The sequence below is a fragment of the Coenobita brevimanus genome, chromosome 108, assembly GCF_032717465.1.
Source record: "Coenobita brevimanus isolate Jiangsu-jjx chromosome 108, ASM3271746v2, whole genome shotgun sequence".
NCBI lineage: Eukaryota > Metazoa > Arthropoda > Malacostraca > Decapoda > Coenobitidae > Coenobita > Coenobita brevimanus.
The window spans coordinates 418,091-490,179 of NC_137061.1; the positions used below are offsets into that span (position 1 = coordinate 418,091).

Here is a 72,089-nt window from a genome sequence, read left to right on the forward strand (position 1 = left end):
CGTCCTCTTGACCTCTCGTCTTCGCAGGAATGCAGCGGTGGCGCCATCTTGTGCGTGGAATGCGTGAAGTGCAGGCTCTTGAGTGGAAGGAGCACGGAGCCACGGGAGGCTTAATAATATTCGCTAGTCAGCCAGTCTAGAAGCCTGGGACATTTGCCTGAAATAATAATAATAATAATAATAATAATAGAAATAACAACAAAACCAGACATATACATAATTCAATATCTTAGTCACTCGAGCTGTCCATTCCACCCTTTCAGTACGAGGACGCATTTCTGTAAGCTATTTTTTCTAACATGGGAGGTTCGATACGTTTGATTGAGCCTATCCATAAGACTCCTAAAGCTGAGTAAATGCCTCTGAAAGTTGCAAAATATAAAATATAAAACATCTATATGATATAAAAACCTTTGTTCACCTCCGGGATTCGATCTGTGGCGCCTAGAACAAGTGCTGACGTCATATTTACACTTTGCTACCTTTAGACGATTTCCTGGAGCTTAAAGAAACCCTCTCGGGATGATGGGACAGACACAATAACTCCTTCAGACAGAGAATGACTTAGTTACTTTGTTCTAGGTAACCGGACGATTTTATTCAGCTTAGGAGATCCCCTCATAGTGAAGGGGTTGATGGTGACTGTATCTAACCCCTCCAGTACGAAATTTTTCTCCAGAGTTGAAGAAAATCGTCTGGAGGAAGAAAGATGAAAATGGAAAAAAGTGTTAATGTGGACAATGAATTAGATAAGACTGGTTTGGTTAAGACAGGGTAGGGATGGGACGGTTGTGGCAGGGTGGGGTAGCGTTGGGTCGGTTATGGCCGGGTGGGGTAAGGTTGGGTTAGTTTTGACAGGGCGGCGTAGGATTGGGCCGGTTTTGGCAGGGTGGGGTAGCGTTGGGTCGGTTTTGGCCGGGTGGGGCAGGATTGAGTGTTTTTTGGCAGGGTGGGGTAGGATTGGGTCGGTTTTGGCATGGTGTGGTAGGGTTGGATCGGTTTTGGCAGGGTGGGGTAGGGTTGGGTCGGTTTTGGCAGGGTGGGGTAGGACTGGGTCAGTTTTGTCTGGGTGAGGTAGGATTGTGTCGGTTATGACAGAGTATAGGATAGGTTTTGGTTGGTTTTGGCAGCGTGGGTTAGGATTTGGTCGGCTTTGGCAGAGTGGGGTTTGATTGGGTCGGTATTGGCAGGGTGGGGTACGATCGGGTCGGTTTTTGCAGGGTGAGGTAGGATTGGGTCGGTTTGGACAGGGTGTTAAGACTCCATATTATAATTACAAATCATAATAGTTCCGTCATAGCCAACGCCTATTTCACTCAGTTATACTACAGTGTCTCATCAAATTTGGGGCGATCTTCTCTACGATTTTTGTTCTTCTCCGCTTAGTTCAGTCCTTTAGTTCATTCATGACCCTTGGCTTTCCTTTTTATTTTTATTTTTTTTATGTGGTGGAGCGCAGGTGCACGAGGCTTTACCACCATAAGTCCAGAATATTTAAGGGTAGGCCACCAAACTACGCCCTGGTAACGTCTACACGTCAAAACATCTGTCCACCTCTGGGACTTGAACTGCGGAGCGCTGGACGCGGAGCTCCCGGTCTGCGGATGTCACTTTTACACTTTGTTAGCTTCTGACGATATCCTACAGCTTCAGAAAACCCTCTTAGGATGACGGGACAGAATCATGTAACCCTTCAGACTAAGAACGATTTATTTACTTTGTCCTAGCTGACCGCACGATTTTATTCAACTTAGGAGATCCCCTGACAGAGAAGGGGTTGATGCTGGCTGTATCTAACCCCTCAAATTCAAAATTCCTCTCCAGAGCTGAAGAAAATCGTCTGGAGAATGAATGAAGAAAACTGAAGAAAGTGTTAGAGTGAAAAATGAGTTAGATAAGATTGGTTTGGTTAGGGCAGGGTAGGGTTGGGTCGGTTATGCCAGGGTGGGGTAGGGTTGGGTCGGTTTTGGCAGGGTGAGGTAGGACTGGGATAGTTTTGGCATGGTGGGGTAGGACTTGGATGGTTTTTGCAGGGTGGGGTAGGATTGGGTCGGTTATGGCAGGGTGGGGTAGGGATGGGTCGGTCTTGGCAGGGTGGGAAAGGGACGGGTCGGTCTTGGCAGGGTGGGAAAGGGACGGGTCGGTCTTGGCAGGGTGGGGTAGGAACGGGTCGGTCTTGGCAGGGTGAGGTAGGAATGGGTCGGTCTTGGTAGGGTAGGGTAAGATCGAGTCGGTTTTGGCAGGATGGGGTAGGATTGGGTCGGATATGGCAGGGTGGGGTAAGATCGGATCGGTTTTGGCAGGGTGGGGTAGGATTGGGTCGGTTTTGGCAGGGTGGGGTAGGGATGGGTCGGTCTTGGCAGGATGGGGTAGGATTTGGTCGGATATGGCAGGGTAGGGTAAGATCGGATCGGTTTTGGCAGGGTGGGGTAGGCTTGGGTCGGTTTTGGCAGGGTGGGGTAGGATTGGGTCAGAGTTGGCAGGGTGGGATAGGAATGGCTCAGTTTTGGCTGGGTGGGATAGGTATGGGTCGGTTTTGTCAGGGTGTGGAAGGGTTGGGTCGGTTTTGGCAGAGTATTGGTTAGGTTTCGGTTGGTTTTGGCAGGGTGGGGCAGGATTGGGTCGGTTTTGGCAGGGTGGGGTATGATTAGGTCAGTTTTGGCAGCAAGTTAACTTGTGCTGGAGTCTACTGTGTACTCTGTCCCATGTCTTTGGGAACTAGAGTATATCATTGTATGCTTTCTTTGCATACTTTACTTTTTCTGTGATATTGTGTTTGTCATTTGTAATACCATAAAGGGCAAAGTAAAGTTGATATACAGCTGATTCTTTTATTATCTTTAGTGTTTTACAAGAGTTTACAATTACAATACATTTACAAAGTATACAAGTAGCAATGGCAGCAGCTGTTAGGTTACTCTGGCAGAAGATTTTATATATTAAAGTATAAGTATCTCAAAGTATATCACAAGAGTATTGGACTAGAGCAAATGTTTCAAATATTATCCAAGTATATCAGTTAAATACGGGCAAGATACCTTTAGCAATTAATATTATGTAGTAGGTCCTATGTCTATCTCCAACTCGCTCCCTAGCTCCTACTCGCCCCTCTACCCTCTCTCCATCACGCTCACTCTAGAACAACAGAAAAAGAAAAAGCGCATAAAAAAGTAAAGGTGGGGAAGAGAAAGAAGCACTAAAGCAGACAGACACTAACAGACTGACACACCATCCCAGCACGTTCGGCTGCGCTGAGGACAGGCAGACAGGACAGAAGGAGAGGAAGATGGAAGTGGAAGAAGTCCCCCCTTTCCCGCCTCCCCCCACCCCACCTCCCTCCCCAGACCCACCTACCTGCCACACCCAGCCTAGTATGCTGGGAACTAAACACACACACACACACACACACGCGCGCGCGCGCGCGCCAAAAAAAAAAAAAAAAAAAACTCATGCACACACAATCACACCCTATAAGAAAATACAAAGAAAAATACAACCTGTCACCTGTCCTGTCCGGCGCTCCGATCTCCCTGCAGGCTCTCCGGTCTCCCCTGGTCTCTCGGCCGTCTCGTCTCTCCCTCGCAGCCGTCTCTGCATCGCCTGGAGAAATACAGGAACATCAAAGGTGCCTAAGGAATGCAATGACTACCAGAGTAACGCTATACAGGTGCCGCCACAGCTGCTGCTACCCTCCCTACCACATCACCTATCAGTACAAGCTACAACACACGCTGCACCAGTTCCTCTGCAGGGCTTGCCATGTTCTCGAGCGGCCATCTCGTCGTCTACAGCTGCCATTTCTTCCGTAGTTGCCACCCCTTCTTCTGAGGTTGCCATGTCTTCTGAGGTTGCCATGTCTTCTGAGGTTGCCATGTCTTCTGAGGTTGCCATCTCGTCTTCTGAGGTTGCCATCTCGTCTTCTGGGGCTGCAGCTTCGCCTTCCCCCTCCCCTGTAGTTGCCATCTCGCTGGCCAGGGTTGACATCTCGTCCTCCGGCGTTTCCATCGTTTTCTGTGGAGCAAATATCAATTAGGCCAAAGTACGCACTATATGCTACTGCTGAGCCTATGTCCCGTATTCTGGGTGGCATAGGAGGCTTCGTAGCGCATTTCCCTGAGAGATTTATTTTCCATAACACCAACATTATATTGCAAACTTACGTCAATGTCTTCTAACCCCAACTTGTCATCCAATACCTTCCCATTCCACACATCCTTCCTTTAAGTTCTTCACAGCCATACTGTACCATCACCACACCCACACTACCATCACCACACCCACACTACCACCACCACAGCCACACTCCATCACAACCACACTACATCGTAATACAACCACCAGCATAATATTATCACCACTACCACAACCACGTACTACCACCACCATCACAACCACGTACTACCACCACCATCACAACCACACCACCACCACCCCAACACCGCTGACATCACCACCGTCACAACCACCACACAGCTATCAGTGCTCTCGTGCAAAATTTGTCAGAGAGAGAGAGAGAGAGAGAGATTTGTGTGTGTGTGTGTGTGTGTGTGTGTGTGTGTGTGTGTGTGTGTGTGTGTGTGTGTGTGTGTGTGTGTGTGTGTGTGTGTGTGTGTGTGTGTGTGTGTGTGTGTGTGTGTGTGTGTGTGTGTGTGTGTGTGTGTGTGTGTGTGTGTGTGTGTGTGTGTGTGTGTGTGTGTGTGTGTGTGTGTGTGTGTGTGTGTGTGTGTGTGTGTGTGTGTGTGTGTGTGTGTGTGTGTGTGTGTGTGTGTGTGTGTGTGTGTGTGTGTGTGTGTGTGTGTGTGTGTGTGTGTGTGTGTGTGTGTGTGTGTGTGTGTGTGTGTGTGTGTGTGTGTGTGTGTGTGTGTGTGTGTGTGTGTGTGTGTGTGTGTGTGTGTGTGTGTGTGTGTGTGTGTGTGTGTGTGTGTGTGTGTGTGTGTGTGTGTGTGTGTGTGTGTGTGTGTGTGTGTGTGTGTGTGTGTGTGTGTGTGTGTGTGTGTGTGTGTGAAAATAACTCTTTTAACAATAAACAAAATGCATGACTAAGTGTACGATGTGAGAAAAGCTCAGAAAAAAATATTTCAAATTTGCGTTTAAAAATGGTTCAAATACCTTTTACTTGGGGAGAAAGCTATTATTTCCCACTCCTGTCGTCTGTCGTGTCGGTGTAAATATCCTTTGCTTGCCTGGCCGTGTAAATATCCTCTGCCTGCTTAGTCGTGCGAAAATCCTCTTCTTTCTTCGTGTCAATGGAAAAATTCAACCTGAGAGGTGGAGAGCAGAGGTGTGAGGGTAGGGGAGGTTTGACTGGTAGCAGGGAGATGGGAGAGGGGGTAGAAGGAAGAGGTGAGGGGGCAGGGAACAGGGGGGGTAGGGAACAGGGGAGGGGGGTTGAGGGAAGAGGTGAAGGAGTAGGGAAGAGGTGAAGGGGTAGGGAAGAGGTGAAGGGGTAGGGAAGAGGGGAGGGGGGAAGAGGGAAGAGGTGAGGGGGTAGGGAAGAGGTGAGGGGGTAGGGAAAGGGGGAGGGTTATAGAAGGAAGAGGTGAGGGGGTAGGGAAGAGGGGAGGGGGAAGAGGGGGGGAAGAGGGGAGGGGGAAGAGGTGAGGGGGTAGAGTGACGAGGTGAGGGGGTAGAGTGACGAGGTGAGGGGGTAGAGCGAAGAGGTGAGGGGGTAGAGGGAAGAGGTGAGGGGGTAGGGAAGAGGTGAGGGGGTAGGGAAGAGGTGAAGAGGTAAGGAAGAGGTGAGGATATAAGGAAGAGGTGAGGGGGTAGAGAAGAGGGGAGGGGGTTGAGGGAAGAGGTGAGGGAGTAGGGAAGAGGTGAGGCGGTAGGGAAGGGGGACTGGAGTAGCGGGCATAGAGAAGGTGACAGTTTAGAGATGGTGTGTACAATTAGCCACTGCTACGACGCCAAAACACAAAAATCTACCTCTGGAAATATATCAGTGTGGTTGTTTGTAAATGTTGGCAAATTTAACAATGGTATTTAACATATTTTCCATCGGCTGTTTAATTAGCAAGGAGTGTTTGGGACTTTTCATAAACCTCAGGGCATCTTTGAAATAAACAGCTGTTAACCAGGATTATTGTATCTCCCTTGCCGGACGGGTGTGTGAATAATGAACTTATTTCTTAGTAGGGATTGTCACCGAAAAAATAGCTTCTTTAGATCCAAGAGCACCAGCATTGTCAACAGCTGGTGTCATAGTGGAAGTGCTGTACCGTGTAAATATGTAGTTATAATACGTCCACATCCACGTCATCCAATAGAGTACACGAATTATTTCTTTTAAGTAATTTCTTGGGGGGGTGGGGGTACAGACAATCTTCACCCCCTCCCCCCGTAGTTCACATAACGCACGACGTCAGAACGCATGCCCTGATCAAGGAAGGGTGTAAATCACAATCTTTATGCAAATATGTGAACGGTACAGTCATGAGAGCCAACCTGAAAGCCATTATGGTCAAAGCCCCATCTTGTCACCGACCATGACTACCAAAATCTCAGTCAGTTATCGAGATGGTGAATAAATCGGATAATGTTGGGGCAAATGATCATGTTAGTGTTAACCCATTCAGCCAGGAAACGTCGTTCATTTTATTCTTGCAACAGCCTGATGATTTTATTCAGCTTAGGGTACATTTTTCAAACTGAAGGAATCAGATGCAGTGCTAATAAAGTCTTTAGTACGAGAGGCTGCTCGTAAGCTGAATAAAATGGCTTGATAATAAGAATAAAATAAGAATGATGTCACTCTGGTTAAGGGGAATAAAAGAATCTTTACCTAACCAAGGTTTTCGTAGTCAACACATTTCGTACAGAAATAACAATGATTACATGGACGTGTAGTTCTTACTTAAATGCTAGGCCTGGGTTTGGGGGGAGGCTAGGTTTACTATTGACGAATTAAGAGGAGGGATTAGGCAAAAGTGTACTGTTGTGGTGAGGAGGGATTGACTGAGATGGTTAGGACATGTAGAGAGGATGGAGGATGACAACTGGGTGAGGAGAGAGAGAGAGGTGTGAACGTCGGAGGTTGGGCTGCGAGAGGCAGACCGGAAAAGGCCTGGGACGAGGTCATAGTGTGTGACTTCAGGGATACGGGAGTGAATAGGGAGGCTGCAAAAGATTGTGCAGTGTGGAGAGCCGCCATTATGTGACCAAGGCCGACGACGCATGCAAGCATGTTAGATCCTTTATAAAGATACGATACGAACGATTCGATGCAAGTAAGGTTCAGGGATCACCATTTTATATAATTCATCTCCTGCCACTTTTGCCTTCCATCTCTACAGTATCCCCGGCCATCCTATCGCGTTGACGAACAGGGTAATTTGGAGGAGGAACACGAACAACAACAGTCTACCCTCCTCCTCCCTGCCTGACTTGCCTCATGCCCCTTCCCCCCGCTCTCTCTCTCTCTCTCTCTCTCTCTCTCTCTCTCTCTCTCTCTCTCTCTCTCTCTCTCTCTCTCTCTCTCTCTCTCTCTCTCTCTCTCTCTCTCTCTCTCTCTCTCTCTCTATTTCTTATCTGTATCTCCACACTCCGACACGTCAGCTAAATATGACCCACCACCTGTTTAGTGGATGTGTGTGTGTGTGTGTGTGTGTGTGTGTGTGTGTGTGTGTGTGTGTGTGTGTGTGTGTGTGTGTGTGTGTCTGTGTCTGTGTCTGTGTCTGTGTGTCTGTGTCTGTGTGTCTGTGTGTGTGTGTGTGTGTGTGTGTGTGTGTGTGTGTGTGTGTGTGTGTGTGTGTGTGTGTGTGCGTGTGTGCGTGCGTGTGTGCGTGCGTGCGTGCGTGTGCATTAAAATATCCGAGCATCACTGAGTCCATGCATCAGTGTGTGTGTGTGTGTGTGTGTGTGTGTGTGTGTGTGTGTGTGTGTGTGTGTGTGTGTGTGTGTGTGTGTGTGTGTGTGTGTGTGTGTGTGTGTGTGTGTGTGTGTGTGTGTGTGTGTGTGTGTGTGTGCGTGTGTATCAGTATGTGCGTGAACCTGTGTGTGTGTGCATGTGTGCGTGTATCTACTGTATGTGCTCGTATCTGAGTGTGCGTGTATCAGTGCCTGTGTGTATCAGTGCCTGTGTGTATCAGCGCCTGTGTGTATCAGTGTGTGCGTATATTAGTGTGCGTGCGTGCTCTGATCAGTGCTTGTATCAGTGTTTGCGTGCATGAATACGTGCGTGCATTAGTGTGTGCCTGCTCCGTGTGCGCGTGTATAGTGCGTACATGCCACAGCGTGTGCGTGCATCAGTGTGCGCGTGCATCAGCTTGTGCGTGCATCAGTGTGTACTTGCTAAGTGTGTACGTAGTCAAATTGTGCGTGTTCAGTGTGTACGTGTTCAGTGCGTGTTCAGTGTGTACGTGTTCAGTGTGTGTGTGTGTGTGTGTGTGTGTGTGTGTGTGTGTGTGTGTGTGTGTGTGTGTGTGTGTATCAGTATGTGCGTGAACCTGTGTGTGTGTGCATCATTGTGTGCATGTATCTGTCCTCGTATCTGAGTGGGGTTGTATCAGTGCCTGTGTGTATCAGTGCCTGTGTGTATCAGTGCCTGTGTGTATCAGTGCCTGTGTGTATCAATGTGTGCGTATATTAGTGTGCGTGCGTGCTCTGATCAGTGCTTGTATCAGTGTTTGCGTGAATGAACACGTGCGTGAATTAGTGTGTGCCTGCTCCGTGTGCGCGTGTATAGTGCGTACATGCCGCAGCGTGTGCGTGCATCGATGTGTGCGTGCATCAGTGTGTACGTAGTCAAACTGTATGTGTTCAGTGTGTACTTAATCAAATTGTGCGTGTTCAGCGTGTACGTGTTGTGTGTACGTGTTCAGTGTGTACGTGTTCAGTGTATGCATGTTTATTGTGTGCGTGTTTATTGTGTGCGTGTTTACTGTGTGCTTGTTCAGTGTGTGCGTGTTAAGTGTGTGGGTGTTCAGTATGTGCGTGTTTATTGTGTGCGTGTTCAATGTGTACGTGTTCAGTGTGTGCGTGTTTATTGTGTGCAGTCTCAGTGTGTGCGTACTTACTGTATGCGTGGTGTGTGTGCGTATTTACTGTGTGCGAATACCAGTGTGTAACTCAAACTGTACGCATGTTTTTAAGAGTGAAGGTATGAAAAAAGCTAATGATGATGATGATGATGATGATGATGATGATGATGACGGCGACGATGGTGGCTGTGGTGGTGGTGATGGTATGGTAATTTTGATGATGATGATGATGATGATGATGATGATGATGATTTTTTCTAGTTCTTTTTAATCCGGAAACTCTTATGTTATCAAGGAGGATTCTGTACTCTACTCCTTTCACCTTAACTTGGCCCAAATTTTCGTCCATTTGCAGCTTTTCACGTGTCTCAGTAGCGTCTTTGAAACAGCACTTTTTCGTGACTAGCATAATATTCTATTGTTACAACTCAGCATTAGAGATAAAGAGATTGCAATTTTAGGCCAAGTTAGAGTAAACTGAGCATAGTGAAGGTGATGGGATGGAGGGATGGAGTAGAGAGGTATACGAGAGAGAGGAAGGGCAGCGACATGACAGGGTACAGGGCGACATGGAGGCGATTTGTTTGTGGTCACCCCTTACGTGTTTAAGGCGTCTGGCAATAGATAAATTGACAATTAGGGCTATAGCTCTAGGTGACGATACACAACTATTAAAATTAAATCCACTTCCCTTATTTTCTACAATTTCTTTGGCCTACAACGCTTCCTGGCTGACCGTAAGATATCCCCGTGTCCTAATTTAGTCACCTTAATGGCAAAAACAGCAAAACCCAACACTTGCAGCAAGAGGAGAAGCCTACACACCATCACTACCCTCTAACCAGCAAAACGACGTCTATTGCCCTCATCTGTTGATCTGTCTGACCTATGACACTTCCTGGTTGGCAGCAAGATACCTCTGTGTCCTATCTGAATCATCTTAATGGCAAAAACAGCGAAATTTAACCTCAAAACAGTAAAATTTAACACTTACAGCAGGAGACGGAGCCGACGCAGCCTCACCCTCTTATCGTCCGAGTACCACTGACTGACCAATGGAATGCCATGCTTGTTCAGCCCAGAAACTCGTGTGAAACTTTACTCAACTACTTTTACAACCACTAGAGGGCACGGAGGCCCTCTCATCTTCAGGGTAACGCTAGTATTTTATTCTAGCTAATACAAGAGGCAGTTATGCACCTGTGAGCTATTTATAAGTGTCTGAGAGCGTTCATGTTGTAAATATTAACCCTCCAATGATCGTGACAACCCTAGTACTTTTATTTATTAGACTCCAGACGATTTTATTCAGCTGGGATTGGGTCTTAGAAGCCTGAGTGCATAAGAGAAAATCGTCGTAGAGGAAGCATCAGGGACCGTTGCAAACAAAGTCAGAAATTATACTTAGATGTTTACCATACTCTATTCACTTTCACTTTGCCTAATATTGCCATCTCCTTACCTTAAATGCTGGGCTGTAAGGTTACATTAACACTAGAATATAGAACAATACTCTCTTTTCCCTAAATGGACCTAAAATTACCATCTCTCCATCTTGAATGCTGAGTTGTAACAATAGATGAACACCAAAATATGATGCTAGTCACGAAGAAGTGCTATGTAAAGGATGTAGTGACATACCATTGTCATTTCCTGGCACTGGGCTACGTGAAATGAGTAAAATTACCTACACAAGGATGGAAATCTGGCCCATGTTAGAGGAAGACCGGTATAGTCACGAAAAGGTGATATGGAATGGATACAGAACTTCACTTTAACTTGGCCTAAAATTGCCATCTCACCATCTTGAATGCTGAGCTATAACAAGAGCCTGACGATACAATATGATGCTAGTTACGAAAAAGTGCTGTTGAAGATATGTAGAGCCGTGTTATCGTCTTCTTCTGCCTGTAATTATGCTATGAGAAATAAGCAGCAAATATAAGATCTCAGCCACGTTAAGTCTGATAAGCTATACATACAGCTTAATGGAATGCTCTGGTAAAAATTACAGCTATAAACTCTACAACTCCCTAGCACCTCTTCCTTAGCTATTTATTTTGCTTATTACACCTTGCTCTCCTACTGTGCTGTATAAATACTTCAAGCTTTACCATAATCTGCATAAAAAACGTACAAAAGGATGTTAATCAGCCTTGTCCAAAAATACATCGCTAAGGAAGTCTTTGGTTGACTAGTGGGAGGTGCCTGTGTGTTACCATGGCAACCTCTCACACCACCTGTTACATACACACATTTTCCCACCAGCAAGTTCCATTAGAGAGTATTGTGTGTGTGTGTGTGTGTGTGTGTGTGTGTGTGTGTGAGTGTACAGTCATGCGTTTGCCTGAACATCTCACCGCAATGCTCTGCCAACACCCACAACACTCTTCTCCTTAATTTCTTACCACAGAGATCTCTTACATTCCTGGATCTTTTCAAAAACTTGGTTCGACGTCGTTCTTAAATTTCATGAAGGAAAAAAAGGTAACTGTTGATATAAATGTTCGTACAAAAACATTATATATAAACTGCGGAAGATATATTCTTTTCACTTTCACTTGGCCCAGATTTTCGTTCTTTTGCTTCCGAAATTTTAGTCTGAGGGGTGTGTCGGGGTCGAGGGGGGACAGTGTATGGGGATTTGTGTGTGTGTGTGTGTGTGTGTGTGTGTGTGTGTGTGTGTGTGTGTGTGTGTGTTAAGAGTCTGTATGGAGTGTATATGGGTTGTGTTTGGGATGTGTGTTTGGGGTGTGTATGGAATGTATCTGAGTTGTGTTTGGGGTGTGTGGAGTATGCATGGAGTGTATCTAGGTTGTATAGTATATTGTACACCCAAAGAACACCTCAGTTACACCAGAAACACTCAAACACACCCAAAATACACCTCCAAACACTCAAAATGAACCCCAAACACAACCCACAGAAACCCCACACACACCCCAAACAGAACCCACACAAACCCCCAAAACACACCCCAAACAGAACCCACACAACCCCCCAAAACACACGCCAAACAGAACCCACAAACCCCCCAAACACACCCAAAGCAGAACCCACACAACCCCTCAAAACACACCCAAAACACATCCCAAAGAGAACCCAAACAACCCATCAAAATACACCCCAAACACACCCCAAACAGAACGCACACAACCCCCCGAACACACCCCAAACACACGTCAAACAGTACCCAAATAACCCCTCAAAACACACCCGAAATGCAACCTCAAACACACCCCAGATACACTCCATGCACACCCCAAGCACACACCCCAAACACACACCCCAGATACATTCCACACACACCTCAAGCACACACTCCAAACACACCCTAGATACACTCAATACACACCCCAAGCACACACCCCAAACACACCCCAGATACACTTCATGCACACCCCAAGCACACACCTCAAACACACCCGAGATACACTGCATACACACCCCAAGCACACACCCTAGATACACTCCATACACACCCCAAGCACACACCCTAGATACACTTCATACACACCCCAAGCACACACTCCAAACACAACCCAAATACACTCCATATATACACCTAATACACCCCCCACCCCCCGGAAAAAAAAGTCCCATACCCTCCTCCCCACCCCCGCGAGTCCGACACCTGCCTCAGATTAAAATTTAGTAAGTGAAACTTGGGTCGCTTTATCCGTAGACTTTTTACCTGAACCGTACCTTGTTATCTGTAGGCTTTTATCACAAACACTATAGACACGCCTTCACGTGGTGGCACTGATGAAAGAGAGAGAGAGAGAGAGAGAGAGAGAGAGAGGTTCTGTTTGGGGTGTGTTTGGGGGGTTGTGTGGGTTCTGTTTGGAGTATCTTTTGGGTGCTTTTGGGGGATTGTGTGGACTCTGTTTGGGGTGTGTTTGGGGTGCTTTTGGGGGGTTGTGTGGGCTCTGTTTGGGTTGTGTTTGGGGGGGTTGTGTGGGTTCTGTCTGGGTGTGTTTGAGGGGGTTGTGTGGGTTCTGTTTGGGGTGTGATTGGGGTGCGTTTAGGGTTCGTTTCGGGGGTTGTGTGGGTTGTGTTTGGGGTGTGTTTGGTGGGGTTGTGTGGGTTTTGTTCGGGGTGTGTTTGGGGGTTGTGTGGGTTCTGTTTCATGTGTTTTGTGTGTGTGTGTGTGTGTGTGTGTGTGTGTGTGTGTGTGTGTGTATCCAGGCATGCGTTTCCTGCACATCTCACCGCAGTGCTCCGCCAACACCAAACACACCTTTCCTCCTTCATTTCTTACCACAGAGAACTCTAGTATTCCTGGATCTTTTCAAAAACTTTTGATTCGACTTCGTTCTTACGTATTGTGACGGGAGAAAAAACGGTAACTATTGATAAAAATATTCGTACAAGTGCATTCTTTATAAACTGCAGAAGATATACACCTTTCACTTTGACCTGGCCTATATTTTCGTTTTTTTTTAAATCTTATTTCACATAGATTAGTGGCAGATAAAGCACTGTTATGACTCTACAAGCTTTCCACAGCACTTCTTCGAGACCAGCATCATATTACAGTGTACATCTATTGATACAACTCAGCATTCAGGATGGAAAGATGGGAGTTTTAGGGCAAGTTAGTGTAAAAAGAGTATAATGGAGAATACTCATAGTCTTGCCTTGGATAGAGCGAGACTTTTATGTGTTACCATAGTAACCTCTCCACACTTCACCACACCACTGCAATTACACACGCAGACTCCCTTCCCCAGTAAGAAGACCCCTCTTAGAATGTGTGTGTGTGTGTGTGTGTGTGTGTGTGTGTGTGTGTGTGTGTGTGTGTGTGTGTGTGTGTGTGTGTGTGTGTGTGTGTGTGTGTGTGTGTGTGTGTGTGTGTGTGTGTGTGTGTGTGTGTGTGTGTGTGTGTGTGTGTGTGTGTGTGTGTGTGTGTGTGTGTGTGTGTGTGTGTGTGTGTGTGTGTGTGTGTGTGTGTGTGTGTGTGTGTGTGTGTGTGTGTGTGTGTGTGTGTGTGTGTGTGTGTGTGTGTGTGTGTGTGTGTGTGTGTGTGTGTGTGTGTGTGTGTGTGTGTGTGTGTGTGTGTGTGTGTGTGTGTGTGTGTGTGTGTGTGTGTGTGTGTGTGTGTGTGTGTGTGTGTGTGTGTGTGTGTGTGTGTGTGTGTGTGTGTGTGTGTGTGTGTGTGTGTGTGTGTGTGTGTGTGTGTGTGTGTGTGTGTGTGTGTGTGTGTGTGTGTGTGTGTGTGTGTGTGTGTGTGTGTGTGTGTGTGTGTGTGTGTGTGTGTGTGTGTGTGTGTGTGTGTGTGTGTGTGTGTGTGTGTGTGTGTGTGTGTGTGTGTGTGTGTGTGTGTGTGTGTGTGTGTGTGTGTGTGTGTGTGTGTGTGTGTGTGTGTGTGTGTGTTCACTACTCGTCAAAGGACCTTGGTTATACATAAGAAGACGCTATTTAAGTTTGGGCAGAAATATAATGTAATGTGCTATGATGTCAGCTACACTCATAATAACTCCACGCTTCTTCTCCCTTCTCCTGTCTCCTTACCCTACGTCTGTCTGTCTTATATCTCTGTGACTCTCTGTCTGCCTGTCTCTCTATTGCAAACCACAAACTACTTTCAACTGTCCATAACGTCCTTGAACATCACAGTATCATGCAGTATACTACTTTTTTCAGTGTAACTTGGTCCAAATTTTCGTCCTTTTGCCGCTTACTTCACATGGGCCATTGTTAGAAAAGGGCAGCGCTACAGCTCCTCTTCAATGGCACTTTTTTGTGACTTACACATTCTAGTATTAATCTATTGCAACAACTCGGTATTCAAGTGCGAGAGATGGAAATTTTAGCCCAAGTTAGAGTAAAACGAGTACAGAATTAGTAAAGCCAAATAGCATACCTGTGGAGGGTGCAGCAGGAACGAGACGACAGATCACAGGCAGGAGCACAATGGCGGAAAAATCCAGCAAAATTTAACCACCAGCTTATTAAGTGACGCCAACAACACTCGTGCCTCACGATCGGTTCAAACGCCCGTCCACTTTATCAATAAACGTTTGTGGTTTCAGAGTATGGTAAAAGATAAATCGTGTAGACGTGATACACTGATGCACTCTCTCCACGGAGTCTACTTCTGACCTACTGTTTATTGCTTGTTCGTCACAATGCTTCGAAATTCATGAGCCTCCCGCTCGGACATGACGGCTGACTGAATCTTTATCCTTGTCTTGTATCCCTGAACTTTAACTGAATGCTATTAAAAAAAACGAATTACTTCATCCTGACCCAGTTCAGTGTCTAATGACAGAGATGATCTGCTCGCATGACTTCCCCGGCACCATATCTGATAACACAGATTAAGTCGGGGTGGGCTTCCTATTCAGAGAAAGCAGTAAAATAGATGAGTAACTACGAAAAATTAGTCAGTCACTGTCCGCTGACTCTTTCTACTAGTACCAGGTCACATTCTTTAACAATGATGTGTGTATTTGGGGATTAATAAAGCTTTAGTGTCATTTTGTATATGAGAGAAAAAGGGAGTGAAAATATCGAAAGTGCCTCCCCAGCAGTCTAATACCACAGCCTTCTCCCGTTAGCCTCTGTCTAAGTTTTTTCCTCTGACAATTCTTTTCCCGAAATCGAGAGTTGTGGCAGACTCCTGTATTCCATAAACTAGCATGTTATTCGTTCTACGTACAGATTATTATGCGAAAATCTTGCACGTCATTGGCCACGAGATTTTTGGTAAAAAGATTTTGAAGTGGCGTAGGGGCTGGAACTCTCTATCTTGACTGCTTTTGGGCTGGGAGTTTACTGTTAGTAGTAGTAGTAGTAGCAGTAGTAGTAGTAGTAGTAATAGTAGTTTGAGAGATCAGCATTCCAGATTGAATTGACGAATATTATGGAACCTTCAGGCTAGAAATGTCCAGTAGAGTTACGACATCTGAGAAGTGTCTGATTTGATCGGTTCCTTTCAAGAGACGACATTTTGAGCATTATTTCAGCTCTTGGTATCTCTGCATTTCTAAGCTTTCAGAGTTTTCCGACCAGATTTTCATATAGTAACTTGTCTTAAGGGTACTACTGAGCTTTCATGACTAACACAGATAGTGGACTACCAACATATCCAGTACTCCAGTGCTAGGGAGGCCATGTGGGGTGCTTTTGGTTCATTCCTGAGTTCGCTGGCTTTTCTTTGCTTTGTCCTTAAATTCTGGTGTCCTCCGTTAACCCAATATGTTCTCAGAGCATTTTCACAGGATACTTATCCAATTAGACTTGTTCGGTTAATATTACAGCCTGTTAATATTAAAAGAACGTAATTACACAAGTAAATAGTTATTTATTTGATAACATGCTCAGGTTAGGAGAGAAACTCAGACATAATTTGCATCAACATCTACACTTCGTGACTTTGGAAAGATAATGTTAGGTAGTTTCGAAGACTGGTGAGTAGAGAGGGACTGGTGGGGATGTGTGGTGATGTGGGGCGGGATATGGTGACACACTGCAGTAAAGAGATGTCACATAGCTCTCTGTTGGCTGCTCCTGGTACTGACCGTTTGTCATCCCTGGGAATGGAATAATATCTTAGTTAACCTTCACTGCCTCAGATCTTTCGTAGGTTAAATAAAATCGCCTTGAGATAGTAAGAATAAAATAAAAGTATGATCTAGGATTCATTAGGTTAATCATATCACAAGCGGGGTCTTCTATACCATATTCTATTGCATATGACTTTGGAGACTTTGTGAGGAGTGGCTGTGTGGAAGTGCAGCTATGTGCAGGTGTGTGTGTGTGTGTGTGTGTGTGTGTGTGTGTGTGTGTGTGTGTGTGTGTGTGTGTGTGTGTGTGTGTGTGTGTGTGTGTGTGTGTGTGTGTGTGTGTGCTGAGATATAGCTGTATCTAAGATGGATCTGCATGTGTGTAAGCGCAGTATTGTGTGGGACGTTGTGGCCTTATGTGTTCAGAGGTAGCTGTACATATGAAGGTATGGCTATGTATATAGAAACAGAAATTTGTTTGTAGAGTTATGGATACGTCTGTGTAGATGAATCGAGATTTGCGAAAATGTCATCGCGTGCAAATGAGTGGAGTTGGGGCTACGTGTGTTGAGGTGGAACTACGTGTGTGGAGGTGAGGCTGGGGTTACGCACGACGAGGTAGGGCTACGTGTGTTGAGGTGGAACTACGTGTGTGGAGGTGAGGCTGGGGTTACGCACGACGAGGTGGGGCTACGTGTGTTGAGGTGGAACTACGTGTGTGGAGGTGAGGCTGGGGTTACGTACGACGAGGTGGGGCTACGTGTGTTGAGGTGGAACTACGTGTGTGGAGGTGAGGCTGGGGTTACGCACGACGAGGTAGGGCTACGTGTGCAGGTTTAGATATGTTGAGGAGAATGTGTTTGTGTGAGGGGATGGCGTGTCTGTGGAGGCGAGGCTGTGCTGAGCTGTGGCTGTGTGTCTGGAGATGTGGTGGGATGCTGGTGTCCTGTGTTAGGTTGTGTTTGTCTGTGTGTCTGTGTTTATGAACGTGTGCATGTGTGTGTGTGTGTGTGTGTGTGTGTGAGAGAGAGAGAGAGAGAGAGAGAGAGAGAGAGAGAGAGAATCAGACTGTGCAGAGAGGTGGATGTTTATTATTTTTATCTACTTCTCATTTATTTATCCATTATAACCTTCCATAAAGGTGCTGGAGATGGACGCCTTCACGTGGTGGCACCAATATGGCCGGGTGGTGGGGCTGCCCGGTTAACAAACATCCCTCAGCCCTTCCCTATCACCCGAAAGGAGGATGTTTGACCGCAGGGAGGGCAACTTCAGCCTGCAGTCCACTGAATTTACCTCCAGATGAGCCTGGGGTTACTACTAATACTGCTATTTCATCTTTATCATCTACTACTACTACTACTACTACTACTACTGTTACTACTACTACTACTACCACAGATGTTTCATCATCATCATCATCATCATCATCATCCACACCTCCTTTCCCATCAACGAGTGGGATGAGGTAGGGTCCACAGAGCCAGAAAGGCGGTTAGAGAATGATACACCAATTATTGACCAACGGAATGGGCCACGCACTCATACACTCCCCATTCAAACCCCTAGAATCCTGACACCACGAAGCGTCACACTCATTTATCCGACAGAATTTATGTGCTACTACTAACTGCTCATAGAATCTTGTCGCAATAATCAGGAGGGAGGTAGACATCATCAGAGAGCGAATAACGCCTCCATGGCATCGTTAAGTGCTGTCTGCGGGCGTGGCAGCAGAAGGCGATGACGAAGGAGAGGGTGAAGAAGGCGAATGTGGCGCCCAGTTGCAGGAACAGTACACAGTCGTCACATTTTTGTGTTCGACCTTTTTTACGGCCTGTGTCTGGGTGGGAAGACAGAATAGATAGACAGACAGATGATGTAGAGGTGGCTGAACAAATTGATAAACAGACTAAAACACAAAGATAGATGACTAAATAGATATGGACAGACAGATAGGTAGATAGCTAAATAGAGATATTAACAGACAGACGGGTACAGATAGACACTGACACACAACGATAAGCAGATATAAGCTGTCTCCCTAAGCGAGATTACTGTCTGGCTAGGGATTAACGTTAGTCATTTGTGGTCTTCCTAAACTGATAATTAAAACCCCTTAATCCATACCTTTAAACACAGTAACGACGGTGGTAGCAGGTGCGGCGTTGGAGGGCTGGCAGGTGTAATTACCAGCATCAGTGAAGTTCATGTGGCGCACCTGAAGTTCGCAAGACCTGGTCGCTTCCTCAATTATTACCTGAAATTAGTAGCATTATCTGACATCACCTTATAGTATTATAAACTGAAAGTCCTAAAACCACTGTACAGTCCAAAAAACATCCATCTTCCCACTAACGTCTGAAGAAAAGTGATAATTGGCAAGATAAGATAAAATAAAAACCCAGATCTCTTCTACAGCGTTTCAGATGGGTTCGATTTTTCCATGTAATCGTCAACTTACACTGATAGATATAACGTTCCCAACCAATAGGTACAACACCCTGAAGAGCAAATAAATTATACTTACCCAGATAAATATAGCTTTCCTGGCAATTAATATAACACTCTGAGGTGGGAATATACTACTTACGTTTATATTAGGGTTGGTATAGTCAATGATACGTGCGTTGTGGTACCATAGGATATACTCTGGTATGTCGTATACTTCCAGCACCAGACATAGCAGATATAACGTGCCCCCAGCCGCCACAGACACTTCATAGGTCCCAAAAATCACTGCGTTGGCATCTGTGGGCAAAGCGGTGGTCGAATGGATAAGGAAGTGGTCTTACACTCTTCCTTAAGCAATTTTAATCATATAACATAAGGGATTTATGTCTACCCTTCTTAAGTCAACAGGCATAATTCTGACACTTCTCCTCCTCCTCCTCCTCTTCCTTCCATCTCTTCATGCTTCTTCCTTCTTCACGTCCTCCTCCTCTTAACTCCTTTTATTGCCATCGAGTTTTGATACTTTGACGGACTAAAGTAACCTCCTCCTCCTCTTTAGTATTAGTATTAGTGTTAGTATTATTGTTATTATTACTACTACTACTACTACTACTTTCCATCTTCTCTTTCTTACCTCTAACATCTAGGCTGACTTTTGCCACTTGTTCCGGCTGCGTAGCCACCCGACATGTATACGTGGCTGAATCGTTATGCTGAGCGTTTGAGAGCCGAAGGTTGAAGTCCCGCGAACTCACTTCATGTAGCGGACTAATACGGTCATCGCTTGTGTATCTGCTCAAGGTGGGAATATTCGGTGAGAGAGAGAGAGAGAGAGAGAGAGAACTGGGGGGGGGGGCCTTGTTTCAGGAAATTCAGCACATTATCTCGCTAACCGTAATAACCATGCAAAGTTTTTCGAGCATCTCTCTTCAAAACTAGAACACAGAAAACGCAAAAAAGGATGGCAATAATTCAACTATTCAATAACCTATAAAATAATGCAATTGCGTCAGAGGTATTTCTAATGGTCTTCCTATGCTATACCCTTCTTACTCTAAATTGGCCTCAAACTGCCATCTCTCCAGCTTGAATGCTGAGTTGTAACAATAGATTAGCACTAGACATTGATGCTTGTCACAAAGAAGTGCTGTGGAAGGGATGCAGAGCCGTAGAAGTACTGTCTTTTTTTGTCACTGAGGTAAGTGAAATAAGCCGCAAAAAGATGAAAATCTGGACCAGGTTAAGGTGAAAAGGGTATAGTCAAATGGAGAGTCAGGAACTGTAAAGGAATTATCGACTGCAGTTGTAGACATAAACCAGATTCCCAATGACATTTTCAGTAATAACAAGAGATACTCGCCTGAGCTTGTTGACTGTCAGCAAATCCTCGCCTCGACTCCAACTAACCTGAAAAGAAAAAAAATATTACTACGATAAAACAGCTTGTTCGTTTGTGCATACATTCAAAACATAAAATATAAACACACACACACACACACACACACACACACACACACACACACACACACACACACACACACACACACACACACACTCACCAATACATCGCCAGCATGCTCCACACTGCAGTTCAAAGTCACAGTGGAGCCCTTGGACATCACAAGCCGAGAGTACCGTCTGGAGAGCAGGCGAGGTCTTTGTTTTTCCCGCTTTTCATTATTTCTCCCTTCCTCCTGCTGCTGCACCTTCGTCTGGTTGTGCAGGACCGTGGGTACACCTGAAGGACCTGACACTTCACCCCTCATCCACGGCGGACGATACTCTGGCGGAAAATAGATATAATACTAAATAAACACTATCTATCTATTTATCTATTTACAGTATAGTCAGACTTAATCCCATAAAGGGTGTCCACAAACGAAACGCTTCTATGTCACCTTGTCTACACATCAGGTAAACCACTCTCCATCTCACATACTTCCCCACCCCATCCCTCCATATCATCCTCGGTCTCCCCTCTTAAATTACGGTGTGCCATCTTGGGTATAGTGTGATTCTGATGCCATATTAAACTTATACAAAATAATTTTATACAATGAATATGAGGCTAAGATGCGAATGAATGTGTTTGAATGGATGAGTAAATGGGGAGTGTGTCGTCCTGTCTCGGCTACCTCCCTTTCCTTGGGGGAAGCAGCCTAGGTATATAGATAGATAGATAGAATATGAGATAATAGCCTGAGAACCGATGGGATGTATGTTCTACAAAAAGTTTAAATATCACTGTCCTCGATGTTCTTTTGTCAATTTGTTCTCCAGTGTGACACTCACCTGCCACACAGAAGCCACAGCAGCACAGGGTGAGCAGCAAGTAGGTCGTTAGCGTCACCCCGGATTTTAGCGCTCTCATTTTTCAAGGTGTCATAATATCGCCAGTTTGTCTTCATCTGATGGAAATGACCAAGTCCCACAACATGTGTACTAAATCATGGTTGCATGAAATTCAATTAGCCTTAGTTATGAGGTAGGAACGTGCAACCTTTGTTACTAGCCAAATTTATCTTTCAACATGACTACATCTGGCCATCAACTGAGCTGAAGAGGTTATGGATCTTCTCAGGTGGAAAGAAAACGAATAGTGTTGTGAGTAATGAAAATCGCTAAATCGTCACGAAGAAGTGCGGGAAAATGGCTGCAAAAGAACGAAAATCTCCGCCAAATTAAAGAGAATGAATACCAAGAGAATAACACAAGAATAAGGTGCTAGTCACGAGAAAGTGAGGGGAAAAGACTACAAGAGGACCCACTCACACCAAGACCCAATGGCCAACTGGTCTAGTGTGTCACTGTCAGCCACATAATGAACTTGAAGGGGCTCCACACACACACACACACACATACATACAACAACAACAGCAACAACAAATCAGCACTGCTGCAATCAGAGTAATCACCATCATGATCATCACCTTAATCACCAGCACCACCACAAACATCATAACCATCACCATCACTATCATCACCACCATCATCATCACAACTATCATCACCATCTCCAATATCATGACCTTAATCATCATCATCACCACTACCTCCACCACCACCACCATCATCATAGAAACGGAGATCAGTTAGGTCTTTCGTCATTTCCTATACGTTTGAAGTATTTATAAGGGAATGTTTATATTTTTAAAAAGGTGAAATAGAAGCCTTGTGGAGGACGGACGGGAAGGTATGGAGAGGTGGTGGACTTGTGAGGATTCACACACACACACTCGCTCTCTCTCTCTCTCTCTCTCTCTCACACACACACACACACACACACACACACAAACACAAGCTTTTTTTTTTTTACTTCTCCCCATCACTCACTATCACCAGCTTTCACATCCTTCCAACTCTGTGTTTCTGTCTCTTGTCTTTCAGTTTGCTTCCACATATACCAGCATGTGTTGTAACTTGTTTGAATGGAAGAATTACTCATATACTCACTTTTTGGTGCTGGAGAGGAATGCCTTCATGTAATGGTACTGACATGACTTGAGGAGCTATCTGGTTATACAAAAGTACTACTTGTAATACTACTACTACTACCGCTGCTGCTGCTACTACTATTGCTAAAACCACAAACACCATTACTACTACTATTACTATTACCAAGAACCACTGCTACTACTACCACCACTAGTAACACCCACCTTACTAATATTGCTTCTCCACCCTATCCCTTGTCCTCTTACATAAAAACAGTGTGCCTCTCGAACAGACAGAATGAGACATATTATTGACTAAGAGCTGTATTCCTCAGACTTCAAAGAACCGAAGGAAACTAAGTGTTATGAAGAAATATTTATTGCACTGACTGGAAACCAACCCCTTCAATCCCAGGACATGCTTTTATCAATCTATCTGGCTGAGTGACATGCTAAATGGTTTCTAGTAATCCAGGAAACCATTTACTCTAGTGGGTGATAACCATATACCCAAATGAAGTGACAGCAGTGGAAATGAGTTACCTGGGAGATGAATGTAGAGTTACATTGAGAGACAGACAAATGAGGATGAAAAGGACTGTTGTGGTGATAAGGTGGATGTGGAACATGTGGGGTTGCATGGATAGAGACAAATGAGTAAGTGAAGGAGTACTGTGGTGTTGATGTGGATGCGACTGATTGCCTTCAGAGAAATACTTTGAAATGGTTTGCCCATGTGGAGGGGATGGAGAAGGAGAGACTGACTAGAAGACTGTATGAAAGAGGTGGAGGAGGAAAGGAGGAGGAGGGAGAGACCAAGGATGAGATGGAATGATAGAAAGGGGAGATACTGTATATGCGAGAGGGGGTGTTTGTTGGAGGGAGGAAGGCCAAATGGCAGAGGACAGAGTGATGTGGAGACAATTTGTCTGTGGCCACTCCGTATGGGATTGAAGTGTCTGACAACAGAGAGATAGATAGGTGGTCTAGGGAATTAAAGTTCTCCAACTGGATGGAACCTGTAGTGGTTCGAATCAGAGGGACAGTTGGGGTGTTTTGCACACATAATGCCACTCAGAGGTCAGCAGGCTGATCACCCTTACCTTAAATTTTGGGAGTAGCCTAGCCTCCAGTCTTTATGCTCCTGACGGGGCAATGAAGGGCTGGACGACAGATAGAAAGACACAGACAGAAAGAAAAAATGTCCTAAGGCTGAAGGGGTTTGGGGTAAGCATATGAGGTACAACACAGTGTTTCAGGAATTTCACAACTCTGCATGACTAGACAGGACTAGATGTATCACTTATATAATTGGTAATTAAATCAACCTGCAGGGTGTCCCATAGGTCTTGAACCTTAGGGTTGTTGTTGCTGAATAATTCTGGTCTGTGTGGCTGAGCAGGCCTATCAACTGCAGGCTTGCAACTGCCCTGGCTGGAAGGTCCTTTGCAATGAATTAATGTTCCCTAGCGGTAGACAGCGCTTCGCCACAGCAAGGCATGGGATGGAGTGTGTAGGTTTGCTTCCTGGACGGATGATGCATTTGTGTCTCTCTAACCATCATCCAATCCTACAGTACATTGCCCCATGAGGAGCGTAGGAGCCCGGGGCTAGGCAGTTGGTCCCGACATTTAAGATGAGAGTGAACTGCACCCAGTTAATAAGGGAACCATAGTAAAAATAAATAATAAGATTTAACTGACATACTGCTGTTATTGTTCTTGTGGCCCCAAGGTTCATTTGGACATGTACCCAGTGGACTGCAGGCTGAATTTGCTCTTTTCTTGATGTCCACGTTCAAGCTGAGTGGTACAATACATGGCACTGAAGGGGGTTTAGGGGGCACAAGCTGCCCATTCATGCACATCACCATCTTCCTTTCAAAGGACAGGGAAGGGGGTGTGGGGCATTTGTATCATTGACAAAACATCCCCCTGCAGCACTGTCAAAAGAAAACATAATAAACACGTTTACCCTATGGCTCTTGGATTATAGAACTCCTTGCATACTCTTACTTATATAAGGCAGCCGGTAAATAATGCCCCACTAGAAACTCATATGACAGTATCTTATGCTCCAGGGATGGCTCAGTCAGCTGGCATGGGCATGATTGTGGCATCTGGATTAGGATATGAATAAATGATGCAAGGCAGATATTGATAACAGTGACTCAGCCATCCCCAAAACACATAAGAAACTACCTGGCAGGGTGGAAGTTGAGCATTATATATGTGCCACTCTGTATATTACATTATACAGGGGTACTGTACATGATTACATTCACATTTCTCACCCTTGTCAGATAAGCTTATTGGGATAGTATGCAGTCTAAAGCATATAAATGTTAAGAAACCACTGTGGATACATTAACCCAACTAATCTCTCTAAAGCAAGATTTCTGAATAAAACCATCTTAAGGCTATCAAAGAATATTTTAATTTCCTTTCTCACACCACAATATAAGCAATATACTGAGTTTCTGCCAGGATTTCTACCACTACCAAACTGATCCACTCCAGCAGTTAACATCAGAGATCCTGGGGTATGAAACCAGGTCATGTAAACAGTTCAGGGAAGATAAACATCCCTGCTCCATATAGTCCTGGGTCTCCCTTGGGCATGGTGTAGCACCCATCAGCCACATTAGGTGGGTGGTATTAGGTATTAGGTGGGTGGTTACCATCATGACAGGAGATGCTGGCATGGGATGCATCACATCTGTCGTGCCACCATCTGTGGTAGCTTACAAATTTACCATAGTTATTGACAGATCTGGCACATGGTCCATGGTCCACATTCCTTATAGATCAGATGTCTCAATATTTGCTAGTTTCACTAAGATGCAGCAGTCAGGAAGTCTATCCATTATAGCCTGCATGATGAATAAGCTTTCTATTGCCTTTATTCAATAGTCTGTTGCCACTGTGAGGTGGGATGGAGTGCAAGCTATCAACTGACATGTTACGCAGCTGACCCCACTCAAGGGTCCCTGGCCAAAGTCAGGAAGTACATTCAGCTGCAAAGTGCTGAACATCATCATCCAAACCTCCTTTCCCACCCTAGGGTGGCATGAGGTAGGGCCTAGAGGGAAAGAAAAGACTTGATAGAATGAGATACTGACCAAAGTTTGCCAAATTTAGTGGGCTACATACTTCAACACTCCAACAAAAATACTCAATAATAGAGCCAATGCTTAAGCAGTTCAAGAGGGAAGTGCATGGTGTAAAAAAAAAAAAAGGCATAATTATCACATGCTGGCAAATTCACTTTGCACCGTGTACAGTAGCAAGTCATACGAACAGTCCTGTGCATGTAATATACTGTACAGCTGACTTGTCATCATTACAAGCTGTTGCCAAAGATGAAAAGCTATTAACCCTTGTAATACAGTGATATGTTTTTTTAAATTCTATTTCTTGCTAAAATATCAATAATATTCAGTTTAGATGACACTTTTCATGATGGAGGAGTTAGATACAGCTTTCATCTACCCCTTCACAGCTAGCACTATACCTCCTAATCATCATTTCATTATCATCCTCATCATCTCACCCCTTCTCCCACGCAAAGATGCGATAGGGTTGGATCTAGAAACAGGGAAAGAGAAAGGATGAATGTGAGAGAACTATCAGCAGTATGCCCAGTGAAATGGCCCTTTCCACAGGTCCTTTCATTAGCTGAATAGAACTTTTCATCAAGAATTCAAAAAAAAAAATCACTGTAAGGGTCTGACTATACATGGCTCAGCACAAATGGGTCAATTTCATTCCAGTTTTATCTATCGTTCCTCCACTGGTCACTCCCACTGAGTTGCTGTGGTCATACGTGGGTGATGCTTCCCTCTTCCACATGTTTCTTGTACTTCTTCAAGGCCTCCAGTAATTCAGTGTGTGCTGGCGATTCCTCCTATAAAGACAAGGAAGAATGCATCCAGAAAAATAAAGGAGAATTTGTTAAGCCCAAGGAAGTTATTCTACCATTTGAATTTCTCCTTCTCTCACATATTTGGCATAATTTGAAGTTCCTCTCTCTCTCTCTCTCTCTCACATACAAGTGCAACATCAATGAACTGTTTACTCTCAACACTGTAAGCCAATGTATATACAGAGAAAAAGACCAGAATAACCTTAAGTTAAAGTGCATGATAACTATGAGAATATGACATCGCTCATTACACATCAGATGTATAATTAATATTCTACTGAAACACTCGAACATAAACATCAAAGCATCAATCTTTATATAACTAGTCTACTTTACCACTTTCAAGGTACTATCACCAACTATGTCCTGTCATTGCTCCTGCTTTTCTGTCTGCAGTCTTTGAAAATTAATCTTTTGAACTGAAAGCAAGTGATACAGATGACACTGACCTATGGCCAAATAAAGGAATCAGTGTCAGTTGCCGTAGAATCACGAGACTAATTTTCAAAGTGCACGGAGAGAAAAGCAGGAGTGGTGACAGAATCTTTACTGTTAAGAGTACAATACAGGGGAAACCTTATACACAGAGCCTTAATTTGGAGGTACATAAAGCACCTACATCAACATGCTGTTACTGCTTTGCCTACATGTACTGCATATTATTACTGGATAAACAAAACCAACACAACTGTTATGAAAATTTAGTATACCTCATGTAATATGTTCAAAGAGATCAGTTAATAACAACTATTCAACTGCTACCAAAACTAAATGTACTTCAAGTTACATGGTCTGAGATAAATTTTGTACTTACATATACACCACTCTGAATCAGGTAGTATCCAGTGGGGGCATAACACCAAGAATACATTAATTAAAACATTTTCAATATTCCAGAAAATCCAATTTTCAATCACAGCTTGCGTATTTCAACTCTCTCAGATATCTATATAAATTTTTACACCCCAACATCAACACAACTCTGGATTTACCCTACCATATTTTGTCTTTCTCAAAAATTTAGTAATCTTCTCTGCCTACTTCAAAATGGAATTTTCTTCAGAGCATGGTGCTGTGACCTAAAATTTTTTGTCTGCCTATCATTTACCTGTATGGAAAGGAAGTATCATACTGTATTATAATAAAAACAATAGATAAAATATGTAGCGGTACTTCAATATTGTAACGAGGGTGATGTGAGCTGTAGGGAGGGTAGCCTGAAGGTGAGAGACAGGGTGACATGGAGGCAATTCTTTTGTGACCACCCTCTCCAGAATTAAGGCATCTGGCTACTGAAAGATAGACAGGAAGTGAAAAGACAGCGTGTCCTGGAAGAAAATTTATTTGTGGCCATCCTCTCCAGGATTAAGGCATCTGGCTACAGACAGACAGACAGATAGATAGACAGACTGATATAGAGATAGATAGATAGATAGATAGGTTGACAGACAGACAGATAGATAGACAGACAGGCAGATAGACAGACAAATTGCCAACACACACCTGATGGTGCTGTTCGCCTGCCGGTAGCTGATCCGCCACAAAGTGCATCCCCTTTGACACCAGATTGCCACCCATTCGAACTGTTGGAAAAAGACAGGGGTCAATTATTTCCATCTACTGTATTTATTTATGTACATAAATTTTAACTAATTCTTGTCAAGTTAAGGGACATAATGATAGTGAGGATCATATATGAAGTGGCTTTGGAGAGCTTCTAACATCTCTTCCATAGTGATTCATGCTGCACATTACACCCCTGTATCCTCTTGTACACTACTGATACAAAATATAAAGATATTAAAGTGATGTACAAAGTATACAAGAAAATATTATGATGTAATATACAAAATAAATCACACAGGAAGAAGTACTAAGAAGTCTCCTCTCCCACCAAAAATACAACCCTAAAAATAATCTTCTTGAAACTCTTAACTATGAGATGTCTCCTCTAAGGAGTATGATATTATCTGGTAGTAGCAGTAAGAATATGAAGGCTGCTGGAGAGGGATGCCTTCATGTGGTGGCACTGACATAATTGGGAGGCTCCACTGCCTGGCTATATAGTAACCGTCAGCTCTCTACCTATCCCCCAAAAGGAAATAAGTAGCTTTCTCCAGTCCATTGGGATCATGTCCCACAGTCCACTGAGTTCATGTCCTGATGAGCTTAAGGATACATCAAGAACAAGTGTATATATATATATATATATATATAAAAGAGCTGCCTGGTTAAACAAACATCCCTCAGCTCCCTCCCTATACCCTGAATGGAAGCTAATGGGCTCCAGGAGAGGAGTAACTTCAGCCTGCACGAATAAAATGTCCTCTGTCAACATTTCTTTCCTCTGACTCACCCAGATTGCCAGTGCCCTTCCTCAGCCACTTGGTGCTTTTGTGGGCTCCAGGGACTGTGTCTTTAACCGTAATATTTAGTTTTTTCGTTATATCGCTGTACACTGAAAGAAAAAGAAAAAGTCAATTTAATATTTATGTGAATGGTAAACTATAACTACCAATCCATATTAGCTTTTGGAGGGGCTCAAAGAGCTTTAAGCTTGGCTACCATACTCCAGACACTTTATCATGGAAGATCAACCTAGGACTCTGTCCCAGGAAACATTTTTCATCCATCATCCAATCCCTTACTGTTCCATAAGAAGAGTGGAGGACAAGGTCAAGGTTAACTCTGTCAAGATATTTAAGGTGCGAGTGAACAACTGCATGCCTCTGGGTGGCACTGTACAGACAATACATCCATACCATCCAAAAGACTTATATAATTTTAAAAACCAACAGCTTTTTATAAGAGCATAACATATTCCTACTTACATACTCATGAGGGTATTAACAATAAGTCTCTAATTCAGTCACATAAATCTCTCTCTTTATCTCACACATTCACCTGTGCTAACCCCTGTAGTAATCTTGTCCACAGCACCCTCCTCCTCTTCCCTCATATCTGTCAGCTCCCTCAGTAACGCAGACAGGTCAGCTCGCATGGTCCTGGAAACAGTGTCGGGCAGCACCACCACCACCACACGAGCTGCAGAGGACAATGAGAATTTAATGACTTAACACTCTGCACTCTCCCTGCATATCCATACCAAGCACCTAGAGATAATTCAAGTTACTGCTTTGACACTTTAACTGAGGTCTTGTTTCCCATCACTTCTATGACTTGTGCAGCTTCAGCAACAACTATGATTTGTATACAAACAATATATAAGTTCAGTGATGAATTATGAAAGCCCTGCTCGGGCTCCTCACCTCACTAAAACACACTACAACACTTTACAGACCATACAGAACAAGGCCCCCCAAATAATCACAGGCTGCACAGTTACAACACCCACAGACCAACTACATCAAGAAACCAAAGTCCTCAAAGTCAAGGATCACCTAGACATGAGAGGCACCTAAATTCTTGCTGCAGCCTCCACAAACCCACAACATCCACTACACTACATGGCAGCACATCCACACACACCAAGGAACATCAAAACAACACCCAGCACACGATATCAAATACACATACTGTCATCTCTCCCCCTTGCCTGCCTCAGACCATCTTCCACAAGCATATCCATACTCAAATCACTCGCCACTCCATTCAGTCACTTGAAGACAACACATAGCTGATATCCACCCTTCTGAATCCTATCTCCCTTGCGAAGACAGGGTCCACCTGGCCAGGCTGAGATGTGGGCATCACCCAGCCCTCTTAAGTTACCAGAAGAGACTGGATGACTCTGTCAATGATGCCTGTCCAGGATGTAACACAGCACCTCATACTATTAAGCACATTATAGACAACAGCACTGCACACAATCACCTACGCCAACAACACAACATACTCTCCTTAAGAGCTCTGAGGGAAAGCCCAGTCTCGGCCATGGCCTTCCTTAGAGACTCGGTGCTGTTCGGCCAGACTGCCTAGGGAACAACTACTACTACTACTACTACAATTTGTACAGTTTCAGTGACAACTCTCCCTCCACAGGGAATGCCAGATACAGACAAAGAATGTTTGTGTAAAACTACCTGTTAACTCTGAGTGACAGAGTGAGAGATAATGCCAAAACTGTTTAGAACAAGCTTTTGGTTTACCATTGTGGGCTTTATTCTCATATGTCAGTAATAGGTGGCAGAGTCACTTATTCCATGGCATATCTGTGCCTGGGTACTCACACAGAAAAGCTTATGGTATCAGTGCAATAAAAATATACATCTTTATCCTTAATCAGTGGCAATTATGTGCAACTCCTTTAATGCAAGCAGTCTTTCTAAAACTGAATAAAATGAAAGCACAACTGACATATCTACAAATACTTTCACAACAAAATTTTGTCTTTCACATGCATTACTCTCACTACTGCCACTCTTTCTCCATCTATACTTGGCCAGCATGAAGAAGGGTTGATACTAGCTACCACTCTCCCACTGAGGACAAGGTCTGGTCTGACTGTGGATCTATCAGGACTGTGATAGCTACAGTCTGGATGCAGTTAAATCAATTACAGTACTGCCCAAACAGGAGCACAGAGGCCTTGTGACGGGCTACTCATTCCGGAAAACTGAGGTAAGCTAGAGCAGTTATCAGTCTCTTAGTATCATTACATAAGCATTACATTCCTATATCCCCTGGAAGTAATCCCATATGACCGTGCTAACTAACTAAACCACTAGGTATCTAAAAACCACATGAAGGCAATGGGGATAATGCATTATTGACATGCACTGGGTAAAGACACACTCTTGATCTCCCTGCATGCATTATAGAAAAAAGCACTGTCACAGAGAAATAATTAATTAAGATTCCTTACCAGACTTACCCGGGCAGGTTGAATCATCATGGAACACATAAACGTCACCAGTTGTCCTGAGTACGTAAGTCTTGTGGCCAAGCAGTCTCAATCGCCAGCACCCATGTACCTCTATCATGCCCACCATACCCTCCTCCACAGCACCACTCTTGCCATGATTACCATCTGACCAGTAAAATTACCCACATCATTAAACTTTGTCTTTGTAATAAAAATAGTACAATATAAGCTCCCAAATTCAAAGGGGCTTTGTTCAAAAGGCATTATGAAAATGGAATGTTTTGGAACATGGAAATGTATTTACCCACTTATCTGTCTGTCTACTAATCCATATATTTATCTACAAACAACAGTACTGTACTCACTGATCTTCTTATAAACGCTCAGCATGAGGGGCTTCTTGCTGGGTGATACTACATGGCCCTCTTGCTGCATAAAGAACACCTGTACCCCCTCACCCCCCCTCCATGACACCACGCACCTTCCTGGCGTCTCACCCTCTTTCAGATGCGACAAGGCTAGGCTCTAAAAAGTAGTACAGCAGCATTAACCTACTGCCACAACTCAGCATTCAAGACACACAAATGGCAATTTCAGGCCAAGTTAGAATGAAAAGGGCAAAAGAACACTGACCAAGGTAAGACATTAATTGGTTAACTAAGGTTCTAACCACCTCGTTATCTCCTTGCTGTGTCAGTGGGGTTTGGTATCCCTGGGGTGGGGGTGGGGCGGGACGCTGGGGCATGGACGGGTTGCTACCATGCGGGTGAGATGGCACACAACTGAAGCCAAGAGGTACTGCAAAATAGGAGACAGAGAGATTATTTCTACACCGAAACTAACTGTGCACTCCATTATTTTTAATATTACTACTATTACTATCATTATTATTATTATTATTTATCATTTACCATCATCATCATAATTATTATGATAATAACAACAATGATATTATTATTACAGTAATATTATTATTATTTTTGTTATTATTATTACTATTATTCCGTAAAACAAATAACTCCAAGTCAAATGGCCACCCCTTACGGGATTATGGCGTCTGGCAATAGATAGATAGATAGATTATTATTATTATTATTATTATTATTATTGGTGTTGCTGTTGTTGCTCCTGTTATCATTATGATGATGATAATAAGGATAATGATGCTTTTACTCTTGGCAGCAGTGACCTCTGTTCTTATGCTGCCCTATTCCTTTTCATGTAATCAATGGAACAAGTTAAAGCACACACACACAGACACACACACACTTCACCGGTACATACATTACACTGGTGTCTGGTATGGGACCAACTAGTCACAATGGAGTTGCTGAAAATCAATGCTGACCAGATCTAGCCAACCCACTTCTCCCTCACTGCGGCACTGCTAGGCCTCACACCATCAGCATAATCATCATCATAATCATCATCATCATCCTAGTCCTAATTCTCACTTGACCCCCACATCATTGAAACAACTCTAGTATTCCACTTCACCTGACGCCAGACGATTTTATTCAGTAAGGAATGAGTCGCAGGAGCCCGAGTGTAAATGAAAAAAAAAAAAAGTAGGGAAAACCAGTTCGAGAAATTCAATCCCCTCTGCCAGACGTTCTCTTGGTGTATTTTTTTTTTTTTTGCATAGAAGAAGGAACCAAAGGCCAGGAGCTTGCAACCGGTCCTTCCAGGAAAAAACAAAAACAAGAGTATGTGTACAATATACATATACAGTATGTATGTATGTATGTGTGTGTGTACAATATATGTATGTATATATGTATGTACGTAAGTATGTACGTATGTATTTTGTTGACCTTTTCATTTCATTCTTTTTTCTTATCTTGTTTTTGTTTTTTTCATAGAACTCCTCCATGCCTAGTACCATATTTCAATGTCTTGTTACAGATGAACATTTGAGATGGAGAGAAGGCAATTATACTCCTATTTAAAGTGAACAGAGTATAGAAGTAAACCCAAGCTCACTACATCAATCGCTTTTTACCCCGCAAGAGCGTAGTGGCCCAGGGCTAGGCTACTCAGTCCTAACAACTAAGGAATGGGTGAGCAGCCTTGCTCGTCTCTGAATGGCATTACGTGAGCATTAAATATAGTGTGGCCTTAGAAATTATATATTAGCTAAAGATTAAAAAATAGCAGGCACTTCTACTCTTTTTTTTATATTAACTTGGCCTAAAATTACCATTTCTCCATCATGAATGCTTAGCTGTAGATATAGAATGCCATGCTAGTCACGAAGAAGTGCTGTGGAATGCATGTACAGCTGTATTATTGTCTTTCTCTGTCACTGAGCTACGTCAAATAAGCTGCAAAAGGACGAAAATCTGGGCCAAGTTCAAGCCAAACAAATACAGTGAGGTGAGGCGAGGCAGGCACAAGCAGGGACTTACATGCGGAGTTGGAGTTTTGGTCAGTGCTGGGTGGCGAGGAGCGGCCGGTGTGGGCGGTTTTTGGGCTGGCATGGGCGGTGTTAGGCCTGGCGTGGGTGGAGTGGGCGGTTTTAGGGCTGTCTAGGGCATGCATAGGAAGGTGGTCAGTAGGTGTGGGCTGGTAAGGTGGGGGAGGCTCGAAGGGCGCCGAGGAGGGAGAAGGGTCATGCTGGAAGGAGGAACTGTAGGAGGAAGAGAAGGGTGCTTCGTGTGGCTGCTCCTGAGGACTGATTTGGGGGGCAGAGGGATGGTGTGGGGGAACGTGGTGGGTTGCAGACGTGTGGGGGGGATTGTGGTGGGGGTTAGTGGGGTGCGAGTTTCGGTTTAAGGGCTGGTTGATGGGGGTCACAGTACCTGCCTGTGGTTGTGGCAGCTGGGACACATCAGGGTAGAGTTGCGATGTCCCCATTTGTTGTGGCTGGGGTTGGCTGGGTGGGGGATAGCCTTGAGAATAGGCCTGTGGATAGCCTAGGGGTGACTCTCCCGGGTAAGGGGGCGGGGGAGGATAGTAGCCCCCTGGGAGGAACCCCGGGGCAGCGTACGGCGGGGCCCCTTGGGGAGGTCCACCCGGATGCATCTGGTAAGGTGGAGGGGCGCTGGGGTAGGCTGGTGAAGGCATGGTTGGCATGTATTCCTGAGGAAGAGGATTAAATTTAACATGTAGTCTCTCTCTCTCTCTCTCTCACACACACACACACACACACACACACACACACACACAAACACACACACACACACACACACCATTCTGAAACACGAACGAAGCTTAGTGATACAGAGGCCAAACTGTAAATACAAATAACTCTGTCTCACAGGCTTTCGTAATTACACAGAATGGTACGATACATAACGCTCTATTTTCAAGGTACTGTGCAAACCCTTCCTGGCTCCTATGACTCACTCAGATGAATAAAATCGTCTGGAATATAGAACTACTCCCACCATGAGGGGGTTAGTGGTATCAATATTATCATTTAAGGCTCCTATGACTCACTCTGGTCATAATGATGTAACTCATGTTAAACGGGACAACGATTTCCGCTGACTTGTGGCAACTCAATAGCTGGCAATGCATCCGCCTGAGAGAGAGAGAGAGAGAGAGAGAGAGAGAGAGAGAGAGAGTGTGTGTGTGTGTGTGTGTGTGTGTGTGTGTGTAAGCAAACCTGATGCAAGACTAGAACTTTTTTTTAAGCCGGAAGCCCCTGTAGGGCTTCCCTCTTAACCCTCTCATGGTTGAGACAAATCTAGCAGGCATTTCCAGCTAATACCAGACAGAGAGAGAGAAAGAGAGAGAGAGAGAGTGAAATTCAACATGGGTATCATCGGTAACACAGAGGAGGATAATACAAAGGGGTAAAATAAATCGCCAAGGAAAAGGAGTTATGAAAACTGAAGACAACTGACTATACACAGGTAACAGGTGGATCTGGTCCTGAAAATACTCCATTCACTTAACCCTGGCGTAAAATTGCCATCAGTCCATCCCGAATGTGAGCTGTAGCGAGAAATTTACTTAAATTGGCCTTGGTCTTCGCCCTTTTCCAGTTAATATAAAGTACCTGAGTAACACACAACAAGTTAAGATCACTTCCACAGCACGTCTTCGTGACTAGCATCATATTAATCTACTGATACGCCTCTGAATTCAATATGTAAATTTTGGGCCAATTTAAAGTAAAAAGGGTATAGAAAGAAGTGCCACGGAAAGGAAGAAAGCCGTGACAGTCTTACTGTTGCCACTGGGCTACGTGAAAGCAGTGACAAATGGACAGAAATCAGGGCCACGTAAAGGTAAACAGACTAGTGTTAACATAACCCCTCTATAACACATGGTCAGCGGCACGTAGCCTAAGGTTGCGACATAAGGGGAAAAACTGGCCTTCAGAATGTTGCGTGTTATTGAGCCACTTTTGCAACTTGTTCTATGCAAAAAATACTACATACGTACATACCACTCTCTCACACACACACACACACACACACACACACACACAGTACACGTGCAGCACCCCTCCCACACACACACATCACGTTCAACACACGCAGAACACATAAATAAACACACACACACACACACACACACACTCTCTCTCTCTCTCTCTCTCTCTCTCTCACACACACACACACACACACACACACCTGTCCACACATACACCTACGCAGCACGCTCCACGATCACACATTGCTGACCCAGATATGCAAGGCGAACAATACTCATACTCAAGGTGGGAAAACATTTGATATAATTCTTGTACATTAGGCTAACTTGGCCCAGATTTTCGTCTTCTTGCAGCTTATTTCACAAGGCTCAGTGGCAGAGGAAGACAATGCTGCAGCTCTACATCCTTTCCACAGCACTTCGTCGTGACTAGCATCATATTCTTGCGTTAATCTGTTGTTACAATTCGGCATTCAGGATGGGGATAAGGCAATTTTAGGCCAAGCTGGAGAGAAATACAGTAGCATATTTTTAAAGCAAAGCAGCCAAGATGTAAGGAAGACCTATACTTCTGGCAGTTATTTCTTTTATAATAGGTGGGTGTGATTATTATCCACTTACTCGATGCTGTGCTATTTTCAGGTGACTCTGCACTGAGTGACAAACCAAACGGTTTCCTATCACCCAGGAAACTACTTACAAGTGATTACCTTACATGCAGTGTCGGTGAGGGATATACCTTTACTCCCCAGTCATAAAAACGTCTTTCAACTCTCTATCCCCTACAAACAGGAGGACGGTGAACGGTAGGATGAGGGCAGTTTCAGCTTGCAGTCCACTGGGTTTGCATATCAGATGAACTTAGGGCTACAACAACAACAACTAGCCTACATGACTCATTACAGAGCAGACAGCAATGCAGCAGCAAGGCAGAGAACCCAAACAAATTATAGTTTTGTCCCAAATGCTGGAGGGGGACGTCTTCACGTGGTGACCCTGGTGAGACCGAGCTGTGGAGCTGGCCGGCTATACGAGTACAAAGTCCCTCGATTTCCTATCCCCGTAGAGAAGGATGGTGGACGACTGAACATAGCATATTCGCCCTGCACTCCACCAGGTTCATTTCAGATGAGCCTGAGGTGGCAGCTGCTGCTACTACTGCTACTATTTCATTTTAATTCAGTTTTAGGGACCTCGTGTGGTTGTTGTAGTGGTCGCAAGTGGACTGTAGGCCGAACTTATTCTTCTCATGTAGTTTACTATCCTTTCAAGGGATAGTGAGGGAGCTGAGGGACGTTTGTATGCCCAGGCAGAGGAGCTACCTGGTTATATCAGTGCCACCACGGGAAGGCGCCCCTCTCCAGCACCACCCCGTGTGATGAGGAGGTTAATCAATGCTATATCTAACCCCTCCGGTTCGAAAAATCTCCCCCAAGTTTAACCACATCATAAAACTCATCAGATGTCAACTTAACGATGCACACACACACACACACACACACACACACACACACACAATCTGAACCAAAGGAATTTTTAAACCCCTGACAGAAAGATAAGTCACTGAGCGATAAGGGAGCCAAGCCAATGTTGTACAAATTACGAGCTTGTAAATACGGGTTCTGGCCATATACACAAATTACGAGCTTGTAAATACGAGTTTTGGGAATCTCATTGAAAGGTCAACTCCTTCAGGCCGATGACATAGCTTTCTCTCTCTCTCTCTCTCTCTCTCTCTCTCTGCTGCTACCAGACATTTCTCAGCTCTTTTCACTGAGGGCACTGACTGATAGAGCAAAAAGTTCACGACACCGTAACAACTCAGGTCAGTGCCGCCATATAACAAGAGTAAAAGCAGATCATGAATAAAATATATATACAAACAAACATACACACATACATACCTACCTACATACACCCTAGAGGGATTAATTAAAACTGTATCTAACCCCTCTGGTTTAAACACGTACTCTCGAAAACTAAGAGTTTTAATACATTGCAAAAAGGCGTCTTTATACTAGGGACATTAAGAGCGTTTATAAATACACATTCGGGAGAGCTATACCTGGCCCCCACCCAGTCGCGATCTATAAATGCCATTATGGGCCATTTCAGCTGTCGTTCATCCTCTCACCTGTTTCTCTGACGCCATTTTGGCCCTTGTTTCCCCTAACTCGTCGTGTGGTGAGCTGTATCCAGGTAATTTAAGGTATAATGGTAGAAAGGAAGGTTTCACAGAACGCACAGCCTCTCTCACCGTTGGCAAATGTGACACTGCTGAGATAGCGCGTTGACTGCAGGGTTGCCAGAGGAGGACTTAGCTTCCCGCCCAAAATTAAAGGAAAATAGCCCCCAGATAGCCCCAATATTCTCAGCTATTCAATTTTTACTGAGCGTTATTACCACATCTATGCTTTCATTTATACTAAGAGTTATGATCTGTCTTGCTATAGTTTGGGCATTTTTTTTAACGGAATAATTAAATCATACACTCTTATTAAGCTCCTATTTGCTGACTGTTCTACTGGAGAATAATCTGGGGTTTGCTGGAACGTACCTATGACAGGGCTAATAGTGATAGCAATTCAGGCTCCTATGACTCACTCCCAACTTACAAAAATCGTCATTTCTAGAGATGACCGGAACAGAACGCTAGATCTGACCCGGATATCAGAGGGTCAGTGGTGAACGATTAACACTAAAGCTCCTATGACTCAAATCAATAAAACCTACTAGAGTTGTCCCGACTGTGCCAGGGTTAACTGTGAATGACTATGACTCACACTTCTACACACACACACACACACACACACACACACACACATACACACACACATCGCCGGCTCAGTGCTAACGCTCTCGCTTAGCTAAGACGGAGGTTCGCACCTTGCTCGGGATGCGGAAAGTTTCACTGACGCAGCGGGTGGTCACTGTCCTCCTCGAGCAAAAGGATGGGTGTGTGCGTGTGTGGAGGTCAAGGCTTTGACCTTAGATCGGACTATATAAGCTCTCAGCTCTCTTCCAGAAGGGTAAAATGCTGATGATCACAAAAATCACGTGATCCTGACCGACCCGGTGAATTACACACACACTAACACTCCTGCGACTTATTCAAATATATAAAATCATCTGAAGTTAATTCAGATAGGGTAATAGTGTTGTTCCGATCATGAAGGATGAAAGCAACTCAAAAAACGCACATTCTGAAAATTTCCCGCAACTGGGCAACAAAAATAGCCCAACTTGGAGCTGAAAACCTAACTCTTGGCAGCCCTGGGAGGGGACCATATGCGTGTCTTGTATGCCAGAGAGCGCCGTCCGTACGATAAGCGATAAGAATACTCAACCGCGTGCCTTCATCAGTATCTTATCACGAGGTCCTGTTAACTACCTCCTTGGGAATGTATGTGTTCTTCAGTTGACCACATTTTGTATAGATCTCCGACCTTTTTCAGCGCAGTTGATGGCCAAATGTAGTCAGATTGGAGGACTGATTAACTAGTAAGCAAGGAGACTCATTTCTTCCTCAAATCTGGGGCTCACAGAATTTCACGCAACCATAACTTAGTATACAAGTTGTGAGAGTGGCCCACTCCTGTAAGATGAAAATAAACCTTGACTATAGGAAGTAAACTTGGGGAGAATATTATTACGTGGCAATCGACTTACTAGGTAGCCTAACTGTGACGTAAGAATGACGTGCTGACTTGACGTGCTGACTCACACATCACGCGGCGGAATACCGGTGCCAGATGTTGACTTCTCTCTCTCTCTCTCTCTCTCTCTCTCTCTCTCTCTCTCAAATGAACATGTGGAGATTATGCATTCTAAATAAACCTTATTTACAAGAGGAAATTGAACGTGTGCTTGTGAATAATAATAATAAAAAAAAACTACGGCAGGAAACACAATCGGTAAATGTCGGGGAAAAACACACAGTAACAATACTTTACCTAATAAGAACGTTTCGTTATGGAGTGGATAGTTAGATTTGATTCCATTCCAAAACATAATTCCTCTGATTTGCATGCATGTTCCTTGTGTGTGTGTGTGTGTGTGTGTGTGTGTGTGGACACAGTTTGCATCAGTAACACACAAAGAGGCTGTTAATATGTAATATGTAAAACGAATCCCTTAGCAAAAGGTGTTTGCATAACGTTATTGTTTTACTGTAACAAAAGTCCCCAACCCCACTCAGCTCAGTTGAAGGGCAGATGCAGTTAGGATGGAAGATCGATGTGACTGTAACAAGGGAGACTCAATCCTACCTCATAACTAAAGACTCATCCAATTTAAACACTTCGACAATATATTCAAGTTTGGGGAGTGACCCATTTCCTTTAAGTAAAAAAAAGAAAGAAAAAACTAGTAACCAAGGAGATTCATCCCTCATACCAAAGGCTGATATAATTTCATGCTCGACATTAAAGTTCTGTGAGTGGCCCAGTTCCTCGCTACATACGTATCTAAGCTGGTCATTGTTATATACTTGTACTCAGTTTGTACATAAAAGTACAAATATAGTACATTCGTTTTTATCTTGGCGGAGAATTTCATCCTTTCGTAACTCACTCCCTTGTGGCTCAGTGGTACGATAACAGTCTACCATGGCTGCACATCCTTGCCTTAGTACTTCTTCGTGACCAGCATCAGTACTTTTTATTAATCTTTTGTTACAGCTCAGTATACAAGTAGGAGAGATGGTAGTTGTTCGCCAGTACCCTTTTTACCGGTACATCAACTTGACCCACATTCCGTTCTCCTTTTCCAGATTATTTCATTAAGATGAGCTATGCCATATGGTTCTACATCCTTCGCACAGCACTTCTTCGTGACTAGCATCATTTTCTAGTGTTAATCTGTTGTTACAGCTCAACATTCAAGCTGGAGAGAAGACAATGTTACACCTCGTTCAAGTGAATAGGGTACACTTTTTGTATGCTGTTATCTTTACCTTCCCTATAAAAGTACCTACGTGAGTAACATGTTATGTAGCATATTTGTGGTAAGTTCTGTACCAGGGGCGCGCACAGGTAAGGGTTAAAGGGGACTGAAACTGTCTCATTAACAGTAACTTAACACTGACAGGCTCCCATGACTCGCAGTTGTATAAAATCGTATGGAGATAGCTGAGGCAGAATACATGAGCTGTTCCTACCATGTGAGGGTTAATGATGCCTGTATTAACACAGGCTCCTGTGACTCACTCCCAGGTAAAAATAATAATAACAATACGAGAGCTGTGTCGACCATGAGGGGGTTAATAATACACAAGGATATATATATTCAACACAGGAGCGAGGTCGAGGAATATAACTACAAGGAAGGAAGACCCTGGAGTGAGGAACGATGAGGACGTGACTGCACCAGTTAGCCTAATAACACGATATCCTTTCACCCCAACCCTCGCATCTCTCTCTCTCTCTCTCTCTCTCTCTCTCTCTCTCTCTCTCTCTCTCTCTCTCAAAGATTCTGGATTCTACCTCACCCTGACGAGGAGCCTACACGTGGTGACGCTGTGCACACTTGCCATGGGAAGGACCCCGGTCCGACCCTGATGAGGCGCTGCCTACAACTAGGGGGCGCCGGATCCCCACACAGTGTACAGTATGTATTGTACTGTACCTATGGTCGATGGGTCTGCTCGGTCAGACAGACAACTACACTTAGAACTAAGTTACAAATGATGAATGTGCGCACACTTCGTCCACAGAACCCATATCTATGAAATCTCTACGTTTGAGTGCTGCAGAGAGGTGCCTTCATGTGGTGGCACCGTTATAACCATGCGGCCCAAATGTCTGGTTATACAAACGCCCATCAGGTCCCTCCCTATTCCCCCCTTAGAGGATGGAGGACTGCAGGTGCGAAACTTCAGCCTGTAGTCCACTGGGCTCACATTTCACATGAACCTGGGACTATTACTATCACTGCTCCTACGGTTTTAAAACTGCTGCCGCTGCCACTACTGTTACTACTACTATTACTACAACAACAACTACTACTACTACATCAACAACAACTACTACTACTACATCAACAACAACCATTACTACTACATCAACAACAACAACAACAACTACTACTACTACTGCTACCGGTACTATTACCGTATAGGTTACACGTGTATTAGAATGCTTCCACATACGTTCACCTTCACTCAGGCACCTATCAAACACTTTACAGTCAAATTACAGTTACTGTTAAAGAGACAACACACACACACACACACACACACACACACACACACACACACACACACACACACACACACACCACTGATAAGTAAAGTGTTATGTCGTTATTATATCCAGTGTATTGGCTGGGTTCTTTTATAAATACACCCCAGATGCTGGTGTGGGGAAGTTAATGCAACCTTTATATTCTAGTCTGTCAACTTCCTGACTCTCCATTAAACTAGAGCACTGAGGAAGATTGGTCAAGATTGTCTTCTTTTTTCTGTTTTTTATTTTATGGCATAGCCTAATAAAAAGGAATTAGAGGTATGAACAGCTTTATACGTTATATATTTAGTACTTCAGTGACTAAATAAAAGACTGGCATTAACCAAGAACTCTGGGTTTCCTTGTTGCATCACTGAGTCTACATTGCCATGGAGATCAAAAACACTCCTATCAAAAGAAATGATGTCCATGTCACCCCATCTCCTTGAAAGCCAACTTATAAATTATGATATTCCCACCATTTTATCTATGATTATCAGGACTATTTTCCGGGTACAGGCACTTGGGTTGACGCTTACGGTATTGCAACACTTATATCATCTGAGTTTCATGCAGGCTGAAGGTCTGCAAAAGTAGTTTTTCCTAGAGAAATTTTGTAAAATGTCAAAATAAACTGATCCAACTCAAGATACATGGACACACTGCATTTAAAAGACTGGATGTAACTGGTAGATAGTTCCAAAAATGACCACTTGCATGCATGAAAGGCTGACAGTATCAATCAACTCTTGAATTAGAGAGCTGAGTAGAGGATGGGGTGAAGGTGTTGCCAGACGGATGCTGTGCACCAAATGTAATCACACAGGGATACAAGGAGACAGTAGCAATGACCATTGAAACAACAACTGCTGAGGCCTTTACATTGCATCACAGCTCAGTAACATGTACACTCTAAATGACACCTCACAGTACACCTACATCCCACACCAAGCAAAGTTTGGGGGAATATTCTGGAGATACTGTACTGTGTTCTTTTCCAGTCATTTTCAGTAGATTTTTATATTTAGCTACACTCCAGCAGTGTTTGAGTGTGTTCAGTGGTATTTGTGACTTGCATCAGGCAACCCTACACTGCCAAAAAGGTCAGTTACAGATGAAAGGGCCATGTAGGCCTATGTATGGAATTTTGTATTGGGGATTCATATAAGTGGGAAAACTGTAGTATAGTGAATAATGGTGATAAATTACGCAGTCAGTATAAGTGAATTTCTGATTATCGGTTATTTGCATAAAGGGGAATGCCTGTGTCTGTAATAACTTCAAAATCAAACTTTTCTGCAACATTATACCTAAAACTTTGAGAATTCATTACATTTTATTTTAAAAACACACAGACACACACACAGTATGTTTTCATACAAGTCAGAACTCCCCTTGATTTTCACCAAAAACTGAATGTCATAATATTCAACAGAAGTATCTGACAGCCAGGACTCAATATAACTATACTATGCACATAAACATAGACTTGATACCACAGTCACCTACTATGACACAACTGTTCTAACCTGACAAAGATCCCTAACCCCTTTTGGTTCAGTTTAAAGCCAAGTGTGGTCAGACTGGAGGATTGTTTTGACTAATATTCATAGACTCGATCCCACCTCATAACTACGGATCAGTGAATTTCATACAACCATGGCTTAATAATCAAGCTGTATGAGATAACCAGTTCCATATAGGGGAAAACAAACCAACACATAAAGATGTGGAAGGAGTGACTGACTATCTCCTAGCTCAGTTTGTCACTGCATCTATGCTACATTAGTTTCAGTTCAATTCAGTTAGGTTAGGTTAGGCTATGTTTGGTCAGTTCATTTTAACACAGAGATGGTGCTAGAGAATTTTTCCCCAACCTCTTTCTTTACTGAGTGTAGCATGTAAAAAAGCATTTGCAACAGATGCTCACAGAAGAGAACGTGCTTACAACTTTTTGAATTCAGCACTAAGCATATCAGTTTTAGTATACGTTAGCTAGGTGTACTGTAATTCCAAAAATTAACTCTGACTGTAAAACAACTAACTCAGTGTCAAATGGCCACCCTTTGCACGATTGTGGTGTCTGGCAATTGATAGATACTTTGACAGTCATGCAGACATAAGGCTGTATGGCTGTCTAATATTTCCATAGCCTCACTGTTCATGGAGCAATTAAATGAACTGTTTGTTTATCCTTTATTACTCATATTCCTTTGTTATATGAATGTAAAGTAACCAGCAGTTGGTGCTAAAATCAAATGCCGATCTTTTCCCTATACAGTACAGTTTTATCCAAGGATAACAATTTCACACAAGGACAAACTCTATGAGTACTCACTTTCACATGTATTGAAAAGTTTATGATAAAAATTAAGCTAAACCATCAGGATAATTCATTTATGACAATCAAAATATGCAGAAATACCAAATTAAATACAGTACCTGTGCCAAGGTTAGGCCCAACAAATGTTCCCCTCATGGTTAGGCATAGTCAGGTCCAATTAGGTTGGGCTCGTATGGAAAACAGATGAGGTTCTATGATGAATAACTTGAAAATTATGCATTTCCATAACTTTTAACAATCTATTACTATATTAATCTTATTATATTTCCTAAAGGAATAGTTAAATATCATTCAAATGTGAAAGCTCTCTTAGATTTCCCTCTCCTCTAAAAATATCTATAAAAAATAAATTCTGTGGAGACATTATTATTCATTTGTGGCTGGGTGTGACTGTACTAAAAATACTCATAACTCTGAGACCTTTGCTGGTTTTACATTAACTTGATCCAATTTTTTATCATTTTGCAGCTTATTTCACACACCAGCGGCAGAATAATATAATATCAGTACTGCACTATCACATTCTTTTTGTCAGGACTTTTTTCCTGCATCACTTTCTAGTGTTTGTTTCTCACTACAACTCAATATTCATGATGAAGAGATGAATATGTTATGCCAGGTTAAGGGAAAAAGGGAATAACTAATGATGCAGGAAAAAAAGTGAGTGTGTTATAAGTAAACAAAAACTATTCTTTAAGAAATCGAATGATTACTTACGTTATATGGAGGGTGATTATGGAAAGCTATCAGTCATCTGTACCCTGTTACTCTGCTCTTGAATCACCAGTTTCAGTACATTACTCCTTCATTATATGGCTTCATATTTTCTTAAGGACAGTCATCAACAGATTTTATAAGTTCATCGAGGTATCTTCTTGCTTGTGATCGGTATATTATTTTGGAGAGATCATCTTCACTGCTTTTATCTGCCTCTACAACACCACAGAAATTTGAGTGAGATTTTGGTTTCCACAGTCGTCCCCATCGCGATCTTTCAATGTTATATGCTTCCCCTTGACTCCTATCTTATTTGAAGAGGTTGAACGCTCACCATAAACCATGAAAGGGGGAACTTACTTGAGAAACACATCCGCACAGGTAAATACTGTTTTTGTTATGGTCCCCTAATCTTCTCCTTCTTCTTTGTTGTTTACATGCGTCGTCTGCTTCCTGCATAGCCTATCAGCAGAGACGCTTTTATATTAGAGGGTATTTATTTACAGACTACTGTTAAAATTAATGCTTTATATATATATATATATATATATATATATATATATATATATATATATATATATATATATATATATATATATATATATATATATATAAATACACAACAGCCACCATTGGCTTTGAAATGAATTTAGAGAAAGTAGGAGGATACAGAAAAGGGTCTGCTGTCAGTTGCCTCAGACAGCTGAGTCTCAGAAAAAGAAGGTGAGGTTTAGAGAAGGAGAGGTGGTGCTCAACAGAGCGAAAGTTAGAGGAAAGGCTACGAATGTTGCAGGAATGAAAAAGAAGAGAGTCAGACATTGGTTCCAGGCATCTTGAGTTGTCACCGGGAGAAGGGCAGAAGGTGGGGGCATTTATGGTCCCCCCCCCCCCGGGGACTCCGAGGCTATGTTATTCGACGCCATTTTTTTTTTCTTTTTAATTTTGAAAAGGAAGTGTGGTGTGTACTGTGCATGTAGTTTGGTGTTGATAGTTAGAGAAACTTGTATTGGAGAGCATGCTGGCCTACTCTTTGTGTTACTGAGACACTGAAAAAGTTCAGCAAAGGGGGATGGTCGGGACCTAGTCCCGAGGGCTGATGAAACTGGAGCTCCAGCTCTCCCTGTCATCAGCTTTCCATCCACCTTGGGAGTACTGCCCTGCTCGACTGGTGCTACAGTCTACTCCTCTGAACTTGATAGCAAAAACGGAACCTAAAATATGCTATATAAAACGAAAACACTTTATAAGACCCAGTGTTGGAGAGGAACGCCTTCCCAAGATGGCACCAAAATGACTTGGCTCTGCTGCCCGATTCTACTGTGCATAGAAACTGTTCTCATCTTTCCTATCGCCTGCAAGAGTACCGTACGTAGTAGTACAGAGAAAGTAGGCTACAGATTACAGGAAGGGGTTAGTTCATGTCCAGTTGAACTTCGGGTTGCAGCTACGTCTACTGTTACTACAAGGTGCTCTCCCAATTCAGTTGATGGCCTGGTGTATTCAGATTGGAGGGCTGATCTGATTAGTAACCAAGGAGACTGGCGCTAGAGAAGGACGCCTTCATGTGGTGGCACCGATATAACTAGGCGGCGCAACTGCCTGGGTGTGCAAAAGTCCCTCAGCTATTTTCCAACACTCATGAAAGGAAGGAATGAAAGGAAGGAAGGCAGAGAGAGAGAGAGAGAGAGAGAGAGAGTTTTAAGGATGAATACTAACAAAAACCTGTTTATTTTTTATTATAATCTGCAAAATACTTACTATACATAATATTAGACAAACAGTAAGTACCTGTCATACTGAAATAGGCTCTGGAGATATGGTAACACCTCTCCCTTAGCGATTTACTCTATATTACACCTCATTATCGTCTTCATATATTATAGCTGCAAATATCCTTACACTACGCCAGTCATTTTAACTTGGTCCAGAGTTTCGTCCACCTGCAGCTTACCTCACGCAGCTCAGTGGGAGAATAAGACAATACTATGGCTCCACTTCCTTCCCACGTCACTTCTTCGTGATTAACACCATGTTCTAGCGTAAATCTCTCGCAACTCATTATTCACGATGGAGAGAATGGTTTTGCACTCAGTCAAAGTGAACAGAGTATAGATGTGCATAAATGACAAGAACAGAAGGTCAGGGTGTAGTAAGAAATAAATCGCTGAGGAAACAGTGCTACGAAGCCTCCTACGCACCTTGAATACGTCCCTAAAACAGCACAATGTAAAAAAGAAAAAATCACGAACTTAGCCTGTACAAGATAATCTTTCCAGTCCAAAAACGAATTTATTTATATATTTTATTCGTGTTACCTCCAGACGATTTTTTTATCTTACCGGGAGATTTTCTTTTCTTAATGGAGGGGTTAGATAGACCCATATTCTCACTGGTTAAGGACACTTCCTAACACTTTTCTCTTTGCGATTTATTTTGCATGCTACGCCTTGCTTCTTTCTTATATGTTGTTTTTATCTTTTACACACCCAATCTGGAAAAAAAGGTGGCTGGGAAAAGGTGTTAGGGAGCTTCCTTAACTGAGGAAAATACAGCCTTCATTCACCCCTTCGCTCCTAGAGGTTGGTCCTGAGCTGAGAAAAATCGTCTGTGGTTAGCAATAGTGAAAAAATCGTCCTCGTTCAACCCCTGTCCCCTCACAGTCAATCAATCACGGTTTCACAATTCCAATCACAAGTCTATAAGTACTTAGGTGGATTCTTTATAATTTTGTCAAAAGTTTGGATCTAGCGTGATACTTGTACGGAGCAAAAGAATGTGTGTGTGTGTGTGTGTGTGTGTGTGTGTGTGTGTGTGTGTCTTTTGAGTTACATAAATCCTTCCAACATCGCCATATCCTCCATAGATAACGTACGAAAGGATATCCACCGGCCATATCCACAAATAAATCACTAAGGAAGAGGTGTTAGGGAGTTCCTTACGCACAGCCCTCTCAGCACCGCCTCCGCATAAAGTTCATTCTTCACCCATACGATGGACAGAGTTAGGTAGTTAGGGAGAGTAATAAATGCATTCTGTCTTCACTTTCCGCTAAAACAGTATTGTAATTCTTCACCTTCACAGTTATACATATATAGTTATATATATTTTTCACTCTAATTTTTCAGTTCATATTATTCACTGTTTGTATTTTCCACTGTTGATATTTTTTAGTTTATATTTTCCACTGTTCATATTTTTCAATATTTATATTATTCACCGTATATATTTTTCAGTCTGTAGTTGTCACTGTTTATATTTTTCAGTTTCTATCTTTCGCTGTTTATGTTTTTAACTGTTCACGGTTCATTTGTAATTTTCAAGCACCATTCACTGAGACGGGTGAGATGTTGGCTTGTATCTAATTCTCTCTCTCTCTCTCTCTCTCTCTCTCTCTCTCTCTCTCTCTCCACTGTTCATTATAAAACAAGGCTTCCTTTTTTTTTTGTAGATTGAGGCTAATATTCAAGCATCATTCATATAGACAATAGTGAGATGTTGATTTATATTCAGAATTTATTTTTAAACATAATCAATAAATACGGCAGGTGCAAAGAAGCCTTCTAAGCACATGAACTTATGGGCTGCAATTTGAGACTGGTATATATACATGTAAATCTTCCTCTAGGTAAATATTTTAAAAGTATTTACCTATATTTACATCTGGCAAGTACTGGAACCTGAAGTAAAAGAATTTATCGCTGTTACTCTTGACTGATTGTGTTGAGGTACTGGTATCTTTTGATGTAGTCTGCCTGTTTAAAAAATCACTTTCCGAGTATGACACTGTGACTAAATTCATATACAGGAGTATTCTCTGGGTAAAGAAGTTCCCTATCACCTCTTCCCAAGCAACTTATTTTATTGCATCTTACTGTCCTCTTCCGTGCAACATAATTCAACATCGTTATACTCTGCATAAATAACGTACAACATTATAACCCAAAGGTATCCAAAAATTAATTGCTGAGGAAGATGTGTTAGGGAGGTTTGTTAACAGACCTACGGGCTTACGTCCACTGAAATTTACCCTCGCTATTTCCAAAAGATTTTATTCAGATCAGGAGAGCCTTTCCGAACTGGAGGGGTTAGTTACAGCCTTCAGTAACCCCTCCACAAAATATCCTCTCTGGCAGGAAAAATCGTGGCAGGAAAAATCATGGTAGAACAAATACTTATCTCAAATCACGTCGCCGATGCCAGGTCAATATTAGACTTGTAGTATTGTTTATTAAGGCTCTAACATCCTTGCATGCATCAGCCTTGGTCACCTAATGGCGGCTCTCCACATTGCTCGATTTCTGGCAAGCTCCCCAATCAGTCCCTTATCCCTGAGGTCACACCCTGACCTCGTCCCTGGTCTTTCGGTCTGCCTCTCTCAACTCTACCCACGACGTTCGCACTTCACCTTCCAGTCAATTGTCTTCCTCCGTCCTCCTAACATGCCCAGACCATCTCAGTACACCCCTCCTCATCACAACACCAATACGCTCCAGTCCCATCCTTTCTCTCAATTCTTCAATCAAAATCACAGCCCTCTCCTCCCCCTCCCCCAAGCCTCGCCTTTAAGGACACCCTACACATCCATCTAATCATTGTCATTTCTGCACTTTGGAGCCTACGAATATAGCAACTGTATTAACTAAGCATATTATCACAACCAACCACTGGTTTTGGATATGTACCTTGTTATTTTGAGAATTTACATCAATGAATAAACAATTCTCTTGCAAATTCTCAGTTATTGCTAACCCACCATTACTCCTATTGTTCTTTCACCCTGGCCCACATTTTCCTTATGCGGCTTATTTCACGTAGTTCAGTGGCGGAAAAAAGTGCTGCAGTTCTGCACCCCCCATAGCACTTCTTCGTGACTAGCACCATATTCTGGAGTTAATCTTGTTTCACCTTAGTAGTGAAAGAGAGAGATGGCAAGTTTAGGTCAAGTTAGAGTAAAGAGGGCATAAGTTGTGAACTATTTCCTACGGCATATTTAAAGGCTACATACAGAATATATATATATGGTTATCACTGCCTTTTTGATCTGTACTGCTGAGGTTTCACACACACACACACACACACACACACACACACACACATACAGAGAGAGAGAGAGAGAGAGAGAGAGAGAGAGAGAGAGAGAGAATCATGCAGTTTAGAAAAATTAGATTCAAAAGTCAGTAAAGAACGATTAGTTTTATAGATAAGATACATGAAAGACTGTTTAGAATATATGGGAAATTTCTAGATAACTGCCTATCGAAGAGGCAGGTCACTATACGATATAAAATCCATGCATATATTCTACATGAGCTTCCTCTTTCGTGTCTCAGTAATACAAGAAATTGTTATGTAGGGAATAAAGATGAAAGGATTAAGATATGAGGAGACGAGTATTTTAATGAAAAAAAAAGGGGGGGGTGGGCTTGAAAAGAGGTATGAAAGCTGGTTCAAATTATCAGTTTGGAATCACGTTCAGCTTGGCAGCCTGTCAGCTTCGAAGTTTGGTGTTGATGGTTGAGACAACGACTGCCTACTTTTGATCATCGCCTTCTAGAGAGAGACTTGAGAAAATTGTGTTCGACCCGGTGCCATGTTGTTTACCAGTGATGCATGATTAATTTCAAACTCATGATGAACATTTAGCTACCTGTTGATTGTTTAGTTCACATCAATCCTCTCACGGTCGGGACAAGTCTAGAATTTTCCCCCAGCTGATGCTAGACGATTTTATTCAGCTAAGTGAATCACTGGAGCCTGAGAAACTTAACGCTCAAATCCACCTTCCGATCTCCTGTCACTGGTTTCTAAATTTATCCATACCATCTTCCACACCTCTTCTATTCCATCAGAAGCATACGGACCCGCGGCTAGGTTATTATGTCCCGTTAACTGAAGTAAGGGTGACCAGCCTCACTCTCTCCTGAAAGGCATTATGTAAGCAATAAACCCCAACCATCCCTAAGCGTCATTTGGTTATAAAGTTACCACACAGTTTAGTACATGATTTCCTGGGTATCAGTAAACTATCTGGGTTTCCACTCAGCGTAGTCACCTAAAAGCAGCAATACTTCACCATAAACAAACACACATCCAATTCCTGTCACTTTCTGAATTTGTAGCGATGATTCCTAGCTTGTAGTTAATAATTTTAGAATCCTGTGAACACCTAAATTACTTTTCTATTGAATTTGACACTAAAATCAGTAATAATGAGCCCTGTTGGTGACTCTCAGAGGCAGTTATCAGAAACAGGTTCACTTGTAACATCAGAATCGCCCTCGTTGCACCTATATCAATACCATGCCGTTTCTAATCATGATAAACCAATTTTATACTAAAATCAGTCAATTTGAACCCTGTTATTGATTCTAAAATGCAGTTATCAGCCACAGAATCACCATTAACAATAAAACCAGACTCGCTTCACCCACATCAGTCACATTCTTCGATCAATCCTGCCACTTCTTGTTTCCCAATCATTTTTTACTAATTTTCGAATCAGAATAAGTCAGTTTGAACCCTGTTTATGATCCTCAGTTTAGTTACAAGTTTTAGAATCACCAGTGACACCAGAATCACCTTCGTTTCACCAGGTTCTGAGCCATGTGTCTTTTGTATTATATTTATCACTGTTGTCACCCACAGCAGGAGCGGGGGTGAGCGTTTGCCAGTAACTATCTGTGAGGCGACTGTTGATACCCAGTTCCTTCCCCTGTTTTCTGTTGCATCTGTTGCCCATTCTGTTGCTCCTGTTGCCCACTCCGTTGCCCCTGTAACCCGCTCTGTTGTTCCTCTAGTCCGTGACCCGTGTCCGCAAGAGCGCGCGCCGTAAGCTGCTCGATCTCATACAGCAGCTGCTCGGTCTCCATATCCGTGTGTCTCCAGGCGGGATCGTCCTCGCCCCTCAGACTCAACGTAGACGCCCTGAAGTCCCACTCGAGGCTGTTGGGGGTGGAGCAGGAGGAGGACCTGGGCATCCAGCTGCTGGCGGACTCGGCCGTCTGTGAGGCGGCCTCCTCCTCCGCCGCAGAAGTGGTCCCTGCAGCGTCCTCGGCTGTGTCTCCGTTGACGGCGGCCAGACCTGTGGACAAAGCAACAGTAAACCAAAACATCACTCTCTCTCTCTCTCTCTCTCTCTCTCTCTCTCTCCTGTCGACGGCGGCAAGACCTGTGGACAGAGCAAAAGTAAACTAAAAATTCACTATTTGTTTCTCTCTCTCTCTCTCTCTCTCTCTCTCTCTCTCTCTCTCTCTCTCTCTCTCTCTCTCTCTCTCTCTCTCTCTCTCTCACCTGCTTCGGGCTCCCATTCCAGGTCCAACGATGCTGTGGGAGGTGAGTCCGGCTCGGTGAGGGAGGGGAGGGAGGGGAGGGATCCAAGGACCCCCCCTCCCCTGCCCCCCCACCACCTATGCTCCCCTACCCTGCCAATCCCCATCATCCTGTGAAGAAGGAGAAGATGATGATGATGATGATGATGATGATGATGATGATGCTACTACTGTTACTACTACTAACAACAACTACAACAACAACAATAATAGTACTAATATCTATCTATTTATTCATCTATCTATCTATCTATCGATCTATATACGAACTCAACCCCAGTGCTGTATAAACAATAACAATATAAGCCATCCTATTTTCATCAGCCAGCCAGGGATAAGCAGCTTCTCAGTAAAAGGGTTAATAACTCAGTGTACAATTTTTTAACCAACCTGTAGGAGGAACGCCGAGGTGAAGTAAAATGTCCCTCCTCTCCTTCTTCCTCCTCTTCTTCCTCCACCTCTTCCTCCTCCTCCTCCCTCTTCTCCTCCTCCCGCGTCTCTGAGTGTCGTGTCAGCTCCACTTCGTCTTCGGCCTGTGGGAGGAAGCCCTGAGGTTGTTTGAATAAAATAACAGAATATAACATAGATACCGTAGACATCGCTTCCCTGACTATGATGGTGGAGAGGAAGAGGAAAGAGGAGGAGGAGGAGGAGGAGGAGGAGGAGGAGGAGGAGGAATGGGGTATGAAAGAGAAGTATGAATGATGATGATACTACTGTTCCTGCTGCTGCAACAACTACTACTACTATTAATACTACTGCTGCTACTACTGCTGCTGCTACTACTACTACTACTACTACTACTACTACTACTACTATTACTACTACTACTACTACTACTAATAATAATAATAATAATAATAATAAAACATTATAAAATTAGTCGCTACAATATAATAATCCAAAACAAAAGAAAAGCTTGTAGTGGCTGAGCAAAGCATTATATTTGAGATAATACAGCAAGAGGCATGATTAGTGCAGTACAAGCAAGACATCATGCCACGTGTGTGTGTGTGTGTGTGTGTGTGTGTGTGTGTGTGTGTGTGTGTGTAGAGAGGGAAATATGTGAGCATGTACGTATATGTGTGTTCATATGTAGGTATACTTTTACAGGTACATTGATGGTGTTGAAGGCAGAGATAAATATTATACAGTGTATGTGTGTACTGTACATGTACGTATATATATGTATGTATTCATGTATGTATGTGCGTCTACCTGTATGGTGATGCTGTAGAAGCGGGGTAGGTGAGGGGTGAGGGGAGGGAGGGGGGAGTGAGGAGGGGTGAGACCAGGCAGAAGGGGGAGGGGGGAGGCAGGGGGGGAGGGGGGCAACGGGGGGTCGTCCAGGTCATCAGGCAGGAGGGAGCCGGGTAGGAGGTCGTCATCGCTGGAGCAACTGGTGGTCGTGGACAGGTCGCTGCTGGGGTGGTGAGGTGGTGAGACAGGCTACTGAGAGACGTTACGTGCTTACAGGTCGTACAGTAGGTCGTAGGAAGTCATACTAGAAACAATATTAGTTACTCTATGGTCGTACTAACTATTACGGTCGTATTAACTACTGTGTGTTCGTATTAGCTACTGTAAGCTCCTATTAGCTATTATGAGGTCATATTTGTCACTGTGTGGTCGTGTTAGCCACTGTGAGGTCGTACTGGCTATTGTGAGGTCGTATTAGCCACTGTGAGGTCGTACTGGCTATTGTGAGATCGTATTAGCTACTGTGAGGTCGTATCAATTACTGTGAGGTCGTATCAATTACTGTGAGGTCGTATTAGCTACTGTGAGGTCGTATTAACTACTGTGAGGTCGTATTAACTACTGTGAGGTCGTATCTATTACTGTGAGGTCGTATCTATTACTGTGAGGTCGTATTAGCTACTGTGAGGTCGTATTAGTTACTGTGAGGTCGTATCAATAACTGTGAGGTCGTATTAGCTACTGAGAAATCGTATTAGCTACTGAGAGGTCGTATTAGCTACTGTGAGGTCATATTAGTTACTGTGAGGTCGTATCAATAACTGTGAGGTCGTATCAATTACTGTGAGGTCGTATTAGCTACTGAGAGGTCGTATTAGTTACTATGATATAAGCAACATTCAACTAAGTTAAATCCACAAGGAAAAAAATATAAAAGAACTGAATATTATGTACTAAACAAAATTACAAAAATACAATAGAAAATAATATACACACCTTTTGGTTAAAAAAGAAAAATTATTTATAAAAACCCTGAAAGCTGAACTATAAGGCTGTTAATTATCCTGCGTAAGTCTACAATAAATATATTTAGGATTTCAAAGATCTATTGAGGGAAACTTCGCAAATCTTTTTAAAACATCTGAAAGCGTTTCAAAAACTAACTGAGGAAAATTCTGATGGATTCCTTTCCAAATACGTGATATACAAAGTGGTCTGTATCTAGTGCTGCAGCTGCGTTTATTATGCGTGCGCGGGGACGGGTAAGTCTGCTGGTGTGGGCGTGGGTGTGACAGTGGAAGTGGGAAATGAATAAATGATGCAGGGTAGACACTGCTAACGTTAAGGGGTCCTCGCAACACATGAGAAACTGCCCGGCGGAGTGGAAAAGTAGTGCTATTTATGGACTCCCCTGGATTTTGCAAGGTATTTACTCCACAGGGCAAATAATATAGTAGATTTATTGGCACTGACACGACCTGATACAGAGGTTGGTGAAAAATAAATGTCAATACAAACAAGGTACAATCTCCTGCAAAAGTTTCGTTCCTGTTCTGGCCCCTCAGTAATCCAAAACATCATAATAGTTTGGATAAAGTCGCATGCAGTCAGTCTAATGTGTCTTAAGTTCTACAATTGCTTTTAACAAACTAACTTTTACCTGCCAATGCTAATATACCTTTATGAGCTACTGATTGAGCTGAAGAGGAACGGCTTTTTCAGGCGACAGTATCGTTCTCTCTACTACGGCTGTCAGAGGAACTAATATTTGACCATTGACTAAGGTAATAAGGTTTGGCTCCTGGACTGGCATGCGTGCGAGAAGGAGTGATTATGGGTCAGAGGATGGCGTGTTGGAGGGAAGTGAAGGAGGAGGGAAGCACGAGGAATGGAGAGAAGGAGGGTGAGAGAGGGAGAGAAAAGGCTGGGATGGAGGGAGGAAAGGAGAGAAAAGGGCAGGGAAAGTGGAAGGGAAGGAATGAAGAGGATATTTAAGGAAAAGGGTACGAAGAGGGAGAGAAGAGATACGAAGAATAAAGAGGGTGGGGAAACAGAGAGAAAAGGGAGGGAAAGGAGAAGGGATAAGAAGAGAAAGAAGGAATGAAGAAAAAATGAAAGGGAGGGAGGGAGACGGAAGGAAAAAGACGAGGAAAAAGAAGGGGGAAAAGGAATTGAGGGAGGGAAGGGGGGTGAGAGAGAAAGGAAAGGAAAGGGAGTTGGGTGGAAAATAAGAGAGGGGGATAGCAGACGGATAGGATGGGAGAGAGAAGAGAGGGAAGGAGAGGAAGGGAGTGAAAGAGAAAAATGGGGAAGAAGGAAAAAGTGAGAGGGAGAGATTGATTGACTGGAGGAAGAAACAGGGAGAAGGAGAAGGAGGGAGAGGGCAAGAAGAGGGATGGTGGGAGAAGGAGAAAAAGTGAGGGAGGAGGGAGGGAAAGGGAGAAGGAGGGAGGAAAGGAAATGGAGAGAAAGAGGGAGAAAAGGGTGAGGGAAGGAGGCAGGCAGAGGGAAGGAGGGAAGGGAACAACGGGAGTGACGCGTGGAGAATGAATGGAGAGGAGAGAGAGAGAGAGAGAGAGAGAGAGAGAGAGAGAGAGAATGGAGACTTGTAAACTTTGGGATGCAGGCTGAGCATATACACTGGGCTATAGGCTAGTTTGTGCATATAGGGCAGCTGTGTAAAGGCTTGAGAATGAAATTATATAAGGCAGAGCACATGCTAGTGTACATAGGCGTCGAATATAGGCAGAGCAGTGCATAACAGGGCAGTGTATAGGCTCAATGAGCATCTATATAGGGCAGTGCATAGGCTGGAAAGTGCAGTCATACAGGTAATAGTAAAGGTTAATCACTGCATATACAGGGCAATGTATTGCGATGTCAGTGCATACGTAGGCCAGTATACAGGTTTCCAAATTGCATATAGGGCAGAGCATAGGCTAATCAGCATATACAGGGCAAGTATATTGGCTCTTTGGGGATATATATAGGGCTGCGAATAGGCTATGTGCAGATATATATATATATATATTTGGCAGTATATAGGCTCTGTGCATTATATAGAGCAGTTTTTAGACTCTGTATATATATACGGCAGTGAATAGGTTTTGCGCATTTTTAGGGTAGCATATAGAATATCTGTGCAACTATATAGGGCAGTGCATAGGCTCTTTGTGTGTGTATAGAGCAATGCATAGGCTCTTTGTGTGTGTATAGAGCAATGCATAGGCTCTTTGTGTGTGTATAGAGCAATGCATAGGCTCTTTGTGCATATATATATATATATATATATATATATATATATATATATATATATATATATATATATATATATATATATATATATATATATATGGCTGCATATAGGGTACTTTGTGCAAATAGGATTTATGTGCATCTATATAGAGCAGTGCATAAGCTGTGTTTATATAGGGTATTGCATAGGCTCTTTGCGCATTTAAAGGGAAGCACACAGGCTATTTTCTGCATATAGGGCTCTGTGCACATATATATGGCAGTGCATAGGCTCTTTTCACATATATAGTGCAGCACACAGGCTATTTTGTGCATATAGGGCTCTGTGCACACGTACAGGCCAGTACATGTAGGCTAGGGTGCAGTCATACACGGCTGATGGTGGGTAGGGCATATAAATTTTTACCTTGAGTCGAAGGCGTGTGAGTTTTGCAGCCAGCCTAGGTAGGGGGATCCAGGCCGCATAGGGAGAAGGTAGGGCAAGTTACTGCTCACATAGGGCACACTAGGCCTACAGGACACTTAAATGGAAGGTAGGGTAGATCTAAAGGGCAGGGAAGGACGTTAGGTAGGGCAGTAGATACAGTAACAGGGAATGATAGAAGGTACATAGGCTAGACAGGGCAAGTTACTGCTTACAAAGGGCGTACTAGGCCTACAGGGCAAGTATAGAGAGGGAAGGGTTGATCAAAAGGGCAAGGAAGGAGGTTAGGTAGGGCAGCGGATATAAAAACAGAGTAGGGTAGAAGGTACATAGGTTAGATAGGGCAAGTTATTGCTTCCATAGGGCAAACTAGGCCAATAGGGCACCTACGGGTAGGGTAGGGCAGGTCCAAGAGGTAGGGTAGGTCGAGCTAGCTAGGTAGGGCAGTAGGTATAAAAATAAAGTGTAGGGCAGAAGATACCTAGGCTAGATAGGGCAAGTTACTGCTGATACAGGGCACACTAGGCCTACAGGGCACTTATGGGTAGAGTAGGGTATAGATGTCAAAGGCGGGTAGGCAGGTAGGGCGCGGAGTAAAATAAAATGGGTAGGGTAGAAGATACACAGGCTAGGTAGGGCAAGTTACTGCTTACACAGGGTATTCAGGGGCTACAGGGCACTTATGGGTAAGGTAGGGAAGGTATAAAGGGCAGATATGGATACATTACAGAGGCAGGTAGAAAGTAGACGGACTGTAGGGAAGGTAAGACAAACTACTGCTGGCATAAAGGGTACTTACAGGGAGTTAGGGTTGGCAGGTGAAGAGGAAGGAAGGAAAGAAGGAAGGAAGGAAGGAAGGTAAGTAGGTATGTAGTAGGAAGGAAGGTAGGTAGGAAGGCAGCCAGGTAATGCAGGAAGGCAGGAAAGTAAGAAGAAAGGGAAGAAGGTAGGCAAATAGGGCAGAAAGGTTGGTGGGTAGGTAGGATGCTAGGAAGATAAGAAGGTAGGTAGGTAGGTAGGAAGGTAGGTAGGCAGGAAGGCAGACAGGTAGGTAGATAGGTAGGGAGAGACGGAGGGAGGTAAAAGTAGGTAGACAGGTAGAGGTAGGTAAGTATGTAAGTCGGTAGGTAGGTAGGGATAAACACCAAATATAAAGCCTAGACAGGATATAAAATATTGTCAGTATTAATATTTCAACCTAAAAAATCAGTTTAATAACAGTCTTGCTTTACTTCCTTCACGTTAACTTGGCCAAGATTTTCGTCCTTTTGCAGCTTATTTAACGTATAGCTCAGTGGCGGAAAAAGACAGTGCTACTACTCTACATCTTTTCCACTGCTCTTCTTCGTGACTAGCAACATATTCTGGTGTTAATCTACTGTTACATCTCAAGATTCAAGATGGAGAGATGACAATTTTAGGTCAAGCTAAAGTCGTAAGGTCTCTCTCGAGCTGAATAAAATCGTCTGGAGAGTGCGACGATAAAAAAAATCCTCAATTGGAGACGTTAATGAGACACCTGGCTCTTGAAAAACAAAAACGCATCGTAAAAGAAATATTTCACTTTTTTATTTCTAGCTGAGTTTAATTAGTGTGCTATTTTCTTGTCTCATTTCGAAATATTAAGAGTCTGTCTATATACGTCTGTCTGTCTGTCTGTCTTTCTAAATGACTAAGTGTGTATGTATTTATGTATGTATATATCTACCTATCTATCTATTTACCTGTTGACGATCTGTCTGTCTATCAGTTTCTATCTATCTACTGCCAGACGCTCTAATTCCCTAGGTTGCAACAAACAGATCGCCTCCACGTTACCCTGTCCTTCCTCAACAAGCTGCCCTTTCCCCACCTCACACTCCCTTCTCTACCTATATCCTTTTCACTCTAACCTGGCCTAAAATTAGTCTCTATCTTGAATGCCGAGTTGTAAAAGAGATCAACACTAGAATATAATGCTAGTCACGAGGAAGTGCTTTGGAAAGGATGCAGAACCGTAATATTGTCTTACTCTGCCACTGACCTACCTGAAATAAGCTGCAAAAAGACGAAAATCTGGGCCAAGCTGAGATGAAAAGAGTACAGGTGTGCTCTAGTACAGTGCTCCTGGCATGTTTACAAGTAGTGCTAACTGTTATCAGGTTTCGTCTGGCACACACACACACACACACACACACACACACACACACACACACACACACATCACCATCATCCTGACCTCTTCCCCGTCAGTAGGATGGGGTGAAATGGGATCCAGAAAGCAAGGGAGAGAAAACACGAGGGAGGGAAAACTATTAACATCATGCCAGGTGAAATGGGCCAGTCACTCATTTATTTACCATTCAAGCTCACGGAATCCTGACTCTACCCACCAGGCGTAATCTCGAGAGAATCTGTATCTTAACATTCCTCACATGATTTCTTGGGGAGTGATTTATAGCCAAGATATTAAGAACGTGGGCTTTAGGTGATGACCAGAATTTTAGCAAGTCACTAGCATATGATTCTACAAGTCATTTATGGTACTGATAGGGAGGTGGGGACGCCTTCACGTGGTGGCACTGACATAAACGGCAGGATCAGGTGCCTGGTAATATGCACGTGTCACAGCTCCTTCCTTATCACCAGAAAGGATGATGGTGGACTGCAGAAAGCCAACTTAAGCCTGCAGTCCACTGGGTTACAAGTTCAGATGATCCTAGAACAACAACAACGACGACGACGACGACGACGACGAGACCAATACCCTTTACGAGAGAGAGAGAGAGAGAAAGAGAGAGAGAGAGAGAGAGAGAGAGAGAGAGAGAGAGAGAGAGAGAGAGATCCCTTTACTCACTTGGATAACAGTGATGTTCCCCGTGGCTGGCCCTGAGGAAGAAAAAGAAATAGGAGTTGGTGATAATAATAGTGATATAGAGGAACCTACCTAATTATCTATCCACCTGTCTATCAACCTATCACTCCTCCATCTCTCTCTTTATCTATTATCTATCTACCTGCCTCTCAGTCTACTCCCCTCTCCTTCAAACTCCACCAACAGTTCCCCTTCAGCAACGAATAAAGCACAAACTTTACAACACAAACCATTGTTATAAAACCTCACATTTTCTGCCTTGAAACACGAGGGTGGCACTTCTGAAAAATGTATAAACAAACACATACACACTCACATACACATACATAAACACACACATACACGAACATACACATACATAAACACACACACACATACAATTGATTATGCGGTATCTGTCTATCTATCCGCCTGTGCCAGTCTATCTAATCATCCATGTCTCTATCTATACATCTATCTATCTGTCAACCTATCTATCTATCTGTCTATCTATCTTTCTATCTATCTATCTGTCTGTCTATCTATCTATCTATCTCTTTTACGACTGGTATCTATCTGTCACCAGACTTTTTAATCCCAGAACGGCTGGCCACAAAGAGATCGCCTCCATGTCACCCTGAATTTCGCCATCAGGCTCCCCTCTCTCCAACTCAAACCCTCCTCACTCATATCTCTCTCATCCCATCTCTTCATCTCATCCTTGGACTCCCCCTCCATCTCCCCCCTCCACATCACTCACATATGTACACACCCTTAGTCACATCCCCTCACTCACATACCTCTCCACATCATCTCTCCATCTCATCGACGGTCTTCCTTTCCACCTCACTCACACATGCTCTCCTTGTCAGTCTCTCATCCTCTTTTCCCTCCATATTCATAAATTTCATCCTGTATCTTGACAGCACCACAAAAATGTTTAGAACAAAGTTTTGACTAAGATTAAAACTTTGGCGTAACGTTTCAACTTTAATTATATCGTGGAAAATTACTTTGTTTCTCAGTGTGTGTGTGTGTGTGTGTGTGTGTGTGTGTGTGTGTGTGTGTGTGTGTGTGTGTGTGTGTGTGTGTGTCTTAGGGGTTATTTCTGTCAGTTTTAGGTGTCTGTCATCTCTATTAATCTATCTACCTGGCTTTCCATTTATCTATGTATCTACCTGTCTGCTGTATATACACTAGAGGCAGAGTTACATTTCCCACTTCATGTCTTCTAACGTTTCACGCACATTTTTAAAGGTCCTATAACTCCTTCACCTTCTCTAGCATTTCCTCCACGGTTCTATAATGGGTGGGCTGGGGCGTCTTCTGCCTGGCCAACCCTCCATCATCTTATTTTATCCCAATATGAACAAACTCGAACGAAATTGAATGCTTCTGGCTACAGAGCAATTTTTTTCCTTCGTAACTTCTTGCCTGGGTCTGATTTTTTACTCCCCCCCCCCTCTCTGTCTCTCTCTCTCCCTCTTGCGCACACACACACACACACACACACACACACACACACACACACACACACACACATATATATATATATATATATATATATATATATAGTTACTTTTACTGCAGCCTGATTTTGTGGCACACCCATAACAATGTCAAGGTACACAAGTGCCACACACTACACTCGTATATATTTCCAAAAGCTTCCTTTAAATCACCCTGAGACATGGTATGCAATCGCATCACCTGTACCTTATATACCGTAGAGCCGCCATCCCCGCCCCACCCTTGCTGTTTGAATGTAAATGTTAGCCTAACCACTGCACGCTTCTCACTCTGTTAGTGCGTGGTAGTAAATACCGATTTAAAGCTACACATCTCACTTCACCTTACTCTAACTCTCTCTCCCTCCCTCCTTCCCCTCTCCTGTGCCTCCTTCCCCCCCGTTCTCTAACCCTATCCTCCTTTCCTTCCTTTCCCTCTTCTCTACCTCTCTCCTGCCACCCTTCTTTTTTCCTCTACCTCTTTCACCCTTCACCCTTTCCTATACCTCTCTCCTCCTTCCCTTCCCCTCCTCTCTATATCTTTCCTCTTGCCCTTCCTCTCTTCTCCATCTTTTCCTTCCGTCTCTTCTCCCCTACCTTTCTCTCCCTCACTCTTCCTTTCTTCCTTCCCCCCTCCTCTGTCTCTTTCTCCCATTTTCCCCTCTCCTCAGCCTCCCTCTCCCTCCCTTTCCTTCCTTCCTGCCTCTCTTTCTCCCCCTTCACTCCCATTCCCTCTCCCCTTTCCCCCCTCAAACACGCTAACAAAAAGCAAACATTTTTCTACCGTTCAAGCGTCCATTTTTACAACACAGTTACATATTTTTTCTTCACCTCTACAGCTACAGGACGACGATTTTTGCCCCTCCCAGACGATTTGATTCAGCTTAGGAGGGCGGTCAGGCAGTGAAGGGGTTAATGAAGGCTGGTATCTAACATCTAATATTCCTAAGACCTCTTGAAGTCTAAATAGTACCGTCAAAACATCGTACCGTACAGCATCAACAACAACAATCATCATCATCATCATCATCATCATAACAATAATAATAATAATAATAATAATAACAATAATAATAATAATTACGACAGGTTGTAATAACATGATACCGTAAGGCACCCTCATTTGCGGAGCTCGAACCCACCTCGCCGCTTCAGGTCGAAAAGATGTGTGGCCGCCACGTATATATAACCCCTTTATGATTTTCTTAGATCCATCCTCTGCTGCTGTCACTAATCCTCTAATTTTACTCCCTTCCTTTTAAACTGGCCTAGAATTACAGGGCTTTTGTTTTTAAAAGCTAATCTGAAACAAGAGACTAACACTAAACTTAAGGATAGCGATGCGCTCCCCAACCCCTCCTTGCTACAATGCTAACACAAAATATGGCTGAAAAAAATCCACTTTGTTCATATTGGATGTATGAAAAAGAAGTCTTAGTTATAGGGTTAAAAGGAGTCTCCCTGGTTACTAGTCAAATCAGCCCCCCAGTATGACTACACCTGGCTATTAACTTACTAGCAGACAGAGGGCTGAAAACACACACACACACACACACACACACACACACACACACACACACACACACACACACACACAACCCATACATCTCATTCCATTCTTCCTTGTCCCTCATACTCTCATTCTTCCTCTTTCCTTTCTTTTTTTTTCTTCCCTTTTCCTCCTCCCCTCCTTCCTTCCACCCTCTCTCTCTCTCTCTCTCTCTCTCTCTCTCTCTCTCTCTCTCTCTCTCTCTCTCTCTCTCAGCTCCTCCAATATCTAACTCAAGGACGCACCCCTTACCTTCACCCACTTCCTCCTCCTCCTCCTCCTCCTCCTTCTTTCTCTCCTCTCTTCCTCCCTCCTCCCCCTACAACTCTTATTCCCTCCCTACCCCTCCCATTCCCCTGTCCTCCCCCTCCTCCCCCTCTTCTCGTTTTCCCTCTCTCTCACTCATTATTTTTCCTGTCTTCTTACTCTCCCTTTTCTCCTCTCCTTTCTCACCATTTTTCCCTCTCTCTCTCCTCCTCCCTTTCTTTCCTTCCTCATCTCCCTTCTTTCCATCCCTCCCTCCTCTTCCTCCTCCTCATCTTTATTATCTTCCTCTTCCCCCTTCTCCTCCTCTCCCTTCTCTCTTCTCTCCTCTTCTCTTTCCTCTTTTACCCCCTCCCTCCTCCACCTCCTCCCTCCTCTCCTCTTCTTTCATCCTTCTGTTCCTTGTTCTTCTCCTCTTCGTGCTCTCCCCCTCCTCGCATTTCTTTCCTTCCCCCTCCCTCTTTCCCTCCTTCCCCCTATCCCTTCCCTCCTCAACACACTCCTTTAACCTCGTTCTCGGTCTCCTCCTCTTCATTCTTCCACCGACTTCATAAATCTCTCTCTCTCTCTCTCTCTCTCTCTCTCTCTCTCTCTCTCTCAATTTCTGGAAATAATTCAGCGCCGAAACGGTGTGATCAAACCCAACCATCTTCTTGGCCGCCAATTCCATTTCCAGCCATGTAAGAAAGTCTCTCTCTCTCTCTCTCTCTCTCTCTCTCTCTCTCTCTCTCTCTTTCTCTGAAGCTTGCAATACCCTATACCTTCTCGGGTAATTTCAATTTCGCGCCAAAACACAGACATAAAAATGGCGCGTGTCGAAAGAATGTAAACAAACCGAACTTACCTCTTCGCCCACCAGTTCCAGCTGCGTGAAAAATGAAAAAACAAAATTATTTTTATTTTTAATACATCAATAACAATAACAGCAACAATAATAATTAGTAATGTCAAAAAGGTTAATTAAAAACACCTTTAATTACTCACCTGAACGACGTCATCTTCAATGAGGTAGCGACTTCTGACAGGTTGATATCTGAAAAAAAAAAAAAAAAAAGAATAATAAGATATCCAGTAGAGAGAGAGATAATAACTGCTAGATATGTGGAGAGAGAGAGAGAGAGAGAGAGAGAATAATACCTATACAAGATATTTATATAGATAGTGTGAACGATAATAGCTATACTAGATATCTGCAAAGAGAGCAAGCATTCTCTCTCTCTCTCTCTCTCTCTCTCTCTCTCTCTCTCTCTCAGCAAGAAGCCTATGGCCAGGGGAAGCGATTTTCGAATACCCTCGGCACTACACTCTTTACCGAACCACAACAACAGCTTAACACTAGAGTACGATGCTAGTCACGAAGAAGTGCTATGGAGAGGATATGGAGCCGTAGCATTTTTCCCGCCCCTAACCTTCACATTAAAAAAAATATATATAATAAAAAAGACGGGAAATTATGCCAAGTAAAGGTAAAGGGAATGTAGAAATAATTTTTTGTTTCTTCTCAGAGGTTTGGGTAAAGGTGACTTTTTTTTTATAATGAGGTGGAAAACGCACGCACACATGCAAGAAAGTTCTCTCTCTCTCTCTCTCTCTCTCTCTCTCTCTCTCTCTCTCTTCTCTCTCTCTCTCTCTCTCTCTCTCTCACACACACACACACACAAGATAGAGACACATGGAGACAGACTGACATGGTAAGAAATAGCGAGACAGACAGACAGACAGATAGACAGAGAGGGGAGGGAAGGAAGAAAGAAGATGGAGAGAAACAAACAAACAAAAAAAGAAAAGAAAGAAAAAGACAGGTAGGGAGAAGGGAAAAGAGAAAAGCAGAGGGAGAGGAAGACAGGAAGTGATGGAGAGGAAATTGGAGAAGGTGGCGGAAGGAGAGGGAGGAAAGTATACAAGGAGGAGGAGGAGGAGGAGGAGGGAGGGAGAGAGAGAGAGAAAGAGAGAGAGAGAGAGAGAGAGAGAGAGAGAGAGAGAGAGAGAGACTTGACCAGAATGATTTGGAAACATGGAAGTGGGGAAGGGTGGATGGAAGGAAGGGACGGGAGAGGGAAGGAGGAAGTGGAAGGGGAGGGAGAGAGGGAGGAGAGAGAGCAGGGAAGGGAGAAGAGACGAGAGAAGGGAAGGGAAGGGAAGGGAAGTGGAGGGGAAGGGAAGGGAAGAGAAGGGAAGTGGAGGGGAAGGGTGGGGTGATGGCAAAGAGGCGTTCTTTATTTGAGGTTACATTCCCCTTAGGAGTCATATACTCTGGATTCACCTCTCTCTCTCTGTCTCTCTCTCTGTCTCTCTCTCTCTCTCTCTCACACACACACACACACACACAATCAACTCACGTTAGACTGTGTGGCAACTTTTCTTCCTTCTCTCCCCTCCCCTCCCCTCCTCCCCCCATCCTTCATTTTCCTCCTTCCCCTCCTCTCCCTTTCTCTCTTTCCTTTCCCAACTCTCTCTCTCTTCCTCCTCCCTTTCTCTCTTCCCTTTCCTAACTCTCTCTCTCTCTCTCTCTCTCTCTCTCTCTCTCTCTCTCTCTCTCTCTCTCTCGTCTCACACAATAATTAAATCTTTTGTCAAGTCAGTTTCATCCCTAGTGATAACCTCGTTACGCAAACAATACACCTCTCTTGATCTCACCCACAGTGCTTTCACCTTAACTTGACCCAGATTTTCGTCCTTTCGTAGCTAATCTTCCGCAGCTCTGTGGCAGAATACGGCCTTACATCCTCTCCACAGCACTTCTTCGTGACTATGTCCTTTCACAAGTGCATTATCTATACTGTTTTCACCTTATCTTGGCCCAGGTTTCGTCTTTTTGCAGCTTATTTCACGTGGCCTAAACTAAAATCTATCTATGTATCTATCTATAGCCAGACGCCTTAATCCCGTAAGGGGTGGCCACAAACAAAACGCCTCCGCGTCACCCTACCCACTGCCCTCTCTCCAGCTCACAGTCCCTCACTCATAAAGCTCTTCGCTCCATCCCTCCATCTCATCCTTGGCCTTCCCCTCCCCTTATCCCTCACCACCACACATACACATCCAGCCAGTCTCTCATTCTCCACTCCACCCCTCCAACACATCCTTTGTCTCCCCCTCCCCCTCTCCCCCACTACCTCACTCACATCACGGCCACATGCACTCTTCTAGTCAGTCTCTCATTCTCCATCGCCTGCACATGGCCAGACTTACCTTGTTACAGATAGCTTGGAAAAATCAATAGGTCTGATGCTGATTCACTTCCTTTGTATTCCCTTCTGTCTTGCCCTTCTTCTTCTCTTTATTCCCTCCCTTCCCTCCACTCTCCCTTTCCCTTCCCTCCACTCTCCCCTTTCCCTTCCCTCCACTCTCTCCTGTCTCTTCCCTCCACTCTCCCATTCCCTTCCCTCTTCTCTCCCCCTTTTCCATGTCCTTTCCCCCCCCTCCTCCCATATACTCTCCCCCTCCCTCGACATTGGCCCTATTAACTCCTCTTCTTTCCTTTTCCCCCTCCTCTCTCCTCTCCCCTCCCCCACTCTCCCTCCCTCCCTTCTTCTCCCCTCTTACCCTCCCCTACTCACATATCCATTATCCTTTCTAATCTCCCTCCTTCCCTCCCCTCCCTCTCTCTCCCTGAATCCCTCCCCACTTAATATTTCCTCCCCAACCCACCTCTAACTTTTCCCCTCTACTCACTCCCCCTCTCCCCCCTTCTCTCTCTCTCTCAATTTCCTTCCCTTCCCTTTGCCCTCTCTCTCCTCCTCTTCTTCCTTCCATTCTGTTCTTCCTCTCTTCTCTTCCTTCTTCCTTCCTGTTCTTTCCTCCCCCCTGTCTTTTCCTTCCTTCCCTTTTCTCTCCCCTTCTCTGTCTATCTACCTGTCTACATGTTCATCTGTCTATTTATTTATCTATTTATTCCTCCACCTATTCATCTATCTATCTATCGCCCCTTCCCTCATCCTAACTTTACTCCTCCTCTCTCTCTCCCCTCCTACACTTTCCCCCTCCACTCCGTGCTCTATGATTGATCGCCATCTCTCCTACTTCTTCCCTTCTCTCTCTCTCTCTCTCTCTCTCTCTCTCTCTCTCTCTCTCTCTCTCTCTCTCTCTCTCCCTTTCATTCCTTCCTCCCGTTTTATCTCCCTTATCTCTCACCGTCTCCAACCTCCCCTCCCCCTCCCTTTCCTCTCCTGTTTCTTCACTCCCTTCTTTTTCCTCCCTCCTCTTTCTCTACTCCCTCCATTTCCACCCTCCTTTTCCTCCACCATCCTCCTCGTCCTCATAGTCCCCTCCCTCCCTCCCTCCTCTTCCTCTTCTATCATCCTCGTCCTCCTCTTCCCCTTCCTTCCTCCCTCCCTCCTCTTTCTCTTCCTCCTTCCTCCAATGTTTTAACTTCAAGACAATTTTCCATAATTCCTTTCTACTTTAAGAGCCTTCCTTCCCTCTTTCTTTCCTTCTTTCCTCCCTTCCTTCCATACTTCCTCCCTTCCCTCTTTCTTTCCTCCCTTCCTTCCACACTTTCTTCTTTCCCTTTCTTTCCTCCCTTCCCTCCATACTTTCTTCTTTCCCTCTTTCTTTCCTTCTTTCCTTCCATCCTTCCTTCTTTCTTCGCGTCCTTCCTTCCTTTCTCCCTCCCATTCTTCCTTCCTTCTTTCTTTCATTCCTTCTTTTCTCAATCATTCCCCTCTTTCTTCCTTCATTTCTACCTTCCTCCCTTCCATCCTTGTTTCCTTCATTCCTTCCTGTTTTCTTTCTTTCCTCCCTTCCTTCCTTTATCCCTCGCTTCCTTCCTTCCATCCTTCAGTATTCGTTCCCTTACACTCTTCTCTCTTTTTTCTTCTTCCTCCCTCCCTTCATTCTCACTCTTTCCTTGTCTCTTCTTCGTTATGTTTATACTCCTTCCTTCCTTCTGTTTTCTCCTCTCCTTCTTCCTCCCTCCTTTCCTCCTTCTTTCCTCTCCATCTTCCTTCTTTGCTCGTCTGTACCAGTTTAATCTCTCTCTCTCTCTCTCTCCTTTTCATTAACTTTCCTCCTTTCCTTCCCTCTCCTCTTCCATTCTCTCCCCTCCCATTAATTTCCTCCTTTCTTCCTATTTTCCCTCCTTTCCCCTGTCTTTTCCCCCATCCTCCTCTCCTCTTCCTTCCTCATTTCTCTCTCCTTCCTATTATTTTCCTTCCCTCCCTCTCCCCTCTTTCTCTCCCCTCTCCCATTATCCCTCTTCCCCTCCCCTTCCATAAATACTAGATCAACCCCCCCCTCTACCGTCATGCGAATATCGATCAAGAGGAGGGGGAAGGGGAGGAGAGGGAAGGGGGAGAGAAGGGAAGGGGAGGAGAGGGGAGGGGAGAGAGATGTAAAGGAAGGGTGAGGTATGATTAGACGGTGAGGGAGAAGGGAGGCAAGGAGAGGGGAAGGGGAGGAAGGGATGGGAGGGGAGAGAGTGGAGAAGGGTATGATTAGAAACGGAGAAGGGGAGGGGATAGGGGAGGGGGAGGGGGAGAGAGAGGGGGAGGGGGAGGGGGAGGGGGAGGTGAAGGGGAGGGGTCAGGGTATGATTAGCCAGAGGAAACAAGAGCGAACACCTTTATCACTGTACCTGATAACAATGCGTCCAGCATATTATGGTACTGATTAAACACAGCGGTACAGGTTGGAGCTGTTCACACACCTAATAATGATGACAAAAAGGAGTGTTAATTGGCTACATCATCATCATCATCACTATTACCACCACCACCACCACCATCATTGCCATCGTCATTATCATCATCATCATAACCGTCACCACCACTAACATCATTTTCATCATCATTATCATCACCTAGTCTCTTTTTCCCAGGTCGGGTGGGGCAGCTGGAGAAAGGCAGGGAAAGGAATAAATAGGATGGTGGGAGAACTAATCACTAGCATGTAAAATGAAATGGGCCACACACTCATTCATTCATGATCCCGGAATCCTGTCTCCACCTGCTAAATGCAGCTGTCCACACGTAGCTTCATAATTAGCCTACCTGTCCAACAAAGTCTATCCGCCGACTGTTAACACACACACACACACACACACACACACATTGAAAAACAAAGGGGGTGCAAAACTCTTGTCGCACATGTTTCTGAAAATAATCCACTCTATTTAAATTCAAGGTAGAGGGTGAAGGGAGGAGAGGGGGGGAGAGGAAGGGAATGGAAGGGAGGGGAAGGGAGGGGAGGGGAGGGAGAGGAAAGGTGGGGTATGATTAGAAGGGGGGAGGGTAGGAAGAAGGGAGGGGGAGGCAATGCAAGGGGAGGAAAAGGGAAGGGAAGACGGGAGGAGGGAAGGATGGTCAGAGAGGAAGGGGAAGAGGAAAGGGAGGTGGGGAGGGGAAGGAAAGGGAAAGGGAAGGAGAGAGGGGAAGAAGGGAGAAAGAATATCATAAGGTGAGGGAAGTGTGAGGGGAGGAAAAAGGGAATGAAGTAAGTGAGAAAGACTGACAGGGGAGCGAGGGAAACTATGAAAGGGGAGGGGGGAGGGAAGAGGTAAATGTTGGGAGGAGAGAGTAAAGAAGGGTTGGGTGATTAGAGAGGAAGGGGGAGGAAGGGGAAGGAAGAGGGAGGAGGAGGGGGGAGGGGAGGAGGGAGGGGGAGGGGAGACGAAGGGTGAAGGAGGTTAAAGGGGAAAGGAAGGAGTTATTGGAAGGGGTTGGGAGAGAGAACATAAGAACATAAGAAGAGAGGATAACTGCAGTAGGTCGGTTGGCCCATGCTAGGCAGCTCCTAGAAGAGTAACTGAACTACTAGAATGAGATAAGGATAGCAAAGAAGAAGGCTCTCCCTCGCCCTCCAAACCCTCCAGCCGAAGCCGGCAGGAAAAAGTCAGAAAGAACACCACGCCGTATAGAAAAACTGGCGTGGACATTTTACAGGAAACATGGACTGCTTTTCCCTGCTCGACCCGAATACCTTGCGTTATATAGGGATCTCGTTAAGGTACTACCTCGCAAGACTCCCTCTTCAGTGTGCTTCTAGTTCCCGTTCAGGGTGACCCGGCAGATACTTTTGATGTCTTCCGGATCACTTCCTTGCCTTATAAAGTCCCTGACACAGATGTCTATGTACAGACTGTCCCCTCTGCCAAATTCATTGCACTGAGTGAAAATCGCTGACATTATATGCTTATGGACGATTTCACTCAGTGCCGCACTCATCGGCAGTTGCTGGTGTGCGAGCCGCAGAGTCCAGTGCTGAGGTCAAGTACTAGCACATGTGAGAGTGCTACATTCCTCAACAAGGACTTTGCGCCTCAGCTTTGTAGGAAAAGAGTCATTAAAAACTTTGTTCCTGTATTTGTTAAGAATAACGATAAGTGGTGCTTTTCTACGAATAAGCCTATGCAATTTACTCTTAATTGTGCTGTTAATGAGATAAGTAAGACAATACAGATTGTTAAAGGTATAGGACATTTGGTCCTGGGTGACGGTTGCAGTGCTCATAGTGAAACACTCACACTTCCAGCTTATGCCACCCTCACCAAGGATACTAAACTGTCTCTACGTCCCCATACATTGCATTTTAATATGTCTCTCTCTCATGTTGAACTAGATGCCATACAAGCAATCCCTGAGAGCCCAGAATGACTCCTTCACCATTCACCGTACTTGGCGGGACTGAGTACGAAACATACCTTGGGTAAGTAGAGAGTGGAGGACACGACACATGGTCTTCTCATAGCCTTCATCAGCCTCTGAACCACGTAGTCTCGTCTGCTTATACTTGCACTCCTCATAGACCTAATCAGACCTCAGAGCTACCTATCCAAGCCGTATATTACTGTTATCCTGTGTTCTCTTTCTCGTTCTTCTTTTTTTCACTTTTTCTGGCTCCATTCATGCCTATCTGCGTTTTGTTTCAGTCTTTTGCTCTCTTTATCTAATACTCTGTTTTTTTTTGGTTTTACTCTCTGCTCTTTTTTTCTTATCCCACCTCTTCATCTCTCGTATTCCTGCCACGGTTCGCCAATTAAATATTTCACGGTTTATTATGCAGATACGAGGCTGTAAGTAATGACCAGGCAAGATGATATATTGTAGCCGTTGCGAATCAGACAGACATATATGGTAAAAGGTCAGACACAGACTTACATATGCACCTCTAAACTGAACTGGAGTAGAGAGAGAGACAGAGAGACAGAGACAGAGACAGAGACAGACAGACAGACAGAGACAGACAGACAGACAGACAAACAAAGAGTATAAATTTTTCATTACACAAACACACACACAGACACACACACACAGACACACACACACACACACAAACTTGTACACAGAACCGGCGAAACTTGGACTTTTACACCCGTAGACTTTCAGGCAGCAAAATTTCTTGGCGAATATATAGCCGATCGAAAGTTAGGTTAGGTCACTTTGGGCAGGGTTTGGTCTGATTAGATAATTTTTGGTTGGGTTGGGTTCAGATCGACTAGATATAAACGGATTAGGTTAGACTGCTTTAGAATACGTCGTTTTTGATAGGTTTTGGGTTGGGTTTTATTTGGTTGGGTTAGGCTGGGTTAGGTTCGGTTGGATTAGGTCATTTGAGGCTTGACTGGGTTTCGTTAGATCGTGTATGGTATGGTTAAGTGAGACTGGGTAGGATTAGGCAGGGTTAGATGCGGTTAGGCTGCGTCAGAATTAGTTAGGTTAGGTAATTGACAGAGTTAGGGAAATAACAGAGAAATTAATTACTGGAGAAGAACAGGGAGGCTTTAGGAAGGGAGGAGGTTGTGTAGATCAGATATTCATTCTTAGATCTTTAGTGGAAAAGTTTCTAGAGAAGGGAAAGAAGTTGTATGCGGCCTTCACGGATTTGGAGAAAGCATAGGACAGGGTGGATAGACAAGGAGAGAGAGAGAGAGAGAGAGAGAGAGAGAGAGAGAGAGAGAGAGAGAGAGAGAGAGAGAGAGGGGAGGAGAGGACG

General features: G+C 43.9%; 3 protein-coding genes across 3 annotated transcripts; all 3 read right to left on the reverse strand.

Moving 5' to 3' along the window:
* Window positions 1-18,077: 18,077 nt before the first annotated feature.
* Window positions 18,078-21,366, reverse strand: LOC145416915 (uncharacterized). Its single transcript, XM_080285774.1, has 7 exons — window positions 21,236-21,366; window positions 20,503-20,726; window positions 20,304-20,350; window positions 19,578-19,735; window positions 19,083-19,240; window positions 18,620-18,749; window positions 18,078-18,332 (listed from the first exon to the last, which is right to left on the reverse strand). Exons 1-7 carry the CDS (start codon window positions 21,312-21,314, stop codon window positions 18,124-18,126), a joined length of 1,005 nt encoding a protein of 334 aa, XP_080141900.1. The 5' UTR covers window positions 21,315-21,366; the 3' UTR covers window positions 18,078-18,123.
* A 3,424-nt stretch (window positions 21,367-24,790) lies between these two features.
* LOC145417044 (uncharacterized) lies at window positions 24,791-37,757 on the reverse strand. The gene is made up of 10 exons (XM_080285880.1): window positions 37,647-37,757; window positions 33,928-34,207; window positions 31,800-31,924; window positions 31,492-31,651; window positions 31,136-31,291; window positions 29,206-29,346; window positions 28,658-28,759; window positions 27,805-27,884; window positions 27,116-27,127; window positions 24,791-26,283 (listed from the first exon to the last, which is right to left on the reverse strand). Exons 1-10 carry the CDS (start codon window positions 37,662-37,664, stop codon window positions 26,197-26,199), a joined length of 1,161 nt encoding a protein of 386 aa, XP_080142006.1. The 5' UTR covers window positions 37,665-37,757; the 3' UTR covers window positions 24,791-26,196.
* Window positions 37,758-51,471: 13,714 nt separating this feature from the next.
* Window positions 51,472-52,232, reverse strand: LOC145416916 (uncharacterized). Its single transcript, XM_080285775.1, has 2 exons — window positions 52,088-52,232; window positions 51,472-51,878 (listed from the first exon to the last, which is right to left on the reverse strand). Exons 1-2 carry the CDS (start codon window positions 52,230-52,232, stop codon window positions 51,472-51,474), a joined length of 552 nt encoding a protein of 183 aa, XP_080141901.1.
* Window positions 52,233-72,089: the final 19,857 nt, after the last annotated feature.

Excerpts from the sequence above, each read along its gene's own strand:
- LOC145416915 (XM_080285774.1), bottom strand. The coding sequence starts at position 21,314 with ATGAGAGCGCTAAAATCCGGGGTGACGCTAACGACCTACTTGCTGCTC. Across the intron at positions 19,241-19,577 it reads AGTCAGCCTAGATGTTAGAG|ATGCCAACGCAGTGATTTTT; the intron begins GTAAGAAAGAGA and ends CTTTGCCCACAG. Across the intron at positions 18,333-18,619 it reads CGTCGTTACTGTGTTTAAAG|ACACAGGCCGTAAAAAAGGT; the intron begins GTATGGATTAAG and ends CTTCCCACCCAG.
- LOC145417044 (XM_080285880.1), bottom strand. Across the intron at positions 31,292-31,491 it reads GAGCGTTTATAAGAAGATCA|ATGGTAATCATGGCAAGAGT; the intron begins GTGAGTACAGTA and ends TTTACTGGTCAG. Across the intron at positions 27,885-28,657 it reads GAAGGGCACTGGCAATCTGG|TTCGAATGGGTGGCAATCTG; the intron begins GTGAGTCAGAGG and ends TTTTTCCAACAG.
- LOC145416916 (XM_080285775.1), bottom strand. The coding sequence starts at position 52,232 with ATGGGGATTGGCAGGGTAGGGGAGCATAGGTGGTGGGGGGGCAGGGGA. Across the intron at positions 51,879-52,087 it reads GGAATGGGAGCCCGAAGCAG|GTCTGGCCGCCGTCAACGGA; the intron begins GTGAGAGAGAGA and ends CTTTGTCCACAG.